At 35.8% G+C, this 59,236-nt stretch overlaps 4 protein-coding genes and 1 long non-coding RNA gene across 12 annotated transcripts in view; 1 reads left to right on the top strand and 4 right to left on the bottom strand.

Annotated features, from left to right (window-relative positions):
- The window catches only part of LOC122299341, a 5,264-nt gene extending 4,478 nt beyond the window's left edge, over positions 1 to 786 (top strand). Inside the window, exon 4 of the long non-coding RNA XR_006239670.1 lies at positions 1 to 786. This exon is cut by the window's left edge and continues 1,500 nt beyond it. This is a non-coding gene — a long non-coding RNA (uncharacterized LOC122299341).
- Positions 787 to 23,313: 22,527 nt separating this feature from the next.
- Positions 23,314 to 25,298, bottom strand: LOC122299340 (CBL-interacting serine/threonine-protein kinase 6). The gene has a single exon (XM_043109555.1). It carries the CDS (start codon positions 24,915 to 24,917, stop codon positions 23,601 to 23,603), a length of 1,317 nt encoding a protein of 438 aa, XP_042965489.1. The 5' UTR covers positions 24,918 to 25,298; the 3' UTR covers positions 23,314 to 23,600.
- A 10,514-nt stretch (positions 25,299 to 35,812) lies between these two features.
- On the bottom strand, positions 35,813 to 41,981 carry LOC122299788 (RNA polymerase II C-terminal domain phosphatase-like 4). 2 transcript variants are annotated; one of them, XM_043110235.1, is made up of 10 exons: positions 41,801 to 41,981; positions 41,502 to 41,629; positions 41,294 to 41,382; positions 41,177 to 41,218; positions 40,701 to 40,816; positions 38,735 to 38,915; positions 38,127 to 38,416; positions 37,328 to 37,513; positions 37,203 to 37,241; positions 35,813 to 36,390 (listed from the first exon to the last, which is right to left on the bottom strand). In XM_043110235.1, exons 2-10 carry the CDS (start codon positions 41,627 to 41,629, stop codon positions 36,079 to 36,081), a joined length of 1,383 nt encoding a protein of 460 aa, XP_042966169.1. In that variant the 5' UTR covers positions 41,801 to 41,981; the 3' UTR covers positions 35,813 to 36,078. The 2 variants fall into 2 exon arrangements, with proteins under 2 accessions (XP_042966169.1, XP_042966170.1); XM_043110236.1 differs by lacking the exon at positions 41,177 to 41,218 and having other exon boundaries at positions 41,801 to 41,979.
- A 3,182-nt stretch (positions 41,982 to 45,163) lies between these two features.
- On the bottom strand, positions 45,164 to 48,884 carry LOC122299767 (reticulon-like protein B21). Its single transcript, XM_043110202.1, has 9 exons — positions 47,420 to 48,884; positions 47,279 to 47,329; positions 47,101 to 47,203; positions 46,902 to 46,976; positions 46,659 to 46,803; positions 46,470 to 46,539; positions 46,271 to 46,336; positions 45,525 to 45,647; positions 45,164 to 45,400 (listed from the first exon to the last, which is right to left on the bottom strand). Exons 1-9 carry the CDS (start codon positions 48,528 to 48,530, stop codon positions 45,303 to 45,305), a joined length of 1,842 nt encoding a protein of 613 aa, XP_042966136.1. The 5' UTR covers positions 48,531 to 48,884; the 3' UTR covers positions 45,164 to 45,302.
- A 3,203-nt stretch (positions 48,885 to 52,087) lies between these two features.
- The window catches only part of LOC122299347 (formin-like protein 18), a 13,177-nt gene continuing 6,028 nt past the window's right edge, over positions 52,088 to 59,236 (bottom strand). The window contains exons 6-18 of one of the 7 annotated variants that reach the window (XM_043109564.1): positions 58,625 to 58,696; positions 57,363 to 57,461; positions 57,170 to 57,211; positions 55,986 to 56,066; positions 55,816 to 55,866; positions 55,633 to 55,714; positions 54,432 to 54,526; positions 54,087 to 54,158; positions 53,882 to 53,998; positions 53,481 to 53,549; positions 53,327 to 53,393; positions 52,467 to 52,766; positions 52,088 to 52,350 (exon numbers count right to left, since the gene is read on the bottom strand). In XM_043109564.1, coding sequence (XP_042965498.1) covers positions 52,624 to 52,766; positions 53,327 to 53,393; positions 53,481 to 53,549; positions 53,882 to 53,998; positions 54,087 to 54,158; positions 54,432 to 54,526; positions 55,633 to 55,714; positions 55,816 to 55,866; positions 55,986 to 56,066; positions 57,170 to 57,211; positions 57,363 to 57,461; positions 58,625 to 58,696 — 990 coding nt within the window. In that variant the 3' untranslated portion in view covers positions 52,088 to 52,350; positions 52,467 to 52,623. The other 6 variants (XM_043109565.1, XM_043109566.1, XM_043109567.1 and 3 more) reach the window with 6 other exon arrangements.

The raw sequence follows: 59,236 nt of genomic DNA, 5'->3' as shown, positions 1-59,236 counted from the left end.
GATTCAAAACAAGGATTAGGCTAGCCATCTGAGAGCAATTCTATTAATCCTAAAGATTGAAAACACATGTTTGCATCCCAAGGCAAGCCTACTCAATATTAATTGGGTTAGGTCATCTAATTCTGAGATGTAGTCAAGGCGGGCCAAGGGTTGAGTAGGATTAGTCTTGGATTGATTATCAAAAAAGCGGATTCACGTTGGTTTAGATGAGGTGACATGAATTTAAAAAAAAAATAATAATTGGGGTAAGCTGAATTAATATGTTACATATATAGGCCGTTGCACATGGTTTTTGCTAATTACACAATGTCAATGATAAAAAAAAATATGATTCAGTTCTAATTGACTCCTAACAAAAATCAATGCTTGATACCTAACATAGGGCATGCAATCACTGCATGTGATCGAGCTGGTGAGTGTCATAAAAGGCCGGCCTGGTGATGGTGCTACATGCCAAGGCTATGAACATGGCCTAAAGGCTGGAGGAAACCAGCTTTGTTGAGTTGACTGAGGCTGCTGCCACCATGAATGCTGTACATGTGAAGGGGACGAATTAATGACCAGGAATTAGAGTTAGAGCAGCTTATGAGGTTTAAAGTTGATGCTTGAAACCTGACATAGGGCTTGGACTATATATTTTGCTTGGACAACCCCATTACCTTGGGAGTACTGCTTATGATCGAATTGTTCATGATGCTGACACAAGAAAGGAATATTGAACAACTGATCTTAGTCTCGAGTAATCATTGTAGTGAAATATCAAGTGAGTGTTGTATGTTCATCTGATGTTATTTTACTCCACGCATGCAGAGCCAACCTAAGAATTATTTACTAGAGCTTAAAGCTGGTCTTGGTTGTTATAATTTAGGGATGAAAACATTTTTTAGTCGTTTGATATTGACATGTATGACATGGTATGAATGTACCATATTCGAGTTGTCCTGATTGTTGGTTTGTCCAACTAGTGCTCCTAAACCAAAACTCAAATCAAGTTGCCTATTATTTTGGATTGGTCAAGTTCACACACTAGTAGTATTGTCTATGAGCTAGGTCTTTTCATACAAATATATCCAAAATGAAAATCAGTCGTGTGATTTGGGTACAAGTCATTTTGAATAATTATATTTTAATTGCTAGAGAGACAGACCATGCATTCTCGTTTGGGGCCTTTTTAAGGTTGAGAGAATTTGTAATTCCTAGAATCTCAACTTTATCATGCTGTCTTTTTTTCTTTTCTTTTCTTTTTTTATAATTAATAAGAGAATTTTATTCCAAGTAAAGCATAGCCCAAAAATTTTATAATGCTGTCTAAATTGTTGGATCAGTTAGAATGTCTAATGGACAGATTTTTTTTTTTTACTATGATAAGCTCAAATTAATATTCTGATGGCCAACATGGAGAGTAATGGGATTATCATGTTTAGATGTAAGATTTTTGTGATAATTTTGGAAACTCAAGTAAATTAAGGGGAAGTTTTAAAGATGCGTTTTGTGAAAGTGTTGGGGCTTGTTAAAAATATGTTCAAATCAACTGTGTGATTGTGTATTAAATTTCATTAGTTTCTTATAAGTCTGATGGTTATTGGAGGACTGTTTTTCTCCAATAAACAATTGGGTTGTCCCGAAGCGCTTCTCAAATTTTTATTAGATGTTTCTTTAGGTTTGTTAAAGTTGTTTTGGCTTTTATTTGTTACGAAAGTCAAACTAAGATGTTTTGATAAATGGGATTATTTGGGTGCAAAGTTGGTTCGAGAGTAAGAAATTTTTTGATAATTTTTAATTCCTAAATATGACCTAAGTTTGATGTATAGGGTTTTTGTGAGGCTATAGAACATTGTTCTCTTTGTTTTGATAGCCACTTTGAAGTTAGGGGTTGGCAAAGTTGACGACCTTTTACAAAAAGTTGTGGCTTTTAATTTTCTTTTTGATAAATGCTTTAGTTACAAAAAAAATTCATAAAAATAAACTTACAAACTGATGTTTGATATTGTATATTAGATTATAAATTTATTTTATTGTAAAGTAGATCTAATATATGATATGAAGCGGTCTTAGTTAATTGTGAGTTTATTTTTATGTAATCCTTCTATGACTAGAACTTCTATTTTTTTTTTTTTAATTTGATGTTCCGGAATATTGAGTTGCTAATGACTGACAAAGAGGTTATGGTTTTTTTGAACTTGAAAATAAATTGATTGTATCACAACAAATTTTTATCCAAACATATTTTCAATTCTACAATACACAGGAGTCACAAAACCAATAAGAAACATATCTCAAAAATTTTTATTCAAGCATCTTTTTGTTTTATCTTCCAACTTTCATAAATAATACAAAACACTGATTTTTTCCCCAATAATTTAAAAAATGAGGGAAATTTCATGAACCAAACATGACCTTACTAATTAGCATCTACCACACACCTTGATTATAAATGCTTACAACTATATAGAATAAAATTAGTAAACAACCCATAGAACTTTGTTTTATAAGTAAAAATTTATTAATACCAATAGGCTTAGTCACGTACATTGGATGTATATATGAGAAAAGACCTAGTTAGGATGAAAAAAAGATGTAAGGAACAATAACTCAACAAAGCCCTAGCCCAACAACAAACCCATCTAGGAAAATGAACCTAACAAAGCCCAAGCCCAAGCCCAAGCCCAAGCCCAAAAATGCACCTTCCCCAAACCACCACTAGTGCAACAATGCCTATCCCACCAAACCAAATTTTACCCATATACCAAGCAACTGTAAATTCCCCAACACACTTGTCCTACTAACAATATATAATTGGTTATATATTCCCTTGGTCCTCTCTTGACTTGAACGACCTCCTTTATTTTCATAGTTGATTGTCCATGTAAGACGCTTTAGCTCTCTGCTCTTCTTAGATCTTGATTTTTTGCCTAATACATGACCCACCTTTATTGCAGTGTGTAGTGCTATGAATTGGTCCTCAAATCCTTCACAGGTAATCCCCACACACTGTATCTCATTTACCTTGTCCAAAACCCAATTCAATGATGAATCAGCTATATTGCTAATCGGTGGGAGAGATCAGGGGGACAACTTCTTCTGCAGACTCCACTCCAAACTATGGGCTAGGCCCTAAAAATTCCCCCTCGCAAGGCACCAATGACAACCTCATCCCTTCCTCAAACATATTCCTAAATCTCTCGTCTCCTCCACATTGGTTCCCTTCAACATGGGTAGTGGAACCTTGGTCGCCATTTGGAGTTTGAGATAAGCGAAAACTCCCCTAGAACTCAATAATACCTCAGGTTCTGTCGTGGTTGCCCTCAATTCGACGAAAAGAGCATTGGCTGCACAACTAGTCGACAATTTCTAAGTCAACTTTGGTGAGGGCAATCCACTTCACTCCTCTTCACACCAATACTTGACGTAGAACCTTATACTTTGAATATAGATGACCCGCTTATCCTTTTGACCCTCCATACTCTCTCGCCTAGGTCTAGATATTGAAATCGGGCCAAACCCAACTTTCTTTCTTCCTTTATTTAATTTTTTAGCATTCAGCCCATCACTTAACACGCCAACCTCACCCTTATTGGGCCTTACAACACCATTACCATCTATTATCATACCTATCCCTTCAATTTTTTTCTAAATAACATAACAATCGCTGCCTTCAACTCAACAAGCTGGTTTTGTATCTCTCTCAATATACAGTGCATGCCATTAGGAAGACCCAAACCATCCAAGTCGAAACCCTTTTGACTTGGAATATTTCCATGTACAATCTGTGGAGGTTGCAGACCCCTTTCGCTGCTTCCCTTCTTGCCCCTATTAGCAAACTGATTCACCAAAATAGGACCCGTATTCAGATCTTCTACATATGATTCCCTCACTACCGTGGTTATGCTCGGGTCTTTTTCACACCAATATTGTCGTTCTCATGAGCAAATAAATTATGTTGGCATTTCCCCGATGCCCCATCTCCATGATTGCCAGGAAAACGATTAGCGAATTTGTGCAACTCGACAACAAATTTTCCCAACCTATGCCTTCATATCCTTCTAGAATGACTAGAACCCCTCATTGACCTCCTTCTCCATATTCAATTATAGATAAGAATCTATAGTGTACGTTGGAGCATCGTTGAGCCTTGAACGCTCTATTTCGTTCGTGCATGTGTTTGATGAATTCCAATTTTCTTTCTGCCTGAAACACAGCTTCCACCATATCCACTAGCCATCTTATTCCGCTACATCCCATAACTAGAGACTTCCAAACCCTTCTACTCTTCTCCACAACTTTTATTGAGGACCTTCATTTCTCTAATAAAAATTTGAATGTCTTGGATTCCATCCAAAAGTGTAAAAATTGACCCATAATGATGTGATCGCTTAGTGAAACAAAGAACTCTTTTTTATAGTCATCACTGGAAATAGCCATTTGTGCACTCATTCCACTGGAGTAGCAAACCAGTGGAGCAAGCGAGCAACCTTGTAGGTCTGAGCTTTTTCCCCTAGATCTAAACTTTTTCTACTCCAAATATGTGTCGACAAAGCCAAATGGAAGGCTTCCTAATTAGATCCCGCTTGCCGGAATGTCCTTAATTAGAGGAGTCGCTAGAGCCCGTCGACCTTGTCTGTGACAGTGGTGGAAGCCTAGGGTCTTTCTACACCAAGACTACGTTGACAAAGCCAAGTGGAAAACTTACTGAGAGGATTTTAGTCGCCAGATGGAATGTCGTCAATGGAGTATCCTTAGAGGAGTCACAGAATCTGTTAGCCTTGGCTATGACGGTGGCAATAGCACAAGTACTAGATCCGCGTCGACAAAGAGAAATGGAAGCTTTCCTAAGAGGGCTTCATTTGCCGAAGGGAAAGTTGTCGCCAGAGTGTCCTTAGAGGAGTTGCCGAAGCTTGTTGGTCTTGTCTGTGGTGGCAACAAGGGTTTCTTAGGTGTAGCTAGGGCTTCTTAGGTCAATTCTAAGTAAAACAAGATTAGAATTTTCAAAACCTAGAAACTTAAAGCAATCAAAATACCCATATAACTTCCCCTTGTTAACATATTCTTTTAATTATTACAACAACTCATGTACACTATTTAAAGAGAAATGATATATACAAGCCCCAAATGTACAAGTCTCGCACAAGCCCTTTATAAAAAGTTGGATCCTACCATAGAAAAGTGTGAAAAGCTCACTTTTTTCTTGATGGAACCCACTTTTTTACAAAAGGCTTATACATTTGGGGTTTATACCTAGCATTACTAATATTCGAAACACTTGACAAGGCTAGTATACCTATCTTGGATCTTTGATCCAAAATCCTAGCTAGTGTAGTGCTCCAACATATTGATTGTTTGCTAATCTATTACTTTAAGATTATTCAATCGACGCAATATTGATGAATTGAAAAGGAAGATCTCTTGAGAAAATTTTGCTAGCTTTATTTGGAAATGTTGTTTATTAATTTTTTGAAATCGGTGCATACCTTGCAATTGCAAGTATCCAAACCTCACAATAGATTTTTTTTTTATATGAATAGCTTTCTTTGGTTAGAAAGATGATATACTATTAAAGTGGATGCATGATTCCTATCTCTGTTGAACTCTTTCAATTATCTTTTCAATTGAAAAGTTGCTTATTAGCCCATAAGGACTGGCTCAAGTGGTAAAGACCTTGAGCTTAAGGGTATCCTCCTCTAAATCTAAGGTTCAAATCTCTTTGGGTGCAAACAATCTTTAAAGGGAATCAGACTGAGGGTTTTTTTCCTGAAATTACTTGAAGAGCATGTGCAGAAAACTCTATGTTAAGGGCTTGTACACCCCTGGGATTAGTTGGGGCGTTGTTCCCGAGGAGCTAGTGCCAATAAAAAAAATTGTTTCCCATTGAAAAAGGTCAGCTTTGTGGATAGAAGAGGGTTGTGATAATCTAATTAACCTGCTTCCTTGGAAATATGATTTTAGAGACTGGACTTTTAGCTGTGCTTGTAGTCCAATTAATATCTTTAGTGTGAACTTCATGCTCAAATTGAAACTATCCTTGTTCAAACGAAGTTTGTGAATTGAAAAAAAAAAAAAATAGCATGTTTTACTTCTCGGGCAATATTTGGTTGAAATTTATGTTGTAACGGAATATAATCCGTTCGAATGGATGTATATGTTCATATGGGTTTAGCATAGTTCAAACACAATTGTAGTTTTTCGAACACATTAATTATTACTATTCGAACATATTTATTACCATTCGAACATGATTGGTACCATTTGAATAGAATTGTAGCTATGTGAACGAATATAACAAACCTTTTGAACGGCCATGCTTTTTAGGGACAACTGATTTTGTAGTTTGAACTATAAATTATTGTAGGCGTGAGTAAAAAAAATGTAGACCTGAGTCTTTACAAGGCATTGATTACCATATTGAGTTATGGAAATTCAAGCCTGGAATGTATATGACAAAAGTTCAGAAAGAAAACCTCAGTCCTCTATTACTCAGTATATTTTTTGTGTGCTTTACAATGCATTTACAATCAGTATATATTTGCAATTTACAACAACCTAATCCATTAATATTATGACATTTGTCCGTGTCTTGTTATTCCAATATTCCCAATTCTCTTGTTTTGTTCTCCTAGCTTCCTCTGTCATAGATGTGGTCCTGCTTCAATTCCTTCACTTTGTCATGGGAATGATCAGCAGCCTTGTTGTCTTGCTATACTCTGTCATGCGACTATGCCGTGTCCTTCTTGTTGCCATTCCTCTCTTGTGATAAGTCTTCATTATCCATAACAGCCCCCAGCGCTTCAAGCGACACTGGGTTGAGAGTGAGGCTTGAACGGAGGAAAGTGAAATGAGCAATAGACAAAGGTTTGGTCATGATGTCTGCAAGCTGATCTTTGCTAGACAAAAATGACACAGTGAGGGTCTTGGTTGCAACTCTTTTTCTTACAAAGTGATAATCTAATTCTACATGTTTTGTTCTTGCATGTAGAATTGGATTTACTGTTAAATAAATTGCCCCCAAATTGTAACACCACAACTTTGGTGGAGCTTTCCAAGTCTTGTAAAAGAGATTGAATCCATAATACTTCATAGTTGGTATTAGGAATGGCTTTATATTCAGCCTCAGTTGAAGAGCAAGCAATAGTGGACTACTTTTTAGAGCCTCAAGGAATCAAATGAGACCCAAAAAATACACAAAATCCTCTAGTAGATTTTCTATCATCGGGGCATCAAGCCCAATCAGTATCAGAGAAGGCAGAAATTTGACTTGAAGAAGACTTGGAGAAAAATAGGACAAATGAGAAGTGTGATTAAGATACCTACGGATTCTCTTGACAACTTGCCAATGTGTATTGTAACGCCCTAATGGAAGGCCCAAACTACATGATCTATACTCCAAAAGAACTAGTCAATGATACATTTGGAACCTTATTGGAATCTTATAAAGAGCAAGAACTTTTTATTCCCAAGCAATGTGGGATCCTATACACCACCTACCCTTAATCTTATCATATGGGGGTATCACAATCTACCCCCTTTAAATTCTCGTCGTCCTCATCGGGCCTGTTTGTTGTAGGTGGCACGGCTCAAGTTCTACATTTCTGGTTGGGATAGGCTCTGATTCCATTTGTAATGTCCCAATAAAAGGCCTAAATCACATGATCTATACTCCAAAAGGACTAGTCAATGATACAATTGGAGCCTTATAAAGAGCAAGAACTTTTCATTCCTAAGTAATGTGGGATCTCATACATCACCTACCTTCAATCTTATCATATAGGGGTATCACATGTATTTTTTGGATCGTGCATGTATTGACAGACTTTGTTAACAGCAAAAGATATGTCTAGACGAGTAAATGACAAATATTGAAGGCTACCAACTACACTCCTAGAAGTGAGTGGGTCTTCAAAGGGAGAACTATTAAAAGCTGAAAGTTTTGTGGTGACAGACATAGGTGTCGAAACTGTTTTCGCATTATGCATGTTTGTTCTTTGTAGCAAATCCAAAATATATATAGATTGACACAAAAAGAGACCATCACTATTTTGACATATTTCAATACCTAAGAAATAATGCAATTGTCCTAGGTGTTTGATAGGGAAAGCAATGCCAAGAGCCGAAATGAATTCTGAAATTAAAGTAGAATCTGAGCCCGTAACAATGATGTCATCCACATAGATCAAAACAAAGATAACATTGGAGGCATTTCTATATGCAAACAGTGATGTATCAGATTTAGATTCTTGAAAACCCTAAAGAAGCAGTTTATTACTGAGTTTTGAAAGCCATACTCTAGGAGCCTGTTTAAGGTCATTTAAGACCATAAATGGCCTATCTGAGCTTACACACATATGAAGGATACTCAGGATGCACAAACCTAGCAGGTTTTTGCATATAAACAGCTTCTTCGAGATCACCGCGAAGAAAGGCATTTTGTATGTCCACTTGTTGCAGAGACCAATTAGATGAAATAGCCAATGAAAGAATAATGCGGATGGTAGTGGGTTTAACCGCTGAAGAGAGAGTCTCGACATAATCAACCCCGGGTTGCTGGTGAAACCCTTTGGCTACAAGGCGAGCCTTGCGCCTCTCAAGTGTTCCATCAGCCTTCCTCTTTTTTTTGAGTATCCATTTAGGACCCAAAATGTTGAAGGTGGCAGATGGAGGAACCAAGTCCCACGTTCGGTTATGTAACAGAGCATGAAACTTGGTTTGCATAGCCTCATGCCACTCAGAAAATTTCATGGCTTCTGTGTATGCTGTGGGTTCCTTAGGGACCGTGATTGGTGTGGATGTGGTGAGTGAAGCAGAGTGTGTTTTGGTAGGCTAGGAAATGGTACCATCCATATGAATGAGGGGTTTTCGAGTATTTACCTTACTCCTAGTGATCATAGGATGGGTAGGTCTAGAGGATGACTCATCGGTGTGGGAAGGTGCAGGAGACACTGGAGCATTGTGAGGCGCCGCTGTGAGATTTTTAGGAGAAGTCTCAAGAACCCTAGACGATGAAGGCATTTGATTGTGAGTTGGGTTGCATTTGGGTAAGTAGGGTGGAGTAGGTGTTAGGCTGAAATGAGGTGGGCTAGTGTTTGTGGGAGTGAGGAGAGGTGACCGTGTGTGAGGATAGGTGGGCTGGAATTGGCAGCTGAGGTGACCGTGTGTGAGGATATAACAGAAGACAGGCTGCATGGAATGGACCAAGTTGGTTGGATTTTAGGTAAGTTGAACCAAAGGCTGGGATGCTTGTTTAGAGAACCAGTAGGTTTAACTGGGCTCGGAGTTGAATGATTTGCAAAGGGAAATTGGATTTCATTGAATAAAACATCCCTAGAGATATAAGTCCAGCCCGACAAATGTTCAAGATACATATAACTCTTATTATCAAGACTATAGCCCATAAAGACACATAGTTTGGATCGAAGATCCATTTTATGTCTATTAAATGGCTGTAAATTGGGCCAACAAGCTGATCCAAAGACATGAAGAAATTTGTAATCAAGATTTTTATGAAATAAAATTTGAAAGGGTGATTTATTTTGTAAAATGGGCGTAGACATTCTATTAATTAGAAAAACTACAGTTTTAAAAGCCTCCGACCAACATTTAAGGGGCGGCATGGAGGAGTGAGCAAGAAGAGCAAGATCGGTTTCAACTATGTGCCTAAGATGTCACTCAATAGTCCCATTCTAAGCGTGGGAGCAAGGACAAATAAGACGATGTATAATCCCACGAGTATAAAGAATTTTTTGAAGATGTTGAAATTCACCCCCAAAATCCGATTGCATAGCTTTAATTTTAGTTGAAAAATAATTGTTGACAAATTGCCTAAATGCAAGAAAAATAGCCGAGACTTCTGATTTGGACTAAATGGGAAACAACCAAATATATTTGGTATTGTCATCTATTATAGCAAATAAAACTTACAACCATTCGAAGATAACATTGGGGCCGGAATCCATACATCTAAAAACATTAAATCAAAGTGCTTAGATTGAGAAGGGGACAAGGGGGGAGGAGGAGAATGGGACTTTGACTGAAAACATGCTAAACATGGTTGCATGGTTTTGTTGGAATTGAGAGGAAGTTGAAAATTCTTAAGTGTGAGGTTGGTGATGCGTGATGAAGGATGACCAAGCTGAGTGTGCCAGTGATCAGTTGATGTGCGCTCACCAATGTTTGATTGAAGAGGAATGGGTGATGGTGTGGAGTCAGCAGCTAGGACATACAAGTCGTCTTTAACGATGCCCCGAAGAAGAACCGCCCTAGTATGAGAATCCTTCACAAAGAAAAAAAATGGAATGAAATTCAAAATAGACACTGTTATCTTCACAAAACTGACGGACAGAGAGTAAATTTCTAGTAAGAGAAGGAACATGTAAGATTTGAGAGAGTAAGAAGTTGCCAGAAAAGGTATGAAGGTTGGCAGCTCCATTGTGCTGAATGGGCATAGTAGAACCATCTCCAATGCTTACTTGATCGGAGTCTTGATATGAGATAAAGTCTAAATTGAAATTAGTGAGGTCTGGTGTAAAATGAGAAGTCGCTGCAGTATCTAGAAACCATGAGTGAATATGAGCAAAAGGTGGGGCAGTTATAGTTATATTTGTTGACAAGTGTGAAGGTGGAGATGTTTGGTAGCTGTGTTCAAAACGATGATAGCAATTGAGAGCTGAGTGCCCAGGCTTGTGACAGACTTAACATATAGGACCACAACCAGAATCAAAAAAGGAACCACGACCCTAACCACGTCGTCCCCTAAAATTGCGACTCCCTCTGCCTCGATGAAAAGGAGAATAACCAGGGGAATTCGATGTAGAGGATTTAGTAGTGGTGACATTAGCTGTGAGAGGATTTGCACTCAGAAGAGTGGTTGTTTGGTGAGCTAAACGGGACTCATGGTTGAGGAGAAAGCTATATATCCGGTGAGGAGAAAGAGGATCAGCTCGAGTGGTTAGGGATGTCACAAGAGAGTCATAATTGGTGCCAAGCCCTTCTAGGAGAAACACGGAGAACTCAGAGTCCGAAAAAGGCTGGCTAGCTACACCCATAGATGCTACTAAGGCTTTGGCTTTGTGAAAATAGGCCGTAATGGTCTCGGGACCTTTTTTTAGAGTCACAAGTTGATACTACGTTTGCATTATGTGAGCACTTGACTGTGCTACAAAGAGACTCTGAAGGGGAGACCAGACTTCACGAGAGGAAGAACAATCTAGGACCTACACTAGCACCTGCTCGAACAGAGAGGAGTTTAATGGAGAGAGAATAAGTTTGTCAGACAAAAACATACTCCGGATTTTCAACACCATCAACAATAGGGGGAGGCATTTCACAAGAGCCATCCATGTGATGATATAGTTGATAACCTTTGAGGAAAGACATCATTTGAGCCTTCCACAAAAGTTAATTATCAATAAATAGTTTGATATTTTGATAGAATGATTTGTAGAGTTGAGAATGTTAGGATTGACAGTATTTGATTGTGTGATGGGGGGTGGGGAAGGGAATATTGGAGGCATTGTGAGGTGCGGGTTCTGAAACTTCTGGGTCTGCCATGAAGTAAGCACAGGCATAGATGAGGGAATGGAAAGAAAGTAAAAAAAAAAAGAAAATGTAGATGTGAGTCTTTACGAGGCTCTGATTACCATATTGAGTTATGGACATTCAAGCCTGGAATGTATATGACAAAAGTTCAGAAAGAAACCCCAGTCCTCTATTACTCAGTATATTTTTCATGTGCTTTACAATGCATTTACTTTCAATAAATATAGGCAATTTACAACAACCTAATCCATTAATATTATGACATTTTTCCCTATCCTGTTATTCCAATATTCTCTATTCTCTTGTTTTATTCTCCTAGCCTCCTCTGTCACAGACGTGGTCCTACTTCAATTCCTTCACTCTATCATGGGAATGATCAGCAGCCTTATTGTCCTACTGTACGCTGTCGTGCGAGTATGTCGTGTCCTTCTTGTTGTCATTCCTCTATTGTGGTGAGTCTTCACTATCCTTAACACTGTCGAGTACTTAACTTCGGTATGAAACTTGGAATACTCTATATGGGCCTGATTTCAGGCCTTTAAGTTTGGCTATTGTTAAGAAGTAGGTTTTGAGAGTTTTCAAATCAACTTTTGGAATTCTTGATAACAGTGAATGGTTGCTCTTGTGATGAAACTATTATAGTGGTACAATAATGCATGTTTAGGGGTTGTGGTGGAAAATATTACTTTTAACTTAATACTTATAACTTAAAGCTTAATACATTAAGCTCTACTATTAAAAAGCTATTTATTGTTTGGGATCTGTATGTTTAAAACACTTTCAAACATATTAGATTTGTTTGGAAACAAATTAAAAAATCATTTTTTAATATAGAAATGACATAAAAGGGCATATACTGGATAAAAATCAAATATTATAATAAAATAATAACAATAATAGTTTAATAGATTTTTTAGTAATTATATTGAAAAAGAAAATATCTTCAACGATGCATAAGTGATAGGAGAAGAATGAAAAATATTGATGAGCAAAATCTTGAGGAAATTATACGAGAATAATGAAAAATATAAATGTGCAAAGTTGTCATTATGTTAAAATGATGAGGGTCATTTTGTAATATACATAGTACGGTAAAATATGGATTACTTTTTTTAAAGTGCTTTTAACAAAAAACATCACTTTGATGCTTTGTTGAAATGTAGTTTTATGCTTTTTTTTAATTTAGAAGTACTTTGATGTAAAATTACCAAATGGATAAATTTTGTCATTTAAGCACTTTAGACTGTTCTACCGGATTTTTTAGATCTCTCACTGCAATCCCAAGCAGGCCCTAAGATCTGCTGCAAAAGTTGAATTAGAGGTTTTTAATTATATGAACAACTATATATGTATGCTTTCACTCATAGAAAATGAACCGTGTGGGATCTCAGTATGAAGCATATATAGAGACTATATATATATCTGGGTTTGAATTGAATTTGTTTTCTCGTGGGTTTCCTTTGGTGTGTTGTTCCCGAGCAAGATATTGTTTGCTGCGATGTGTTAAACAGCATAATTGCAAAGTGATCAGTTGCTACAGATGACTTAATCTTCTCCCCAGCCACTTCTCTTTTCTTCTGAGCTTTCTACCACACTCCTTTATGCAGTTGTCTTTAGCAAAGATAAGATGAAACTCTATGTGAATGACCGAATTAATTGGCCTTGAGATTTCTCTTTATTATATAAACTATGCCACCGAATACTATACATGGAAAGTAAATTATATACAACAAACGGTGCCTAACATTCCTCCATAATTTTCTTAATACGGTGCCTAATATTGTTCCTCGTTGACAGCCCCCCTCAAATTGATGCCCGTAAATCAACAAGCATCAATTTGTTACTTAAGAAGCAATGTTGATGACGAGTAAGAGCCTTGGTGAAAATATTAGCGATTTGAAGTTCAGTAAAAATATGTGGAAGAGTGATAACACGAGCGTCAAATGCTTCACGGATAGAGTGACAATCAACTTCAATATGCTTCGTGCGCTCATGATAGACAGGATTGGCTGTGATCTGAATAGCACTCGTATTATCGGCATGTAGAGGTGTGGGATCGGTCTCTGAAAAATCTAGTTCAGCAAGCATACCTCGAAGCCAAATAATTTCAGAACAAGCTAAAGATATCGTCCGGTATTCAGATTCTGTAAATGACTTAGAAACTCTGTCTTGCTTCTTACTCTTCCAAGAGATCAATGCATTACCTAAGAACACACACCAACCAGTGATGGAGCGACGTGTATCCGCACAACCAGCCCAATCAGCATCGTTATAAGCAGCAAGACGGGTAGAGTTGCTAGCTGGGAAAAATAAACCACGGGCAGAAGTGCCCTGAACATAGCGTATGATCCTGCGAACAGCAGCCAAATGAAGATGACGAGAAGTCGAAGAAATTGACTGACTTGCTGTACAGCAAAAGAAATGTCTGGTCTAGTAATGGTGAGATAAACTAGGCTACCCACCAACTTTCGATATAAACTGGGATCAACAAGTAAGTCACCCTCCTCTTTGCGAAACTTAACATTTAATTCCATAGGTGTATCAACAGAAGTAGCCTCCTGTAGGCCAGCTGTAGCCACCAAGTCACTAGCATACTTATGTTGATTGAGTGAAATACCAGAAAGATTACGATGCACCTCAAGACCAAGAAAATATGTGAGAGATCCAAGACCTTTCATATGAAAGGACTCTAAGAGATGGGTCTTGAGCTGGTCAAGTAAAACAGAATCGGAACCAGTGATCACAATATCATCAGCATAAACTAAAAGAACAACAATACCCTTGTCTGATTTTTGAAGAAATAATGAAGTATCATACTTGCTCTGCTTGAATGAAAATTGTAATAAAGTTGTACGGAATTTATCAAACCAGGCCTTCGGAGCTTGTTTGAGACCATAAAGAGAGCGACGAAGCTTACACACATGTGAAGTTGGAGAAGTGAACAATCCCGGGGGTGGCTTCATATAAATACACTCTTTAAGATCCCCGTGAAGGAAAGCATTCTTAACATCCATCCGATGTAGTGGCCAATCACTAAAAGCAGCAAGAGCTAGAATCGTACGAACAGTAGTCATCTTAGCCACAGGAGCAAAGGTCTCTTCATAATTGACACCATATTCTTGATTATTCCCAACTGCAACAAGTCGAGCTTTGTAACGATCCAAACTTCCATCAGATTGGACTTTGACTGATCATGCTTGACAGCATGTGAGTAGCATGTGGGAATATCAAAATTGGATAATGCAGCAGTAAGAGCAGAAGCAAACCACCCATACCTATCTGGAGGTACTGACACTCAAGAAGAGCGACGTACCAAGTGCTCTGAAGGTGCTGCAACTGACTGGTCTTGGAGCGTGGTAGGATCAGATATCGGTTGAGCCACCGGAAGAGACTGTGGGCGGGAGCGTCTCGTATACACAATACTTGGTTTAAAACGAGAGTGGACTGGATGAAGATCTGAGAACTGCTGTTCAAAAGGAGGAAGGACCACAGTAGAAGAAGAGGGTATAGAGGACACAGGAAAGAAATGTTGATTTTCAAAGAAAATAACATTCCTAGAAATGCGTGGACGATGTGAAGTAGGATCATAGCAAACAAATCCTTTTTGACACACATTATATCCCAAGAACGCACATCTAACTGATTGAGCAGATAATTTATATCACTCATGAGGAGGTAAATGGACAAAACATACACAACCAAAGATTCGGAGATTATCATAACTAGGTTGTTTAGCAAACAAGCGGAAATAGGGAGACTCCATGTGTAAGACTTGGGACGGTAAACGATTAATCAAGTAAGTAGCAGTTTTCAGAGTCTCGACCCAGAACATGGATGGAACAGAGGATTCTAATAAGAGAGTACGTACCACATCAAGAAGATGACAATTTTTACGTTCGGCTACTCCATTCTGTTGAGGAGTAGCAGGACATGAACGTTGATGAATAATACCTTTAGAAGCCAAGAATACTTGAAACTCAGTAGACAAATATTCACCACCAGAATCTGTGCGTAATGCCTTAATAGTCGTAGAGAATTGATTGTTAATATACGCAAAAAACTGAGTAAAAGTACGAGAAACTTCAGATTTAGAGCGAAGAAAATAAACCCAAGTGAATCTGCTATAATCATCAATGAAAGTCACATAATATTTAAATTTTTCATGTGAACTAACCGGGGAAGGTCCCCAAACATCACTATGGATAAGATCGAAGCAGTGAGAAGATTTACTAGCATGTAAAGGAAATGGAAGAATTTTACTTTTACCAAATTTACAAGAATCACATTGAAGAGATAAAGAAGAACGTTCTTCATTATCAAAAAAAACTGAGTGCAATACATGAGATAAGATCTGAGCATTGGGATGACCTAAACGACGATGCCACATCATACTTAGATCAGGAACATTATGACAAGTAAAAGACTTAATAGACGAAACTGAAGAATGTGAACAGGTAAACATAGTGGAAACAAACGCCCCACTTTAGGTCCCTTCGCGATCAGCTCCCCCTTTACCTGGTCCTGCACAACACAACCATCACCAGAAAAATGAACAGCACAATTGTTATCAACTAATTGACCAACAGAAATAAGATTTGTAGAAAGTTGAGGAGCAAGAAACACATCAGTAAATTGAGAAGAGGCATCTCCGACAGCAGTTATTGGCAAAGAACTACCATTGGCAGTCTGAATGGCAGATTGACCAGCATAGGGCCGAACATGACACAGAGCGGTAGGAGTATTCGTCATGTTATTAGAAGCACCCGAGTCTACATACCAGAGTTTAGTTGTATTTTTACCTTGAAACCCCATTGCAGATAATGCTGAAATTAGCATCTGTTGCACCATTTCTGGTGTGCAATAATTTGTTGGAGGAGGTGCAAGATTAGAGGAAGCACCGGAGGAAGAGCCATGTGCTATAGAAGTCTGAAATGCTTGAACCTGACGATTTTGGGGGTGTATACTACATTCTTTGATAATGTGACCCTTCTTCTTACAATAAGAACAGTATTTTTTGGGACAATTAGCAGCAATATGCCCATATTCCTTGCAGCAGAAACACTGTAAGGAGCTAGAATATACAGGCGGTCCTCGTCGTTGAGCAGCATAAGCCATCGGAGGGAACCCTGAACTACCATGAGATTGTTCCAGAGAGGCTTGAGTACTAAGCCTTTGTTCTTCACGAAGTAACTCACCAAAACAAACATCAAGAGAAGGAACAGGAGAGCGATTTAGCAGAGAAGAGCGAACAGATTCATACTCGGGACGGAGTTTCATAAGAAACTGATCACGACGACGAGTCTCGTGAAGACTTTGAATAGTGGAAAGAGAGGCAACAGGAACATCTGCAGTAACCAAATCAGAATATTCGTTCCAAAGAGTCAGGAACGCTGAATAATAATCTTGGATGGAACGATTGTCATGTGAAACAATCGTATGCTCTAACTGAAAACGACGAGCAGTATTATCTTGATGATATACTTTCTTTAAGTAAGTCCACATGAATTGAGCGGTGCGATGAGGCCGTAAGTGGGTGACAACATGTGACTCAACTGAGCCAATCCAAGACATAATTCGAGCATCAAGCATAGCCCAATCCTTGGATTTATCAGGATTGGGTGCACAATCAGTGCCATCAATATGACCCCAAAGATCTTTTCCCTTAAGAAAAAGTTCAAACTGAAATGCCCATGTAGAATAATTGTTGCCCGTAAACTTGATACACACAGGTGCAGAATCCATAGAAAAAAATTAGAGCCAACCCGTGAAGAAAGAGACCCACGTGAAGAAGGAAAAAAAAAAAAAATTAACCGACTCAAATATGGAAAAAGGAAAAAAAAAATCAAAGAACGAAAAGCAAACAAAAAAAATAAAACAACAAGCAACTTCGTCCGAATCAACTAAAAAATTAAGAAAGAAAAAAAAAACAAAGACACCGCCTCATGGTTTGTTTGTAGGAAGTCCAGAAAATTCTCAAAACTCTCTCTCAACCGACCCACTACAAATGAAAAACTGCCAAAAAAAATAAAACACCGAGACCCAGTTCACGTTGGGTTGCTGAGACCCAGACCAAAATAGTTCACGTTGGTACTGTGTGAGGTCGGTTTGAAGAGAGGGAGAGAGAGATGTGTAGGGAGTGAGAATTGATTAAAAGGAGTAGGCTGGGATTGATGTACTTGGAAGTCTATAGAAAGGGAAGAGAGTGCACTGCCTACATGAGAGTTGAGAGAATTGGAGAGGGAAGAAGTCTGTAGGCGAGAAACTGCCGAGAGAACCTACAGAACCTGCAAATCAGTGTGCCGTGAACCACGAAGCCAACAATACTAAGATAGACCGAAACTAAGATAGACCGAAACACAAGAAAAAATTTCAAGAAAGCTCTGATATCATATCAAAGATAAGATGAAACTCTATGTGAATGACCGAATGAATTGGCCTTGAGATTTCTCTTTATTATATAAACTATGCCACCGAATACTATACATGGAAAGTCAATTATATACAACAAATGGTGCCTAACATTCCTCCATAATTTTCTTAATACGGTGCCTAATATTATTCCTCGTTGACAGTCTTTCCGGAATATCTCATGCTCTAGCTAGCTCTAGTAAGAGTACATTTTTTTGTTTTTTTTTTGTTTTGAGTACTTAAAGAAGATTGCTGCATCTATGGGCTCAAACCATTGTATATATACTAGCTAGTCTCACTAGGATAGCTTTACGCGAGTATCTACTTGTGTGTTATATCCTATCACTATTTGTCTATGAGACTTCAACTAATGTCTTTCTTATTCACTTTAAATAGGGGTGTTGATCGACTTGAGCAGATCAACCTTCCCACCCTTTGGAAAATATGAAGAGCTGGTAAAATAAAATACAGATATATATCCCACTTTCCCCGTCCCCCACCCCCCAAAAATACTGAAAAGTTTCTTGTTCCCATTGGCTTTGAAGATTGAAGAGGTTGATAATGGAAGTGCCTAGGAGAGAATTTCGAAGTAGTGGATAGTAATGAGAGTGCAAATGAGAGAAGCAATGACTTGTGTGGGTTAACTCATGAAATTGTTACCTGCATTTAGCTTGCCAAGTTGATGTTTCTATGCTGAATTGGTCACCATAGATAACTCTTTAGTCTGTTCTGATGTTGCTGGGTGGTCATGCCATACTCATCTGTGGATTATGGGCAATCCTTTATCTAGATGATCACGGGTTTTTGACTTTTTGTCTTTATAGAGTCCTAAGTAAAAGAAAAACCTTTGTTTGCGATTCTTTCTCAAAAGCTTTTGAGACAAAGGGAACATTAAATGACATGTTTGGGTTGTATCTTCTTGTTTTGTTCCTTGATTGAGTAATCGATTTAATTAACAATGAGTTGTTTATTTGGTCATATTCTAATGTTTAATTACCCTTTTGGTTCATGCATGGTAAGTAAAGTGAGATAAACATTTCCTAGCATATGAAAAAATGTAAAGGCTTGATAACATTTGTCAGAAAAAAACTTGGGAACTTTGGTGCCCAAAACTAGGGTCTCATTTTACCTTAAGCTTTTTAAAGCCCAAAAGTTACCTAAAAAATTTTGTTGAAGACCAAAAAATGTTCTTTTATAATACTTAAGGTAATTCTCGGTTATCCTCCCTTGAGTTCCTTCAACCTCTCTTTTCTTTTTTTATTTGCAATTTCTCCCTTCTCCAAGCTTACAACTTCAAAGTACTGAAACATCAAGTTCTTGGAGGAAATGAAATCCTTTCCCTACAATTGAGTTGATAATTTAATTTAATTACTTAATAAATTTTCTTTGTAATCCATGAATGATTACTTAAAACAATCAAGATCAAAGGGGTGGGGAGACTCAATCAAAAGTACTAATAGGGTCATTCATCAAATAATATAACACGCAATGGAATAAATGTTGGGGTTGAGGTCCATGCATGTAACATGATGAGACCAAGAAAGGGACAACCGGAGGAGAGACATTGTTTATATCGGTGAAGGGGTGATGCTTACCAAATCTTGGTTTCCGTGCCTTGACTTCCTATCTGAGAGATCGGCAAATTGTTTCCTATCTTCCATTGTACTCCAGCTATAATATGTTCCATTTGTTACCATGCCTTTTTAATGGAAAAGAAGATTCTGTTTCGTGTCATTGTTGTTGCTGCTAAAGATTAGTTTCAATGGTTGCTATGTATGTATATCATAGTTCAAGATGAGATTTTAATCTCCTCTATAGATAACTACTTTTGCATGCAGAATAGGAATGGAAGAGGACATTTTAAGCATGATATAAAATTCATTAGAGAGTGATGAGTCTGCAGAAGAGTCTGATTCAAGCAGCCCCCCACTTATCCTCTTCCAGCAAGAAAAGCATGCAAGAAATGGTAGCGATGTCTTCACATAAATTCAAAGGTGTTGTACTACAGCAGAATGGCCACTGTTGTGCACAGATAGACAGTTGCCAATCACAATATATTGGATTTGGCTTGGTACTTTCAATTCAGAAAAGGAAGCAGCCATGGCTAATTATGATAGTGCAGATATGAAGCTTGGTTGTGGAGATTTCCAGAAAAAATCTCCATGGATCGATATTATCTGTTGAAGAGCCAAACTTTCATAAAATTATATACGGTGCTGAAGGTGTCCCCAACATGACATGTTCACATGCACCTTGCCGAGACAGACCATGGTTTGAACATGGCTAGGGCGCAAAGCAGCGAGGGACTTTTGTACATAAAAACAACTTTTTCACAAGTAGGAGCTTAATAGACTTGTCATCCCCAGGAAATATGCCATCAAATACATAATTCCCGCCTACTTCTGAAACTGCTGCAGATAATGCACAAGGGGCCAGGCACCATGGAAGCTCGTGTGCTGCTAACTTTCTCATGTGACAGGTCGATAAGGATATGCAAATTTCGCTACTGCAATTGGAAGAGCAGCCAGAGTTTTGTCTTTACCAGGGGCTGGAACAGGTTTGTGTACGAAAATCCTTTGAAGCCTAAGGCTAGGGTAGTTTTAGTACTTTCTCTTCGTGAGTGCAAAGGAATGGAGAAAGTTGCTAACTCCTTATTAATCTACATGATTGATTTTGTAACAGAGGCGAAAACAGTGACAGCTATAATTGGTTGAGCAGGCTGATAGAGCATTTTGTGCGGATGCATGAATCGGAACCAAAACTTGAAGTACAAAACCGTCCAATATTTCACCATAATATTGATGAGAAGAAACTTGAAGAGGAAAGGAGCTGAGGCCACCCAAGCTATAACACAATATGATACAAGTGAATGCTGCAAAATGTCTCTATTTACATAACTGTATCTGCAGTCTGATGGTACTACTTGTGAAGTTGGTATGTTGAACTTTTTAGTTAAGAGTAGTCATGAAAGACTGAACGAGCACTGCAGATTTTCAGGAATCAATGTGATGTTCAGTACTGATCAACTGTTGCTCTTTGTGCTGAGGTACCATTTCCAACGTAGTACTTTCTTAAAGAGAGAGATTAAGATTATTTCCCCTGTTTAGCTGTTGCAGTGCTAGAAAGGATCAGTAGTACAGTGGATTATACACGTTCAAAGTACCTGGAGGACTGTGGACCTTAGAGAAAGTGTGTTGAAACACGTTCTGGGCCCAGAATGTCTCAACCACTGCTACATACATAATACCTATCTCCTCCGAGACCAAATTTGTACGATGCCAAAACCATCAAATTCCAACACAAACTAACATTCTTCAACACTAATCAACGTAATGGTTCCCACTGATTCATGCATCAACCTTGACTTGAAACATCCTTGGAATGTTATATATATTAAGGTAGGTAGGTAGGTTTCATTCCCTTTATAATATGTCATGATGTTTTGCATATTATATAAGAAATTGTTTCTCACTAAAATTATTTGATTTTCGATTAAATTAATGTGGTTCATACACTTTTAATAATTATCAAGGTTAATTTCTCTTATCATCATGTTCTGAATGTAATGACTGATGCAAGAAATTCTAACGCTTATAAATTGTAATAAAGTCCTATTGTTTTTGAGTATCCTCATTAAAATGATGTAGTCAATTACATTAATAAAATATGTAAAGAATATGTAAAAGTAAGTGTACATAAAGTTTTTGTAAATATTATTAATGTAAAATTATTATTTTTCTTTTAAATTCGAAGAAAAAAGACATGAAATATCAAAAATTAAGTTGGCTTTTGCCACCTTGGATCCTAAATCAGTTTAAAGGTCACAGATTAGAAATATGAGGTGACAATTTAACAACTAATTATGCTGTTTTCTTTAGAAATAATCAGCTCTACCGACCTCTTGTCTTCCCACTTAAGCTTGTATACATGTATATTATATTTTTATGGTGCTCAGAATATAATACAAGAATTAATCATGTAGAATATAATTATTGATCCTTAATCATCTTGATTTGATGGGACAAACGTTCGCAAATAAGAGAGGACACATAATCAATTATTATTATTTTAATCAAGCTATAAATGATTGCATAATTCAATTATTATTATTTTAATCAAGCTATAAATGATTGCATATTGAAAATTACAATAAATCATGGAGTAGTTGTACTGCTACATCGACCGGATCAGTTGCATCCATATTAATGGAGTACCAAAAATTATGGCACATGAAACTTTCTTACCGGAGGCTATCACAAATCCCCAGAAATCCAACAAGTTCTGAAAAATTACCATGATTTTCCATTGAGTTGGCTACTGTGCCGCCCAGACAAATTTACTTACCTGATCAATGATATCATCATAATTTTTTGTTAATCTTAGTATCATCAAGGCTTTGTACGTACGTATATACTTCTGAAAAAGACTTGTTTTTCCGATCTGCAGGCATATGCGAGCCATAACCCAATGAAACAGGCAATCAAGTTATGCATATCCAATAACATGCATGCAAGGATCGATGGAGGTGGCCAACTTGAAGATTGTTGATCTTATCCCTCAATGGGTTACTGAACTTACAGCCACTCAAAATGTAAATCCGTTCCCAATGGGATTGTCTCCACTTGTTTGAGATTTCCTGTACTGCTCGTCGTGTAGTGACTGGCCTGGCATTATCCTAATGCATGGCTTCCTGAGAAAGAGAGGTCCTTATAAAACCTTTTATAAGTGGAGATAATTATGCGTACGATTTCTTTGCAATAGAACTTGAAGAAAATGGAATTGAACCTTGTTTCTCTCTTTTTCGAACGATTTCTGTATTTCTTGTGCTAAAAATCCAATAAATAATCTGATATGTAAATCATGAACCGAGAAAAATAAAGAGAGGAGGGGGGGACCTCATGGCCCATTCGCCTGTAAAAGCAGATAAAAAGTTATGGATGGAAGCCATTGACGGGAGGCAAAGGACAATAATTGAGAAAGAGCAGAGATAATTCAAAAGAACTCCCAATGCTAGGATGACAACTGTCTCTCCAACCACGAGCGTGCTGTCGATTAGATTATTGGGACACAATATTGGTGACTCGCTCTCTTTTTTCTCTGTTTTTGTGATAATTCATCCAATTAACTTAAAGTTATGAAAACCTATCATCCCGTCACGGGCCTGTAAAGCATGAACCAGCATTACCTTTCAGCTTTAATGGATGCAGAATGATTCGTGATAAGAAATCACCACATTTCAACTTATCGAAGTGTAATAATTATATGAAAATTACGCTTCCAAGCCTATTTGAATTGGAAGAATATGAAGTACTTGAAAGTTCCGCCAATACATTCCCGTCATATCAGGTTGTGTAAGTAAAAAAAGAAGCCTGCAACTCATTTGAGAAGAACAGAAACCCCACACCAATCCACTTTGAACATGCTCAAACAGACATGAAAACATCAGGGCAGTTGTACCAACAACTGCTAAAAGTTATTCACACAGTCACCTTTTTCAGTGACACACAACCACCACCAACACAAACATTGATCGACATACAAATTTTGATATTTCAATTTCACCTTAATTGAAAGCAACAATATTAAGCGTAACAACAGGAATGGCGTCGCCAACAATAATGGTCTAAACAACACTCAACCGATATGACACGCTGATTAATGATTAATCAAGCGAGTGCAGAATTGTCAGCTGCCGGAGAGGTCCAGAGTATGTCCTTGAGCGCCGGCCGGAGCTCCTTGCTGCAGAACTGGTTGTACTCTAATGTGTCACCGTTATCCTTCTTCACCTCCACGACCAGAAATGACGGAGTCACGGCGAAGATATCCGCCTCTATGGCGAGCTTCCCTTTGCGCCCGCTTTCATGGCCTTGGAGCCTGATCCTGGACCCGCTCTTCTTCACGCTGAATTTGCCATCCTTGGCCGCTACTTCCTCTAGCTTTGATATCACGCTGCTCGCCGGCCTCGTCGTCGCGAACCTCAGCTCTTCCTTCTCCTCCCTCTTCTTTTCCTCAAACAGCGGCGACAAGTCGAACCCTGACGACAAGGATATGATGTGGAATGCGTTCAGGGTCTCCGGCTGTTTGCATGATTTCTCGAACACCGCGTCGTCGAATTCCAGCTGGTCTGCCTTCTTGTTGCTGCTTCTCACGCTATTGGGGACCGACTTCTTGAACCAAGAAGAATCCATGATCTTGGATATCGTAATTCGGGTACTTGGGTTTGGGTCGAGAAGCTTCGTGATTAGTCTACGAGCTTCGGAGGAGAACCATGGCGGGCATTTGAAGTCACCACGGTAAATCTTCTTGTACAAGGCGATGATATTGTCGTCCTGGAATGGGAGGAAACCGGCGAGGAGGACATAGAGAATGACACCGCAGGACCAAATGTCGGTTTTCGCGCCGTCATAACCTTTCTTACCAATAACCTCCGGTGCGACGTATGCCGGTGTGCCACAAGTGGTGTGCAAGAGCCCATCTTGCTTTAAGTGCTCCGAGAACGCGCTGAGCCCAAAATCGGTGACTTTGAGATTACCATCCTCGTCCAGAAGCAGGTTCTCGGGTTTCAGATCCCGGTGATAGACGCCGCGGCTGTGGCAGAAATCGATGGCGGATATGAGTTGCTGGAAATAGACTCTGGCCACGTCCTCTTTCAGCCGGCCTTTGGAGATTTTTGAGAAGAGCTCGCCTCCCCGGACGAGCTCCATGGCGAAGTAGATCTTGGACTTGCTGGCCATCACCTCGTGAAGCTCAACTATGTTCGGGTGCGTCACCATCTTCATCACCGAGATCTCTCTCTTGACCTGGTCCATCATCCCAACTTTTATAACCTTCTCCTTCCCCACCACCTTCATCGCCACGCTCTTCCCGGTCTGCAAGTTCCTGGCATGGTACACCTTGGCGAAAGTGCCATGACCCAGAAGTCGACCTAGCTCGTACTTGCCATGGAGAACCGTCGTATTACCATCTCTGCTTTTCTCAGCCATTTCTGGCAGCTTGCACTTGAAAATAGAAATACTATAACAACTAATAAATTCTCAATCTTGGGTACGTAAATTTACAGAGGACTCCCCCAAGATTCCTGCTTTACAATTAATAGAAGAAAATTTCGGAGAAGAGGATGAAGACGAAGACGAAGACCAGACGATCACCCGTCTTCCACGTGCTTCCGGTGGCAAGTTGTGCCGCCGATACAGCGCTTGCCTCGCAAACTAAACTCAGGCTTTGCCAACAAAGCTCCTACCATCTCTCTGCATTCCCTACTGTTCCCCTCTCCACGATTCTAAAAACCTGAAAATCCCAGGAAGGGTTAGAAGGATTTCTGAGAGCCACAGGAGTTGATTCTCACACTTCTCTCCTTCGCCTGATTGCTTTCCGCTATATACTGGTTTTCCCTAACCCAAATTACCATTACACCCTGCAGTTTAGGTTTCCAAGAAACTCTCATCTGACGGTGACAAGCTCAGTTCTCGTGAGCTACGTGTCAGAATCGAGCCGTTGGATGTGAGGAAAATAATTGCAAGGCGGGGACCCTTACTTTTGTCCTCTAATGGCAAATTTGCAAATATTAGTATTCAGTTTCTTAATAATTCTGGTGGGTCCCAGAGTTTTTTTAATTTCATGTACTCCTAATCCGACGGTCTTACCATCATTTGGATTCATTGACCGACCTCTGATCCGACGGCTGGTATATTTCTAATATCAATTAAGGTCATTCTAATTTCTTGTGTAGATAGAGCCATAAAAAAAAGTATTAAAAGGAATGCGGCCATTTATTTACTCTGTACGGCCGTTGGCACATGCCACGTGTTATAATCACGCTGTGGGGCCCGGTGAATTTGTATGTGGTCAGTTGGTGGGGACTATAGGTTGTTAAACTTGAATAAAAAATATAAAGATAATGAAATAATTTTAAATTATAATAGAAAATCAATCAGAATGCTCAATTTTATACATTTCAGAGATAATTTGAGATTCATTGAAAATATATTTAAAAAGAAAATTGATTTTTTAATATAAAAAATCTTTAATTTTTTTTTTTAAAATAAATATAAGAGAACATGGTTCAAAAATTCAATCAATATAATTATAATTTTTAATTACCATTTTACTTCTAATTTTTTGAATTTTTTCTATACATATTGCAAATTTATCCATTCTAATTAAAATAATATAATAATATTAAATACAGTCTTGTAAGTATCGCTCCCTCTCTTTTAAAATATAAATAAATTTAATATCCACATACACTACGCTTAATACGGTTTATATAATCTAAGAGAGTAATATTATATACAATCGTAAAATATATAAATGTTACGTAATTATTTTAAAAAAGAATAGAGTTTATGATTAAAAAGTTAAATTTTTTTATGTAAATTCTGTATTAATTTTTTTTTTTAAAATACAAATTATTTACACAAGCATGACTGTAATATCATTTTTAAATCTAGCATTACTCAGTATATAATATCAGTTTTACAATCTCTTCTATATTTTACAGAATTATTAAAATTAAAATTTCTCCATATAATTATTTTTTATATTATTTTATATATTTTATTAATATAATTAATTATATATTAAAAATATAATACAGTCAACCGTATCAATCAAAACGGCATACAGATGCTTGCGAAGTCAGACTGTCTCCGCCGCGTAAATGATGGGAAGAAATAATCAACCGGATAAGTAAGGCATGAAAAAAATATGCGCCAAAAGAGACGTGTCGTGCATGCAGCTTTAATTTTGTTTTTCTTATATTAAGTTCTAAAGATTTGAATACAACATTATTACGTAAAATATTCTATTTATAATTCGGTGCAAAAAATATATATATTGATATATTAAATTTTTTAAATTTTATAAATCAAATTTTATCACATCGTATTTTCAGCACCTATATTATATTTATCAATATGATTACTTATTATGTCGGGGATATTTTATTTCGAAAAAAGAAAACAAAAAGAAGAAGAAGAAAATACTATTAGGATGACAACTAACCGTATCATCCTGTTTAAATATTAAGATAAATTGAGATAAATTAAATTTTTTATAAATAATAATGAGTTAAGATTGTGGAGTGAGTTTTATAAAATTCATCTAAAATGAGTTTAGATATATTTAAATATAAAGATAAGTTTAGATGTATTTATAAAAAATTGAAAAGAATTGTGAGTCTTGCATATAAAGAGATCATGTTGAGTTAAAAAAAATTATAAATTTTATATATAAAGAGATTTTGAATTGAAATAAATTTAGTATTTGAACGTTAGATCAATTTAAAATTAGATTGAAGAAGGACCACTAATTTCGGTGGCCAAAATTGGACCAAGTCCTTCTGTTCATGAAAAATATCCATCCATCTCTGTCGCATGTGACAGAAAATGTTAAAAAAAAATTCTTTCTTGTTCTTGGACATGAGAGGACTAAGCGTGAGCTGTGAGCATGGGCGGTTGCATGCAGTCCTGAAAAGAAGAGGCTGCTCGAGTTCAATTGGTGGACAGTAATCTGGATGCAATTTTTAACTTCATTCGGAGAAGAAAGTTGAAAAACTGAAATGGATTGTTAGGACTTAGGATGATCATCAACACTCCAAGAGGTGGCCGGTGTAGATCGATGGGCAACGACTCGCCATGCAAAATAAGACTCGTACAACTATGCATGCATGCCTGACTAGGCGTGCAATTCATTTAAGGATAAGGATGGAGCAACGTCATGCATGGACCACATCTGATGGGAGAGGTGGAGATGATCTATCTTACTATTGTAGAAGATGCATGCATGCAGCAAGTGGGAGGAAAATGATATCAAAGCAATATAATCAGCCAGTGAGCAAGCAGCTAGCAAGCACCACGAGCCAGCCCGCCAGCCTACCTCGTTTTCGGCGGCCACTTGCAGACAAATTTGACAACCCATTGTTTTTCTTCGGGTCTTTGAAAGTGTATATATTAATGGTGCATTAATTCATTAATATTGTAATTTAAGTTGGAATGTGAACTTAAGTACGTCTCTAATTTTATTATTACAATAGAGAAATGAGATTTAAATTCCTTTTAAAAAATATTAATAATTGTGAATTTTTTATTTGTTATCAGTTATTTCATATTAGAATGATGATTTTTTATTAAAATAAGTCTATTCTTTTTATAAATAATTATTTTTATCGTAAATAATTTATCACAAATATTTATTTTTTTTATAATAAATAGACATTACTTGTTTTTATAGAAAAGATTATGCACGACCTGAACAATTTAATATTTATATTATTGATTACATTATCTTAATTAATTCAAAAAAATAATAAAAAAGAAAAAAGGAAACCAGATTCCAGACAGAAATAGACGTGTGGTGACCGGTTTTTTCTGGTGGAGGTTGGCAGCAGAACTGTAGTGTCTAATTACGGGCCCCACTTGAATTAGCTCATCCTCCAACTTGTGTATGTCATGTCTTCCAAGACTTACGTGCGTATAAATGTTTTCTCCTTAAATGTATGCTTACATATATACTAAATGGCTTTGTTGCTCTTCCTCTTTGGTCTCTACATTCATTATGCATGCCTTGTTATGACAATATTGATCAGATTAACGACTAGTACATATATATCAAATTATCAATACATTGAGATCGATGGCCGTATATATGGTATATATACATATATATAATATATGACTCGTTGTTTTTTGAGAACTGTTAAAAATATAAAGAGATTACATAAAAGTAAATTTATAAATTAAAGTTGTTTTATATGATTGTTAGATTATTTTATACTAAAAGTAATTTTATAATCTGACGTACTATATTAAATTATGTGAATTTATAAATTTATTTTTATGTAATTTATTTATGATTAAAATATTTTTTTTATTTTTATGCTTAATCTTTGAAGGTAAATAATATTTATAGTTTAGTGTATATAAGTGAAGCATATCTTTTCTTAAAAAAAAAAAAAACACGTCATTTATACGTTATCTAATAGTCCTCTTTCATGCTTGTATATGAATGGGCCACCATTGAACCAATAATTACCTGAAAAAGCTGATCCATCACAACATCATGTGGGTACCGGGACATGATTGTCCTATGTATGTCACGTTGATTGTCATTAATGGATGGAAGACTCGGAGAGCAATATTTATTCATGATATTATTTTTATATGCATGTTTCGCAAATTATGTAGTGCTGTCGTGTCATTTATTTTATATGCATGTTCTCTTTAATTTGTTGAGAGAACAAAAATAGAAGAGAAAATAGCACCAGAGATCGATCTTTTTAGACTCGGATACAATGAGGAGGAGACAGCATGCAAACTCGTGGAAAATGAATAGATCAGACACTCTAATCGAATTGGATGATCTAATAATCATTATGAGAAATGTTTTACCTATATAGAGATATTTACTCGTAAATTTACGTGATTTAATATGTTATGTTATATTATAAAATTATTTTTATTATAAAATAAATTTAATATATCATATGAAGTCATATTAATTTGTAAATTTATTTTTTAAAATCTCTTTATAACTAAAAAATTTCTCCCTAATTAGCAGCATACTATGCGAGTTTTACAGTTATTTATAATATTAATGTTTATGTAGATCAAGCATGACGATTTGAAGGCACATTGGCCTTCAATTAATTAGTGTAATGAATCCAATCTTTTCAAGTCGATCTTTTGAAAGAAGGACCAAGAGATGGATGCAGCGATTTCACATGGGTGCATGCCAATAATATTCTCACACCCCAACACCAAAATGAATCTTCAGAAATCTCTGAAATGATGATGCGAACGCATACAAAGATCATCAGATGGATGTGTTTGTTTGTGTCCTTGTGCTCTGTTCAATAAGACTGCATGCATGCAGCTTGTATCGCTCACGTGCATGCTGAAAATGATAAAAAATGAGAAACGCGACCTTCCAAAGAAAGAGTAAAAATTAATACTACATCCAGTAAAGCGTTTTTATATAATTTTTATATAGATTTAGAAAAGTGATTTTAAAATTTAAATTTTATAAGCGAATCTTACCGTTTAAATAATGTGAATGACATACTCTGTACCGAGCTCTTTATTTGTTTACTTGTTAATTTGCTAAGAAGTTGATGTTATATTCCTTGCATAAAAGGCATGGTTTGGTTACCAAATACTAAACTATATCATTTCATCTAATCTTATGATCTAATCATTATAATTTTTTAAAATTCTCATATATAATATAATAAATCATTCAACTTTTTCAAATTTTAAAATAAAATTAATATTAAAAATTATATTATAATAATATTTTATTTAACCTTCAATAAAACATCTTATCTAAACTGTGTAACTGAACGAGAATGAGCCAAAAAGAGGTAGAAGCATTGGAGCAAATGGCATCGATCGAGGATAGTAGTATACAATTAATTGATGTCGTGTACGTACCCACACATGAACATGTTCATCATGTGTCATTATATATTTATGGTCTCGAAAATTGCCGGATGAAGCGCGCAGTCCTATCCCGTGGGATATTGTACATATTATATTGTACATTATTTGAACGAATATGATCCGAGAAAATTTGTTCTTGGATCAGAGACAGTAGTAGGGTTATATATATATATATATATATATATATTTATATATGTATGTATGTATGTATATCAATCAAGAGATCACATCTCGCAAATAGAATGCAAAAGTGAACGTGTTTTTATATGTTTCCTATCTTTAAAGCATTGATTGATTGATTGAATATTCATATATAGCCTTACGTACCCATAGCCTTACCCACACTTCATTTTCTGTCTTGATTTCGGCTTTTTCCGTATGATTTTTTGGGGTTGTTTAATTACATGATTAAGCTTGATCCACATGCCCAATTTTACATGCATAGCTGTTAATCCAAAAAATTGATTATTTAAATGAGAGTAGAACCGCGATTTTCATAAAAATAAAATCATAAATTAACGTGACTTGATATAATACGTTAAATCAATTATTTTATAATAAAAATAATTTTAAAATCTAACCCTATTAAATCATATCAAGCTATGACTTTTGTGAAATATCTAATCACTAAGACGTATATTTCTCTTCAAATATTCTAACTATTAAGACACGCTTACAAACAGTAATTTAGACCATTTCTAATGTGTCCCGTGTACAGTACCTATCACCACTCCTCTAAAAATATCACCTAATTAATAATTAGGGGCAGATGAAACCTCTCTAAGCTAGGTATAGTCATTCAGATCTACCTTTGCAGAGTAAACCTCAATCATGTGTACCTCACTCTCGAAAGTTTTCTTATACGAAACTTAATTAAATCGCTGATTTTTTATTAGAGAATGTAGCCCTAAAATATTGTTTGCACTTATGAAGTGTTGAACTTTGGACCTTGAGAGGAGTGATACCCCAAGACCTAGGCCTTCATCACTTCGGCCAACCCCTTAACCACTAGCATTGTTTTTTCTATATGCATCTTCAAAATCACATATTTTGATGATTGATTTTGCATATCAAGAAAAACTCTCACACTAGATTATGCATATTTGAATCAAATGATAATAAAATATTTTTATTTATTATCAACTTAATACAAATTTTATGTATCAAAATCATCTTAATAGAAATTATACAAAGTTGGTTTTAATGGGTATGAGACAGAATAAATAGTAAAATAATATTTGAAGAATAAATAGTATTTCTTTAAATTTGAAAAAATATTATTTATAATTATGTAAAAATTTAAAGACATAGAAGCTAATGTAGGTGAATTTAATGAGATATTATTCAAATTTAAAGATGAAGATGCATAAGCTAGCCAATGCTAGTGCTAAGGGTTAGAATAGATTCCATTAAAAACACTAGAATTAATTTTGTCGTGTTTAGCTTGTGATATTAATATTTTATGTACAGGTTATGAAGAATTAATATAAGTTAGTGTGATTTGATTTTGACTAATGCCATTAGGCCTATTAATAAGTCCAAAATAAACTCTGATTAATTTAAGCACATGATTTGGGCCACTATCGTCACATGTTTGTCAATATTAAACCAACAGATGGACAAGTAACGTACCAACAATTATTCATTTTTATGTCTAAACTATATTTTAACTTTATAATATTTTTATTAAAAATTTTCTTTTTTTTCTTTTAAAATTTTATAAAATATCTTAACTCAAACTATCTCACTATTATTCACAAACTCTCTCACTGCTATTTACATATTTTTTATCTCATCTGTATAACCAAACGAAACCTTAAGGTTTGGTTTGGTAACAAAAAGTTTTCATCTCAAACTTAAAATTTTCATCTTATCATTACAACTTTTTCAAATCTTCATATAAAATATAATAAATAATTTAACTTTTTCTTAACTTTTTCAAATCTTAAAAAAATAATATTATTAAAATATAATATTTTATATTTTATTTTAAATTTAAAATTTTCATCCTACTTATCAAATAAAAATAATAAAATTTGACTTATAATGCTCAAATGAGATAATAAGATGAAATGAGATAATTTTATATAAAAATAAAAAGTTAAAAAATCTTATTTTTTATTATTATTATTATTATTTTAAAATTAAAAAAATTAAATTATTTATTATATTAAATTTATTAAAAAATTATAATAAGTAAATGATAAGATATAAAATACTTTAACCGTCCAAAGAAAACCACAGCGGCGCATTGACTTCATACAAAAATGGATAACTGCTTTGAATGATGTGTTGCGCGTTTTTCAACCGTGAAATACTGATACGCTGATGCTCACCCAGGAAGATAAAAACAAAAATGCTACATTCCGTGCTATACACGTGTCTCGATAGATTTAATTACGTGTCCTGCTGTTAGGTGAGTAGACCAGATGGCTTATAACACCTCTTGTCCTTTGAACTAGACATTTATTTGAGAAATAAGATATTTTACGAGAAGAGTGATGTAACGTATAATTGTAAAATATATAAATATTATATAATTATTTTAAAAAAAATAAATATATAATTAAAAATTTAATTTTTTTCATGTAAATTTCATATTAATTTATTTTTTTTAAAAAAATTATACGATATTTACACAATTATAACTATAAATATCATTTTTCTTACGAGAAATAAATAAACTAATTCTCTTATATAATCTCTATATAGGTTGCCAATTGTTCTGTGCGATACAGTTTTAAAATGAGAAATGATATTTACAGTTGTAGTTATGCGAGCGGCGTGCAGTCGTTTTGAAAAAAATTAATTAATATGGAACCCACATGAAAAAAAAATTAACTTTTTAATCGTGGATCTCACTCTTTTTTAAAGCGATTGCTCGGTATTTGTAATTCTACAACTGTATGTAGTATTATTATTTTAAAATATACAAATTATAATAATATTTTTAAAAGTAATTAAGATTTATTATTAAAAATAATAATTCTTTTATTTGCATCCCAAATTAAATCACTTTTAAAAAAAATATACAAAATTTATACATTTTAAAACTACAAATATCCCATTCATGAGTACCACGTACTTTCATTTTTTGGCGTTTTCTTCATTGAAATAGATGTTTTAATATCATATCACATGATTTTTTGAGGTTTAAGTTGGGGGGGAGGAGGTGGTCCTAAACTCCTGATGACAGGTGTTAATTATTATGCCTTATTTAAATTTAATTTAATTATTTTTTGAAAAACTCTGCAAGTGACAAGTGGGTATGAAGATTTAATTAATATGAGAATTGGTAGATACAAATCAAATAATAGAGTAATTAGAAATAGACTGAGCTGATCTAGAAATGCTAAATACATATATAGACCACATATTTATAATATGATAAGCTATCACAATGGCCACTCAATTAATTCAATTCTATCACCTCACAATATCATAAATACATTTACCTACCATTTAGCTTGCAAGTTCTTCTACAATATGAAAATTCAGATAATTGAAAATAAAAATGCAATGTTCTAATTAAAATAAATAAATAATATGCAATAATATTTTGTACCCAATCCTCATGATTCATCAAGACTTTCATTGTATGATTCAAACAAATAATTTTCATAAAAATAAACTCATAAACTAACGTAACTTCATATGATATAAATGTTAGATATAATTTATAATAAAGTAGCTGATTTACAATCTAACGTATCACATCAAATTATATCGATTTGTGAGTTTATTTTAATAGAATTTTTTGTGGTTAAAGTATTTCTGATCTTCTCATGTAATTTTGTGCTAAACATGAACTTTTGTTTGCAACTTCTTTTTTTTTTTTTTAAATTAGAAAAAATGTTTTAATTTCCCAAATCTCAACTTGCATGCATGCATGGATGGGTCTAATTCCAATAAGTATTTAATGCAACTATATATATATATATATATATTTTCTTCTTTCCCCACATAGTTTTCGTTTGGTACGTAGGTTCGTTGTCCATGATCATGATATTGTGTAGCTAGCATGTGCAAAGGAAGTAAAGTCTTCAAAAGTATTCCAAACTCTGATATATGTTGAAGACTAGTACTAGAGAGAGATGGAGTCCCACACGCAGCATGCATTTCATCGTGATCAGTCTTCACGACAGTATTTTTGCCGTAGTTCTAAATTATTGGTAATCACAAGAAGATCAGCTAGGATTAATGGAGGATCGATGATCTATCTGGTTCTAGGAATATTATCATATAAAATTCTTCAATTCCCAACTTTTCGGGACTTTTAGTAAGACTATGTTTAGATATAGAAATGATTTCATGTCATCTCATCTCAACCTATTTAATGTATTAATTCAAATATATATGTCAACTTATTTACATTTAAATACATGTCAATGAGATTCACAAAAACTACTATTCACATATCAAGTCAGTTCATCTATAATAATTTCAATATCCAAATGCAACTTAATCAAAGTTAATTTTTTCTATGTTATTGATTAGTGTATGGCTAGGATCTCTCTCGAGAATGATTAGAGGCATTATCCATTTTTATATTCACATGTAATTTTCTTCTCAAATAATATTAGACATGATCGAGACTCCCCCCACCTCCCCAAAAAGATTTTGAAACCCCTAACAGCTTCCTTAGAAAATTACACAAAATTTTGAAATATTTAATGAAATCTATCTTTTTTCATCTCAAAATTTCAACCCCAAAAAGATTTTAAATGTCAAATTAAAGACATTTTATAAACCCAAGGACATGATTTTTCTCTCTATCATCTTTTTAATTGATTCGACTCATTTCTTGCTCTTTTCCAAAACCATAATTTTCAATGAAAATATCAAGCTGTAATGAGTACTTAAAAGAGATACTGTTACAATATATATAAGTTTTGCCAACCCTCAGGTAAATTTCTTGACTGATCTATAAGTGATTGTACGCGTTCGAACCAGCCCAACTTATTAAAGAACCCTTCTTGTTTTAGACAGATCAATGATATAGACATCCTAAAGCCCAACACATATATTCAACACTTCCGATTCTCCGAATGAACTCAAGCCCATGTTCTACTATATGTTCTAAGGTAGACAATGGTTGAGGTTGCGCCCGCGCAAGATCATTAACAACCTTGTTGAAATCGGGTGTCTTATTGTAGAGTAAGGTGTTGTTACATTAGTTAATTATAAAGACAGGGTGAATATATTAGATTTTTCAATATTTTAAATTATGAGATCTGTGTGGGTACAAAAGATTTCATAAAAATAAATTTATAAATTGACGTAACTTTATCTTTTAGCCAGCTGCACATGAATTTTAGCATAGATTAAGAATACTTGATGCAGAGGGCTATTTGGGTTGCTGTTCAATTACTCAAAATCAATTATCTATGTGAGAGAGAGAGAGGGGATGGACATCAGGTTCCAGACAGGTAGCCGCTCTCTGGTAATTTAAGGCTCATCTCACTATAAGATAGAGAAAATGTATATACAAAAAATTAGAGCAATATCCAACATTCAGTATCCCAATCAATCCACCATTAGTTAATTATTGACCCTTTGAGGCGATTTAAAATCATCAAAACTGAGTCCACCTATCTATGAAGTGTCCCAAGTTTTAAACAAGCTGGTCTACAGAGTTAGAGAGTAGCTAAGCACCTCAAACTAATGCATCAGTACCAAGTGTTAGCGCTGATTGTTAGAAGGTCAGTCATGGATTCTTAGTTTGGTTGACAATAAAGTTCTCTTCAGGTTGCTTTTGCCACAAATAATTTGCAGCTTCTATCCACTGTGGATGGACCAAAAACTTCTTATGTTTCACTGCCCAACGAGATTTCTCTGTTCCAGCATCTGTTGAGACCACATGCGTCACAGATGGATCGAGCTCTTTCAAACATGTAGCTCCCAATCCCTCTGCCATCTTCCAGAGAAGGTGATTGTCAGCCTGGAATCCAGTGGGAAACACACGACTGAAGACAAGTTTACAGCCCTTCAAGACTTCCTTCCTAATCGTTTTCAGCACCTGCAGAGAGTGACATACAGAAAAGTAAAAAAAAAAAAAAAATGATTAACGAGAAAATATTCAACAATTTATGAAAGAGATGAAGTCATCGACAACGAATATTATTGAAGCCAAGCTACAACAGTTAAAAGCCGATTCATGGCCAAGAAAGGGACCCATATGATTGGGATGTTACTTGTCAAGATAAAAATTAAAATAGAAAAGAACCATATGATTGGGATGAATGACTTCAGATGATGTACCATCCAATAGGTCAGAACCCATGCCAGATTAGTGGAACCCAGCCAAAAGCAGGAGGGAGTGAGAAGGAGGGGGGGAGAGAGATGTTGGTAGAAAATAAGAATCTAACAAAAACATTTTTTTTCTTTTTTATTGGCACCGGGTGCCCAAGAAAGACGTCCCGACTAATCCCAAGGGTGCACAGACCCTCGGCAAAGAGTTTCTTGCAAGTGCACCTCAGGTAATTCAAAGAGAATCTCCCAGTCCAATGGCCCCTAGAGATTGTTTGCACCCAAGGGAATTTGAACCTTAAACCTAGGGGGAGCATACCCCCAAGCCCAAGCCCAAGAATCTAACAAAAACATAAGACACCAAATCATTTAAAATATTAAAAAAAATCCTTAATTCCACACTTTTTTCTAATCCCATAATATGGACTGTATTGATATCATCCTCGTGGAAGGACTACTAGATTTTACTAATTGACGTGAGCTTGCCAGTGGGGAACAGGTCTAAAGAACAAAATATAGGACACTTGAAAACGAAGCTTATAATGAAATTAGTCATGTTTTGGTTGTCAAGAAAACAATTACCTGCCTCACATCTCTGTCAACAAGATTCTCCTCAAGTTCCTACCAGAAGATTCCCCCATGTTAAAACATAACATAACAAAACTTTAACAACGATAATCAATAAAGAGAAACAAAAAGGGACATACATCAAAGAACATCCCATGGACACGCTTAAGAACTTTAAGTATAGTTACAAGTGCTCCATCTGTCTCACTTTCATCATTCTTCAACTCAGAAAGAGATTTACAGTTGAAGCCAAATTGGTGACAACTTGAAGCAAAGAAGTGATATCTTTCCATCAATATCAGATTGTCCTTGTGCTTTGTCCATGCCTACAATAATGCATAGCAACCTTTTAATTCTAGCTAGACTAGCCTATAGTAACAGGATGATTGTGGTCCACAAAAATCTACAAAGATAAAACGCAAGTTCAAAGAAACAGAAATGAAACCCAGTGAATCAGATAAAATACAATGTATCTTGTAATATTCATCCATCTTTGAAGCAAGAATGAGCGCACCATATCAAAGAATGAAGCACAGGCAAGCTGGCACTACGAAATACTTCATAAAATTTCCCATTCAGCTCCTTTGTTGCAATAATATCTTTACACAGAGGGAGTGGGTGCATACTTTCAGCTTCAGACAGATCTCTAAGGTTTTGCAAAGAGCTTCTATATACACCAGGACAAAACTAATGGAGAAAGCTCCTTTTTATTTTGAGGGATTTCACTATAAAAAATCATTGTAACCATCACACAATATGGAAAAAGAAACATTTTTTTTTTTTAAAGAAAGCACATTCCCTACCGTCACCTATTGTGGGGAGAAGAGGGGGGTGAAGGGAAGGTTACACACAGAAGAAAAACTTCAGGACTGGTTTGCACATGTAATAATTACAACCAGATTAATAATGCAAAGATTAGCTGATCACAAATGTACCTACATTCTCTGTATCATCAAGAATAAGAACAGCACTTTCTTGCCCCAGCACAACATCAAGACCTTTTTGATGTCTATGAGTGCCATCATCACGTGATATAACTCTAGAACTGAAGTACTCTCTTTGAGGATCAAGCAGCTTAGCCATTTCCAATGCATAGGCCCGGTCACCCATTGTATAAATGTACATCTCAAACAGTTCACTTGCTTCTTTTAAAAATGCACGAACAAAGGGCCTTAACTTGGTCATCATATGCATAAAGCTCAGCATGAAGAGACTGCCTTTTGAGACATCTGTCCATTTCATAATTAATGAATTACATTAGGCAACAGGCACAAAAAGTCCCTAATATTCCCAGAAATTCAAAGAAAATTAACTGGCATAACCAAACTCAATTTTATTAAAAACAATTAAAAAAAAAACTGCCATATTCTGTGGCAGCAGCAGGTTGAGATGAAAGTAAAAGCCAACTATTAACCTATCAAATTCACAAGAAATGGTTACAGAAATACAAAATAAATGGTTACAGCCAAAAAACAATCTCAGTAATATTCTGAAATGCTTATTTACACTACCAAAACACACTCACATAAAAAGGGTTACAGAAATACCTTGCAATGAATCTGTTTGGCTCTTTAGATATTCCTCTTGTGGTGACATATGTATAAGTTGAGTAGAATTTAGCAGTGTATGATCTAGATCAAGGACCAAATAAAGCTTCTTATGGCGTAATAAATTCTTCATGTCTGTGTTTCTCAATCTGACAATTTCATCATTCTCAAGCCTAAGTCCCTACAAATACAGATGTTGCAAAGGCTCAAACCATATTCCATTTGAGACTATAAAACATCACTATTAATCAGGAAATCTTACTCTTGCATGTTTGGAAAAATGGATAAAAATTCTAAGTTGGTTACATCTCTCCAGTTCTGATTTTAAAATTCTTTCGTATTAGGGGATTGATTGTTTGTGGATGAAAGGTCGCAGCCAATTGGCAGTAGATAATGCCACAACATATTGGAAGCTTTCACAAGTACTTGAAAGTTGGGAGCTACCTCACGATCCTTATCCATTTGGGACTTAGTCATTGAGAAAGTAGAAAGAAGACTGGCAGGGTGGAAGAGACTTTATTTGTCGAAAGGCAGTCGCGTGACTCTTATTAAAAGTACTCTCTCCAACTTACCAACCTATTTTTTGTCTTTATTCCCTATTCCAGCATCTGTGGCGGCACGCATTGAAAAACTTTATAGAGACTTCTTATGGAGTGGGATGGGGAAGGAATTTAAGTTTCACCTAGTCAGGTGAGATAAAGTGTGCAGACCACTCCATTCAGGTGGGTTGGGGATAAAGAATCTAAGAACGTTTAATTGGGCACTTCTTGAAAAATGACTTTGGAGATACAATATGGAACCAGAAGCACTATGGAAACTAGTAGTTGATTGTAGGCATGGCAGAACATGGGGGGATGGTGTACCAGAGAGGGGACTGAGCCTCATGGGGTGGGACTTTGGAAACACATTAGACAAGGATGGGGAGTGTTTGCAAATCATACTAGATTCCTGATGGGGGATGGGACTTGTATAAATTTTTGGAGGGATATCTGGTGTGGGGAGGAGGCATTGAAGGAGGCTTTTCCAGCTATGTTCCGAGTGGCTTGTGAGCCAGATGCTTCGGTGGTAGACCTTTTAATTCGGTCAGGGGACCAAGTCCATTGGAACATTATTTTTAGTAGAGCAGCCCAAGATTGGGAAGTTGATTGTTTTGAGGCTTTTTTCAGCCTACTTTACTCTTGGAAACTGAATGGCTTGCGGGAAGATAAATTGTGGTGGACACCTGCGAGTAAAGGAATCTTCTCGGTAAGCTCTTTCTATAAGATTCTTATAGCCACACCAAACTCTCACTTCCCTTGGAAAAAAATATGGAGGAATAAGGCGCCTCCCAAAGCTCTTTTTTTCACTTGGACGGCAACCTTGGATAAGATTCTGACTACCGACAACCTCCGGAAGCGTCGGATAATTATTGGGGACTGGTGTTGCATGTGTAAGAAAGCCGGTGAGTCAGTGGAACATCTCTTTTTACATTGTGAGATAGCTAGAGCATTGTGGTGTGAAGTGTTCAGCAGAATTGGATTAAACTGGGTGATGCCTGCTACGGTAGTTGACGTTTTGGCTTGTTGGGGGATACCAGGAGGACTCCCACAGATTAAAGTAATGTGGAAGATGGTTCCTATCTGCATCATGTGGTGCATTTGGCGAGAGCGCAATGAAAGGACATTTGAAGATAAGGAGAGGACACTAGAGGAGCTTCGCTCCCTTTTTTTCACTACTTTACTTCTTTGGGTCATTTCGTTAGACTTTAATGGCCAAAATGTACATGGCTTTCTTCTTTCTTCTTTAGCGAACTAGATAGGTCTTATCTCTTGTATTACATTTTGTATACTTGGGCTTTGCCTATTCTTATTAATATTACCGTTTACCTATAAAAAAAAAAAAAAAATCAAGTACTTGAAATAATATTTTCCAATATGCAGCAAAGGTAACCAAAACCCATAATTACCAAACATAATTGAATGCATACCTTGTGAATGTACCCAAATGTCACACCAGAATCTGCATCCAACCTTTGTCCACACAGTATACACATCTCTCCAAAAGAACCAGGATGCGTACAAGCATCCTTCGTCATGGATGCTTCTGCAAAAGATAACACATTCCTTATAAATTTAGTTCAACCAATTAGCATAAATCGCAGATAAAAGTAAAACTCAGTAATGCACATCCAGTGTGTCGTTTTCCAGGAAGTTTTCATAAATAATATGGAAGCTGGCACACACACAGAGAAGGCTATAGAATATGGCAGAGTGATGGCTCTGCATGGTTGCGTATAACAGAACAGTGTGTGAATGTAGGTTTAGTATGTACATTTATACATAGACTCAACCAAAGCAGCGCTTCAAAATGAATAAGAAAAGAAATATGTAGGAATCTATACGGTATAATTATGAAGCTATGCAACCATAAATCAGATTGGTATGACGAAAGGTAGCAAATAACCTTCTGATAAGTTGGTCTGGTGCTGTCTTTCCCAAGATTTGGCTGGAGGGATGTTAAAAGGCATTTCTCACAAAATTCTACGGCCAGAGAACTTATCAACTAAATGAGAGAATTTACCTGCGGTTTGTTCTAGAGAGGGTGCAAGTGAAGTGGGGTCCTGAAGCTCCTCTATGTTTTCCATATTGTCAACTTTGCGCCTTTTTACCCTGCAAGTTAATGCATTTACAGTATAGAAAACTCGGAGAATACAAAAAAATTAAGATATATATATGTATGTATTCCAAACCGAAAAATCCCAAAAGCCAACAGAGAAAACAGCACCTACCTTTGCGTTTCAACCTGATTGGGATCTTCAGCTTCTTCGGAAGAAGCGGAATCAAGTGATGCATCGAGGAACGCCGCAAAGTCGTCGCTGCTCGAAGAGTGCACCGGTGAATCGGTCACGAGGCTCATCTGCATATATTAAGCGCAATCCACCAAACATAACCAAAAGAATTGACAGTGAAAACACAATTCCTATAACATTACTTTTGTTTGGATCGGAAATGAGTTTTGATGGATTAAAACCAACGAAAGCGAAGACAAACAAGAGGAAGAAGAAGAAGAAAAGGAAGGGCACATTACCTCGATTTGTCTAGGCTGTATCTCTCAGTCTCTCGGGGGTAGCACAAAATTAGAATCAAAGTAGAGAAAAACGACAGTATTGAAAGGACCAATCAAGCACCCCAGTTGTCTTCGGCCAGTGCTGCTGATGCCGCCGCACCGAGAAAGAAGACTTGTCTGGGAAGAGAACGAGGAGGGCAAAGCCGGAAAAAGGATCACCAAAAGGGTAGAAAAGTCCAATCAATTGGTACGTTTTTAAGGCCGTTTTTATTTTGGAGAAGTCATCAAACGTTTTAAAATCGAACGTTTTTTTCTGATTACAATTTTTTATGGGGAAAAAGAGTAATGCTTAAGATGACCGATGCTTTGACGGATTTGTTTATTTCTTTTTTCTTTTTTATTAGTTATTAAGTAAGTGAATGTTATTGAGTTTATATATATTTTTTTAAATAAATATGTTAAAAATTTGGATAAAGGAAACCAAAAAATAAAAACTAAAATTACACTTGTTGGTTTGGATGATCAGTTGGGACATTGGTCTCAGTTGCATCACCATTTTTATGAGTCGAGCTACATCCACAAAGTGTGTAGCTTAAAGATGGGTCTCGAAAAGGTAATTTGGTTTTTTTTTCTTTTAATTTTTTAAATATCTTCAATATTTTTTTTTTTTAAAAATACACTTGTCGATTTTGATGATCGGTTGGGACATCAGTCTCAATTGCATCATATCCTTTTTTTATGAGTCGTGCTACATCCACAAAAAGTGTATCCTAATTATGGGTCTCGAAAAGGTGATTTGGCCTTTTTTTTCCTTTCATTTTTTAATATCGTTAAATTTTATTTTTTAAAAAGCATAACATTATTTAAAAACACTTCATTAAGTACTAAATAAAAAAAAAAAAATGTATTAGGACCCATCCTTAGTGACTTTAACTTTTTCCAATTTTTATTGCATCAATGAGTAATGTTGAATAGAAAATCAATGTACAAGTTTTTTATATTATTATTATAAAATGCGGATCTCATCAAGAAAAAAAAAAAGTTTTTCACATTTTTTCAATGTATGGTCTACTTTTTTATAAAGGGCTTATGCAATGTTTGTGCATTTGGGAGTTATATATATCATTTCTCTATATTAATAGCCTTCTTCTCTTAAGTCAGTATATAGAGCATATCATCTATATTATTTAAATGATAAAATATTATTTGTAAGATATTAAATTTTAAAATTTATCTTTTAAATTAAATTATGAAGTATAAAATGTCTCATTTGTTTGCATGAAGGTTGTGTTGTCTTTGGATTAAGTATATATATATATATATAAATAGAGTAAGTGAAAATTGAGATATTGGTGAGAGTTTGGCTTGATTCTTGGGTTTCAACGGAAAAATTTTAAACCTCTTCCTTTAGACCCTCTAGCCAATCTTCCGCCAAATCTCATGGTCTTAGATTTGATAAATCCGGCAAATAGCTCTTGAGATATTCATATTTTACAATCCATTTTCCAATAGAGTAGCGTCTTGGAAATTTAAAGAATACATTTACCCACAATAATACAAAGATCGAATAGTCTCATCTAGACAAAAATACAAAATAGGAGATTCTTGGTCAAAACAGCTCATCATCTTGCATCCAACGTGGCAAACACAATCTGAAATGTCATCTCGAATATTCGTTGGGAAGAGTTATAGAATTTCAGAATCCATGACCGTCACAAGCTCGAAAAATTCTTTGGGATATACTTCCAACTAGGGAATGATTAAAATGTTTTATTCTCAGCATCCCCTCTACAAATTGTCCTCTTTGTGATGGAAATGAAGAATCTCTTTTTCATTTCTTTATTGAATGTCTCATTTCTAGAATACTGTGGAGTGAGAGTAAATGGCCTCTAAACCTCTCTTCCTTGGCAATAAACTCTTTGAATGAGTGGTTCTATTTCATCTTAAATCCAAAATAAAAGTTTGGTCTCAATACGAAAGATGAACAACCCTTCAGACTATTTGCAATACTGATTATAGACTTCATTTGGCAGCTTCGGAATGATTTAGTTCACAATAATACGAATCTTTCTATTCACAAAGCATCGCAGTAGTTGAACTCTTATCATCAAGAAAATCTGCATGCTTGGCAAGAAAAACAAATTGCTTCAGTTGAGAAATTATGGCAGAAACCATTCTAAAACCAAATTTGTATCTCTTTTGATACAGCTGTCAGAAACTCTTCCTTCACAGCCTCAGTAGTAAGCAAGAATTCAAAAGAAGAGATTATAGAAATATGGATTGAGGAAAATCCTAGAGCCATTCCGGTGATGGCAGAAGCTTTAGCAATAAAGTTGGTTCTCAAAATGGCAGAACACCTAAATTTCCCATCCATCCGTCTAGCGGGTTACTCTCAGTTGGTCATTTCTTCCATCAATGGCGAAAATGCTGTTTGGCAAATTTTCCCGATCTCAGAAGACATTGCAAGCTCTTTGAAATCTCATAAAGATTGAACCTTCAAAAAAATCGATAGATCTCAAAATTGATTCGCACACGTAGTGACGAAATGGACAGCTACAAACCCCATGTTTGGTAGTATTCCTTTAGATATTATCATACTAGTATCTGTATATTGATAATAGGAAAGACCCTCTTTAGTATCTTGTAATATTTCTTCTTCTTTACTGATATGCAAACTTGCTTAGAAAAAAAAAAAAAAAAGAAAAAAAAAATAGATATTTGGGATATTTTTTAAGCCCAAATAATCTAAATGGCCGGGTTGTAATTGTAGGAGAAAATATTGTACCTTTTACCCAAATAATCATAATGACAAACTGATATTCTTACGATATAAAATATGAAAATTTATTTTTGTAACAATCTTTTCCTACCAATTTCGTACTTCTGTCAATTTTTAGACATAATCATATGAGAAAATATTGAGACTGCAATCTTATAATTCTTGACCTTGATTAAACAATTTGTGAAAGTGTTGGTCCATCATGTGTTTCTAACTTTCTACCACATTTATCAATGAATGATTAACATAAGATAACTAAATGCAACTCATAGATTTAATTAATTAAGGTCTCGTTGTATCAAAGAGTTCTATTATTTACAAGTCAGTGTATAAATACATCGTTAAGTTAATGGTAAAACAAAAACATTCATAAAAAAAAAAACTTAAAACAAAGTATTTCTTTTGTGCTTACCATGGCATGCATCTACATTTATGTCGCGTTTTGTTTCGTGTTTCGGTAAACCGGTTTGCAAATAGAATTTTTCTATATCGAAACTTTGAAACTTCAATTAAAAGCCTCGAGCATTTTAGCTTTTGTAACGATCTAATAAGCCACTTCAGCCTGCATCAACTAATTCTGACACTGTAATTTGTAAATGGTACCATTAGCAACAAAGATTCCTTTGTATTATTAGTGAATGTAGCAACAAAATGTGTTCCCCCTTTTAAATGGTTAATGATTTGGCCACCCTTGTACGTGTATGTACTGCTCTACATTCAAATTGATCCTCCTGATCCTTCTTGTCATGAAGTTCCTTCAACTCCTGCTTCATCTTCTACCCAATCATATCTCACTGAAGAAGACTGCTGGTAGCATCGGAAAGCCACATACAGCATGAATACTGCATGCATGCAAGAAGACAGTTCTCAATCAGATGCTGTAAAAGTTCTAAAACCAAAGCTATGAACAAGTTTGATAATGACTGATGGACCTGAAAACTCTAAAAGACTGCATCCAGTTCTCACCTTCCCAAAAGCGTGCAACAGTTGAGGATAGGTTCAAGACCAGAAAAATAATGGCTGCAGCCACAGCTTTCTTGTGTGAGCACGACTCCCATATGTCGTGTAAGCGCCGAACCCAAAATTTAGCTGCAATGGGAAACTAGGACACTTTTAAGACTTATAAAGGACTAACCCAAACTATATGTAATACTCTTACCAATTTCCAAGTGAAAGATCATTTATTACAATCAAGATTTTCATGTTATTTATTCAAAAAGAAATATTTTAATCACAAAAGGATTTTACATGAATAAACTCACAAATTGCCGTGGCTAAAATATAAAGTTACTTTTATTTAAAGGTAGGTCTATGTATCACATGAATACATGTCAGTTTATAAATTTATTTTGTGAAATCTCTTTGTGACTATAGCACTACTACTCATAGAGTTGTGAAAAGCCAAGGAGGGAGGCATGTTGTGTGGGTGAGAGTGAGAATTGGTTCAATAGGCAAAATGAAATGCAATTCCTAAGACCTCAATATGATGTAACCATAGCATAGACAAACCAAATAAATAAACTTGTTTGTTCATTCATATGTGGGGTATATTTTATATTCCATTTTGCTCGTAGAAATTAAATGCATTTGTCCAGATTATGCTCACAGCAATAGGAAAATATGGCTTAGATTGCACTACATGAAGAGCAGAGAAAGCAGACTTTTTGGACCAGAATTTCCCACGAAAACACATTAAAATTGAGCAACTTTACCTATTGCAGTTAACTGTGCAGAGTACAACGAGCAGAGTTTTGGAACTGTGAAAACACCCATAAAACCTGAGGCAGTGAGAGCACAACAATGCGTCAGCAAAAGGTTAACCACATAAAAGACACTGTAATTTCAGTTCTCTCTCTCTCTCTAAAAATATTAACCAAATAAAAAATAAAAAGGAAATCAAGTGGAAATTACCCAATTTAACCACAGTCCAGATGGTTATGCAGCTGCCACCCCTGGCCAAAACAAAGAGCAGTACTGCCAGCTGCCATTGTCACATTTTGACTATTTGTCATCTTTTGCACATTCCGACAAACCAAAAAGAAAAAGAAACTCTTTTTCCAGACATTAAACTTCCCAAGAAAAATAATGAGGAAAAATTACCTTCATTGTAGTTGCAGGATCTCCAGAAAAAAGAGCTCTGAGTTTCAACAGTAACTCATTCACGTAAGGAAGAACCAATCTCAGTAACCATATTGCTTCTTGTTCCCCCAGCACATAGCTTGCATCATCCATATATACAACTCCCCTGTTTGTTCATTCAGAAAATAGAAAGGAAAATGATTAGAAAGAGACCAAATTGGTAGTATCTTTCCCGGTTAATTAGCAAGTGTTTGAGGGATTTACCTGCATATGAGGGTCCTATAGATGAAAATGGCGGCAAGATACACAAGCCCCATGTAGGAAATCACAGAAATAAAGCTGTAGATACAAAAATTAAAAGGGATTTCATTCTTGGCCCTGTTCTGAACCAGAGGAATAGCAGCTCAAAGAATGTGTAGAATTCAGGTAAAAAAATCAATTTCCTTTACTGTGGATTCCTAACCTGAGATTGAGATCCTTTGTGTAGGAAGATGAGAGTATGAAAAATGATCCAACTAGCACCACAAGTGCTGATCTTGGGACTTCTTTCCACATTACCAAGTCCACTGAAAACTCAAACATAGAACTCTAACTCAGGATAAAATTGCTGAAAATTCTATGTTTCTAATATCAGAACTTACCAAAACTTTGCAATTTGCTGTGGGTTTCCGGAAAAGTTTGTTCATAAGAACCTGGATAATAAAACTGTCAGGCTCAATCCAAATTCCTACAGATATATTCTGTAAAGAAAACTCCAAATGCAGGTTAGTAAAGACACAAACTTGGAGTGGGTTTTGAGAACTCCTGGTTCCTCAGAGTGGGCTTTGATAGATTCTGGTACATGGCACGACGTTTTACAAGTGGAGGAGACTGTTCTACAGTGATCACTGGTTTTCTACTAACTTGATGAAGCCTTCTCTCTTGATTGACAACCTTCTTTGCTTCACCGACGGCCTTCTTCTCTTCGGTGACAATCTTCTTGGACTCTGGAACATTGATTTTCTTAACATCAATCTTAGTCTCCTCATCCACCTCCTCTTCGTCTTCTTCATCTTCTGCATCAACAACATCAAGATCATCATCCTCGCCATTGTTCACCGCCACTTTCGGATCATAATTCACCACACTCCTATCTGTTATAACTTTTTCTTGGCAAATGCCAAACTCCTTGCAAGTTTCGTCAGATCCAGCCGTCCCAAACTCATCAACTGCACTTTTCTCATGTCCTACAACAGAATCTTCGCCAATTCCCTCCCCTGAATCATCCACAGTTTGACTCAACTCCGACTTGGCCTTCCTGAGCTGAACCGGAGTTTTCTGATCAATCCCATTGCTGCTTCCTTCAACAGCCTTAACCGAGTCCGACTTCACCTTCCTCAACTGCGCCGAATTCCTCTCGATTCCCCCACCAGATTCCCCACCGACCCCCTTGAGTGATTCGGATCTTGGCCTCCTCACTTGAATGGGGCTCCTCTCGAACTTCTCAACAGAAACACCAGCCTCCTTGCTTCCCTCAGATCTCAATTTCCTGGCCTGAGCTGGGCTCTTCTTGATTCCCTCAGCAGAAAGAGTCAGCTCCTTACACTGTTCCTCGGAATTTTTCAGCGGCTCAGGTTTTAGTTTGGATACCTGAAATGGGCTCTTGTCAAACCCATCAAAGCTCTCGGTTTTCCATGTCTTCCTCTTCCCACTGGTGGCCACAGCACCAGCTTGGCCTCTCTTTAACCTTGTTGTAGTATCCCCACCACCACCATTATTTACGGAGGCCCTACTTTCCTCAGAGCTTTCTTCTTCACCATTGAATACCTTAATCCCACCTCTCACTTCATCAATCTTCATTCTGCTCTCCCACACCGACCCTGCCACCACACTTCTCCTTCTACCCACATCCATATCTAATTGCTTGCTTTGCACTCTCTCTCTCTGCTCGTCTCTGTGGTGATGATTACAGCGGTAGGACGGAGAAGTTGGTGGAAATCACGAATAAATATGCAAATACGCAAAACAGTACCACTTCCAGGGTTAGACTTATCGAGAATCTTAACTTCAGTGAAGTTTAGAACCTCAATACATCAGCACTGCAATTTAGGATGATCAGGTCATGAATTCCAAAGGCAGAATTTTATTTTAATGACAACTGCGACTAAAATAATCTCCAATTATATGAATTCTTATGGTCACACCATGAAAGGCAACTTCTTCGTAAATCACAACTTGAAGAAACTGACACTGACTGGTTAAGTAGATATGCCATCTCTCTTTTAACTTCTATATTGTATTTGTTTACAATTTTTATCAAGTCCCTAATTTAATCCATACCAAACTTATGAAACTTTATTATTGCTATTTCATCTTCTTTTGTGAGATGGATTCAAGGCAATTTCATATTACTAAAATAAAAAATATTTTTTTATAGAAATAAATTTAACGTAATTTGATATGATACGTTAGATTGTAAAATCATTTTATTAAAAATAAATATAACATATGAAATAAAATTATATCAATTTATAAATATACTTTTATGATATCTCTTTATAATTATAATACTTCTTTTTGAATTGTTTGTCCTATTGGATCAAAATTTGATAAATTCAAATTCTAGGTTTATGTATTAAGAGTAATATTATCGTAAAATATGCCAGCGTCGTATAATCACTTAGAAAAAAAAGTAAAATTTATTATTAAAAAATTAATTTTTTTTACATAAATTTTATATTTATTTACTATTTTAAAAATAATTATACGTTTCACACTTACGATTACGTGAATAGTTTCTCGGATAACTCAGACACAGGTAATGAAATGGCTTTAAATCTATCAAAGTATTTTGTCGTCAAAGCTGTAGACGACCCAATTAATTGACTATGGAAAATCATGGAAAAGGTGACAAAAGTAGTTGGTATATATCGTGGGAGGCACGTTTGCATCCTTTTTCTTCGTCTACTTCGGGCCTGTAAAATAATGTCTGTCCGAAGTGAGGCATCTCTTGTTGTGAGTCGTAAAAATTTCTTGTTCCTTGGCTTCAACGGTAACAATAATGTTGGGGGCCATGGCCATAACTTTTTGCTTAGCAGACTCTATTCCCTTTTGAATCCCAATATAGTATGCAAATCCCAAGACACTGACGCTTATCTCTATAAATTTATTATTGATAAAGCTTTAGGTCTATTAATCACTTCTTCATCATTTTCCATGGCAAAATGTATACCTACCCAGTTCATGTACATTAAGGTATCCATAAATTTAAGTAATTATCAATTTAGAGCTAATCAACACAAAGATTTGAACAAGAGTTGGTACAAATTAAGAAGTAACTAAAAGCAGTGAAATAAATGTATCAAAGAAAGAACTCCTGTTCGGGATTTAAAATTGGAGAAATACTTTAGTCAAAAACTCATAAAGTAACATAATTTATGTTGTAAATAATGTATCACATGAATTTGTGTTAATTTATATCTATTTTAGTATTGCTTTCGAGATTAGGTCTTCTTTTTGGTATTAAAAAGAAAAAGATGTAGGACTCAAAGTTCAAGAGAAAGGCTTGGGGACCAAAGAATCAATGCAACTACAAGCCCCTCCCAAGGCTCTCAATCATACCATTATTATATAGTGCTTACTACTGACTTAGTTAGCTGTCAGAAGTGCACTAAATAATTAACTCTAAAAATCAAGGTAGCCATGTAAAATAATGTACTCCCTCCTTTTCAGACCAAGATTAGAATCTAAGCTTAAATAATCATAAACCAAGGCATGCATGATGCATCTCCTGTCGGTGGCCTGAAACTTTAGTTTGTCATGCATCTCCTCTCGGTGGCCAGAAACTTTAGTTTGTGGGTATCTGTATGCAGGCCTAATTGATATGATATGGGCTACATTTTATGCAGATGCAAAAAGCGATGGAGGTGTCTATTTATCTCGTGGGAATTCATGATTCCATCAGTCAGTCAGTCATTTGACCAAACATTCCACATACTTCTGTTGACAGTGTGACAGTACAAAGTTTCAGCCTACCAAACATTTCAGAACAGTAGTTTCTGCAATTTGATCCTCAATTTACTGCTTAAAGGTTAAAAAAAGATGAGTTTGATGGTGTGAACTTGGATAATTCAGTTAATTAAACACCTTTTAAGGGCAGATATGAAACTTTGGAGGAGAAATTGGCCTAAATTTATGTGTGCTTTGGATCACTGAGAATCTACTTCTTTGGAAACTTTCTTTTTTAGCTCCAAAAGAACCCTCTTGCCCTAGAAAATAGTATAGGTAATGTCCTTATTTGCACGTGAGAGCAAGACCTTCCTGAGTGCCTCGGCTATAGTGCTCTCAAAGATTCTTCAACATAAAAGTAATGGCAATAAATTCAGTATTCCAAGAACAAGAGATTATCCTCAACGCCCCTAATCATTCAACCCCACCAAAGTCATCTTTGCCTTTGTAAAATTATGTACCAAAATTGAGAAAAAGAAGTTGAAAAGAGAGAGACCCCCAAATCCATCCAGCCACAACCTTCTCTCTCCCTCGGGATTGTTATTCCGAAAGCAAAGAGATTCCAATGTTGCAGCCCCTTTTATTTAAAGCTTGTTATCATTAACAGCCTATGCCCATATACTGGAGAGATACTTTGTTCTGACAGAGCTTTGGAAATACAAAGACATGGCTTCTTTATTTTTTTTTCCTGCAAACAGTTGTGGAGAACAGATTCATAACAAGTCTATGATGTCATATTGGAAAAAAAAAATTAAAATTCTAATTTTTGAGGGATGAATCCTACATGAAGTACACGTTAACGATGTGAAGAGTGAGACTCGCAAATAAAAGGATTAGGTAAGTGATTTCGTGCCCATTATCAGATCTATAACCCATTGTGCTGGTCTCTGAGCTTGAGAAAACCAACAAATGCTTTGTTTTTTATATGCATGGGTGTATGAAGGTTGGTGACCAGAAGCTCCAGAACTTGTCTGCTTTGAGATCTTAATTGATATTTTCCATTTGGTTATCTGGGGATTTGCAGTAAGAGCTCTGTCCACTTCATTTGGACCTGAATTACATGAGCAGTCTTAGTATCGTTTTCTGTTTCTTTCTTAAAATTATTTCCACGTTTCAAGCCATCTTTCTTGACCAACCTTATTTTAAGTGATTATTTCATTAATTGACACGCTCTGACAGAGTAACTATTAGTTGAAGAGAAATAATGTTTTCAAGTGTGAAAGTAATGCACAATCATTTAAAAAAAATTAAATTAATGCCAGACTTATATAAAAAAAAATTAATTTTTTAATAATAGACCTGATTTTTTTTTTAAAACGATTACGTGATATTTATACATTCTTCAACTATATATAGCATTACTCTTCGTCCAAAGACAATAGGGTCACTATTAAAAAGAACCTAGCTTTTTTAATTGATCTTTGAAAACAGATGTCATACTAGACAGTCAAGTTAGAAAATAATAAATAAAAAAAGCGAGAGAGATCATATGTATATCAAAATAATAAAGGCAAAACATACAGGAGGATATTCAAATCAAGGAACGAGCAAGGGTAAGGAGATCTAAATGCAGTGACAAGAAACAAATTTGTAAGGGAGAAATTTTTTTTTCCCTGTAATGATAAAAAAAAAAGACTTGTAACAATGAATCATGTCAGTGGAACCAGGAGGATGTACAGGTTGCGTGCCAAGAACAGAATCGTGCAAACTCCATCATCTTTGCCCCCTAAAGAATAGTATTATCAATTATATGAACTCTTCTATAGAAAAGAAAAGTAATCAATAGACAGATTAAATTCAACAAAACAGGGAATTGATCGAACAGATGGGGGCAGATCTTACCACAAAGTGGACAAATTTCTTATTCAATCCACTGACCAAAGTACATGCTTCTCCCCACACCAAGAACTGTTTTTTTGCGCAAACTAATTCTAATGTTGAATGTTCTTGCCGCACCGGAGCATCTTTTGAATCTCCATGCAATACTTCATTTGAACACTCATAATGTAACATTTCCACTGTGTATTGGAGTATTTAACTTTTCACTTCCTGCTGTTTTCTTCATTTCAAGCTCAAGCTGCCTGACGTTCTCTTCATGGGCTTTCTTGAACATTCTTACAAAGTTGAGCAGAGTTGAAACAACTGCCAGATGTAATTCAGACGGTAAATAAGGTAGCCTAAATTATATTGCAAAGAACCGTACATGCTGGCCTCGAACTAGGCTATATCAATCATCCACATAGATAGAGAAGATGATCAACTTCAAGATTAGCAAACTGCCATCCTGAGAACTCTGTATATCTTTTAGGAAAAAAAAAACTGAATCAACATGGTCTTTAATGATACAGAAAAAGCATATATCAGGGTCACCTAAAAAAATATCAGGGTCACTAAGAATGAGAATATGTAGATTTAGGTTCGGGAAACAACATTATATTCGTGTAAGTGAGTGATTACACACGAGTTCTAATCCAATGGCAAGCCTAGGGATAGACATATAAATACAAACCAAGGATTCTGGTGAATTTGAATATGAGTAACAGAGTAAGTATCCTAAACCTGGGAACCAGAAACTGTTAAAACAGCAAGATATTTCAAAACCAAAACATCAACGGGAATGATTTTTGAGCTTCATAATTCTGTTGAACGATCAGTTAATACAATTCTCGATCTGAAAATTTTTGAACTTTAAGTTACAATACCTTGTTCAAAGGGGCAGCGAGGCGGATCTTCTCCAAAATAAAGGATCAATGCATCCGCATTTCTACCCTGTAAAACATTCCAGATGGTAAAGAATGGTTGTTTACTGTTATAATTGCTTGAAAACTCCCAACTACTTTTTAGAACATGGCCTACCACGCCCGCATACAATGACGCCAAAGACCTCACTTCGGCTTCAGCAAAAAGAAGGAACTCCTTTAAAGTCTGAAGAGAAAAGGAAAACGATTACATCAAAGCCTGAACAATATACTTGGAGCAAACATTTTCAAGGAAACAGATTGAGAACAAAGATACAAGAAGCCTAATTAATGAATGCTAAAAGCAAGATACTGGGATTCCTTGGATAAAGCATCGTAAATATTATTTTCACGGTATCCAAACCAAAGTAGCTGGCATGCTCTTTTAATCATTTTGTTACTTTGTAATAGTCAAAAATTAAGGAACGCTGCATACAGTCTTAAGAGTCCCCAAGGATAGATATTCAGACAAGGATAGATCTTGTCTACGGTGACAAAAAGATTAATTGGCTAATATACCTCACGGAAATTTTGTGATATAGGGCCATCATTTTCAGAGGCAGAGAGTTCCTGTATAACTTTTTCTAAGCCTTTGCTTATGGCTTGCATTTCCTCCGCCAAATATTTCAATTGTATCTGGATGGAAATAACACATATATGTCAAGACGTGCCAACTCTAATAAAAATTCTTAAAAAGATTCTTACCAGAAACAAATAAGAATACCTTTGCAGCTGGCTCCAAGCTGGCAAGATCATTGGAAAAATCAAGAACTTCCGGCAGTTTATCAGCAAGCACCTACAACTTGATAAGCAAGCTTAAACATAACCATGTACTATGCAGGTAAAACTCTCCATTGGCAAGTATTAGAAATGCTATACAAGATATGACCCAAGATCTAATATCTCACAATTCATCAACATTTTGGGCTTCAGTATCAAACCACATAATAAGGTACCACAAATAACCACTGATTCTTGATAAGCAAACCATATGTTCCAAGACGATTTTCTAACCCCTGGAAAGTCAAGTTATAACACAAACCCACAATAAATAAGTACCATCTCATACCTTACAAAGATAATGCATGAGAGTCATCTTGTTGTTCCGTGCACGTGTCTCGATAAGTTTAAGGAGGCTATCCAACCTAAATCCAACAGCAGATCCTAGAAAAAACAATGGAAGTGAGTTAGAAGATGAAAATTGCATTGAGATTCCATGAATGGGATAACAGGAATATGACACGTTCCACAGCTGAGTGCAGAAGGTACTGTGCTGAAAAGATATAGAAACACATGGCAGTAACCAGGATGTGAAATAAGTATTTTCATACAGAGCAAGGCGATGATGCTCAAAGTTGTTAGGATTTGAGGATTAAAATGGTAACTTGATGTTCAAGGGCACCAACAAAAATATCAAGAGATCAGCATACGAGCCACTGCCTAGGTTGAATAGGATAAAGGTATGCACATATACGGGATTGTATCCATAGGCCACCACTCAAGTAAGCTTACTATAAACCAGAAGATCAGCAGATTCATTTTTTCCATACTTCTCACGGGGTCCACTAAAGAAGACAGCTCAGGTGATCAATTCCATGCCAATTATACTTTAATATATTAATTAGACTGATTCTTTACAAACTTCAGTGGTTCTTTTTCGAAGTTTAAGAAGGCAACTCACATGTTAAACCATCCTGAATCTATAACTTTCAGCTCCTTGATTTGCCCTTCATTTGCCCCTAGATTTGCTGCAAAACTTTGTCAAAAATCTAATTCTAAGATTTTGTTAGGGTTGTACTTGCTCCAATTGTCTAGGAATTATGCTCTTTTATCTCCTTTTAGAAGATCACACAATTTCCTGTACTAAAGAATCAGGAGTTGCTTTTCAAGCCAAGTAACAATGCTCACATTCCCTGGTAATCATATGCATAAATGAGCATTTCTTTATGCATGGCCCAAGAACTTTCTCCGTCTTCTTTATACTCTCCTATGATACTCATATTTCATTACTTATAACAACTTTCTATGTTGGTGACAGTAACTCAAACCATTCACCTTGTATTGGTGATGGCCAACAAAATTAAGGCACTCCTGGACTATCTTCTTGTATGAGGATTTTCTTCTTTTATATGCTTCTATGTAATCTAATATATCCAAAGTATAGATGCCTTCTAAAGGTGATCGTAGGTTATTTTACTGGCTGACCTCTGTAAATTTAACATTCTTAATGCGCTTAGCCAAGAAGTCAGACCAGTTTAGTATCAACTTACCCCTAGCAGTTCCCTGGTTCAAAGCATTTCCTAACGACAGAATCGTCTGCATAATTCTCTTCAGTTTGGCAGAATTCCTGATCTGATGAGAACATCAGGAATAAGAAACTAAGAAATGAGTATTCAGGGAATCATCAAACGCACTTCCAGGAAGAAGAATGAGAATATGAGAGAATAACTTGCCTCTTCTGCGGCTGAGTTTACAACGTTTAGATTCTTTCTAAGGTCAAAAATCTATATGGAACCATATATGAGCCACATTAACACATAAATCAGGGAGTTTTCCGAAAAGCAGGAACATTATGAGCTTTTTCTCTTTTCTTTTTTTTACAAGTTTATGAGCTTTTTCTTACCTGGGAGTGGAACTGTATCTTGAATGAAAAAACTCTGAGCTTACATTCTACACGTGGTACTTGCATCAACTCTAAGAAGAACTGTCATGAACATTTACAAAACAAATTAATAAACGATGCTGCCACATAATACATCAGGTAGAGCATATTTGCATACTGAGCTGTCATACCAGCTTAACTACTAGGATCAAGGGACCAACATATTGACATCAACATTAGAGAACAAGAAGTTGAATTTACCCAAGATGCAAACAACCATTTTATTGTACTGAGAAAAATGTGCACATGGTATACATCTACTGAACACACCAACCATTCTTCAAACTTTCTTATACTAAAGAATGAAGGGTTTATTAACAGACAAGAACACACACATACACACACTTACTTGCACTTGCAATTTCTAGAGACAGGTATGTACATACATCACACACTTACATTTTAAAGACGAATGCCTTCATGATAAAAGTAGAACTACCCAACTACCAACACACAAAAGCACACACTACAATAATAACCTTCTCAAGACAAGGATAGACATGAGCACACATGTATACACGCCTTTGCACAAATGTACACACATATACACAGAGAGATACCAAAAAATTTTCTTCCTCCACCACACAATTGTACCTTTTCTATTTTGTGTCATAGAAAACCTCTACCTACAAAATGAAGTTTTTGAATGGTAATCCAAAACAATACATTTTTCTTAATCAGTTGAATTAATATTGGATTACAGCTACATTTTCACTATAGGTTCATATCAAGAAGTACACTTACAAATTTAGGTGATCATATGTACCATTTTATGCTGTCAAAACTTGGAACATTACAATTACACTGATACACAAGTATAAGCACAGCCATGAATACTTAACCAAATTATAATGTACCACCGGTTAGTATTTATAGGTACACAAGAAAAAGCAAAACTAATACAAAGGAAAGCTACACTTTTCAATGTTAGGTAGTTAGACTTGCAATTACAACTAACATTGCAGGTTCATTCAAAATTATTAGTATAGTAGCTCACTTCTATATCTTTAGCGCATAATTACTTGTGAAGCAGAGATAAATTGGAAGCCTCAAAAAGTATCCATATGCATGTCATCAAAAGTGAATTTTTCAAGACATCAAATAAAAGGTTAGAATACAAGCATCACGAAAAAAATCCAACAAACCTGTTCGGATTTTCCTAACTTTTCCTTTTCTCCTGTGTAGCCCTGAACACAGAAATATAAATGCAATTAAAACCTGTAAGGAACAGGTAAAACTATCATCTTGAGGGACCTGACTCCTTCAATACAAAACATTTGCAGAAGATATCAAACGATAAAAATATTAAATTCGATTTCAACATAATAGCTGCCAAACCTTAAGTAGCTCCATCTCCTCTTTTGTAGGACAGAATTTAATCAGACTCTCAACCAGATCCACATCTAAAACTGAATCTTCAAGAGCAAGCACTGAACTCTGTCAATGTTCCACATGAAACCATAATGACTTCTACGATGGGATTAAGACCACATATCTTGCAAGCAATCAATGAGAACATTGCATGGACATAGAATATGTATCACAAGAACAAACCCAGAGGAAAAAATGACTTATACCAAGAGATAGAGCCTACAACGTAAGAACATTGCTAAAACTGCTGATTTTATTTTTTATTATGGCCTACATCTCTTACATGATAAGTTAACATAAGACACCCATAAGAATGTATTACATCTTTCCCTTAAACAACATGAAACATTGAGTTTCAGAGGAGGAAAAACTTTTGCGCTCATAGTTGGACATATATACGAAGAAGCTGTAAGTAAAACAGTTGTAGGGCTTATATTAGTAACAAACGTTTAGTACACATCATCATACACTATGTATAATTTGACACTGACAGAGTAAGAGCTTTCACGAGATGTCACTTGTTTTTCAAAACTCTTTATTTAAGGGAAGGTGTTCCATTTCATCCACAGACCATTGAAATCAATTAGGTTTTTTTTTTTTTTTTCATTCTTTTGTCATTGCTAAAACTACAGAATCTTATCAATAAACAGTACCAGTACAGTTGGACCCAAACTTCATATTTGAAATATCATCAGAACAATGAAAAAAGGAATATCTAGGCAAGACCATTTTCATTACCTTGTTTAAAATATTCTCATGAAAGGATTGAAGTGAATTTATTTATACAATTAAAAGAATGGATGCAGTTGAGATGTGCTTCTGGGAATCTGGAGTAATAAATGCAAGCTGCTGCTGCTTTAGAAATGCATTCATGACAGATGAAGATATGGATGGCTTTTGCAAAAGCATAAATGATTTTTCAAAAATAAATACAAATGGAATGTTGGAAGTACTGCCATTTAGGAAGCCATATTGGAACAGATATATTGAAAGCGTATAAAATGTCAAATACAAGAAGGATGTGAGGCTAGAAAAAGACAACATGGGAATAAAAAACAAAGATTGCCCTGGATATAGTGAAATGATAGAACAGATTCATATATCTGAGCGCCTTTAGTTTGGATAAGGATTTGTAGAGTTGAGCTCTAGACTGCTTGAATTTTAAGCTGAATTAAAACTTTATTCCATTGACAAAGAGAAGTACGTTCTTCAAGTGCCATCAAACTTACCACTAAGTCATGCAATGGTATTTTCACCTTTGAAAGCATGATTTCACAGTTATATGCCCGCCGGTGGTCAATCTGAAATGTGTGATACTATTACATAAGAACTGGATATTGAGGTAATTTTCATAACAAATGTAACTTGGCCAAACAAGATCAATGTGATGAGAAAATATGCAAATCACATATCAACTATAAGATCGTTATAAGTAATGTGATCTTATTAACAAGTGCAAAGAGGCATGGCTTTAGAACATAGGAAGAACCCCTGTTCAGAATAAAAAGGAAAACAACAATTAAAATTTTCCTAAAAGCTAATAAAAAGCAAAGAATAATGAGCCATTGTACATGTATAAAGGGAGTTGCAGGCAATCTTCATCAGCTCTACTACGGAAGCTTCCTTATCTTCAACTATTTGTGCATTCTGCTCTCTCCAAATACACCACATTAAGCATAAAGGAGCCAACCTCCATTTTTCTAATGGGTAAGAAAGGGTAGGAGGGGGCAATTGGAAGTGGCCTCCCTACCTAGGCGTGACCATAGCAGCACTGTACCTACTAGGGACCGGACAAGAGGGGCCCGGATGGCAGGAAGCTGCAGGCACTCTCTCAAGTCACA

This window comes from Carya illinoinensis, chromosome 16 (assembly GCF_018687715.1).
Source record: "Carya illinoinensis cultivar Pawnee chromosome 16, C.illinoinensisPawnee_v1, whole genome shotgun sequence".
Taxonomy (NCBI): domain Eukaryota; kingdom Viridiplantae; phylum Streptophyta; class Magnoliopsida; order Fagales; family Juglandaceae; genus Carya; species Carya illinoinensis.
Note: the sequence above shows the minus strand (reverse complement) of the source record. Positions and strands in the feature narration are given on the sequence as shown.

Bases quoted from the DNA above. Each gene is read 5' to 3' on its own strand.
- LOC122299340 (XM_043109555.1), bottom strand. From the start codon at position 24,917: ATGGCTGAGAAAAGCAGAGATGGTAATACGACGGTTCTCCATGGCAAG.
- LOC122299788 (XM_043110235.1), bottom strand. From the start codon at position 41,629: ATGAGCCTCGTGACCGATTCACCGGTGCACTCTTCGAGCAGCGACGAC. The intron at 41,219-41,293 runs GTAAATTCTCTC...ACATCCCTCCAG, and splicing joins CTCTCTAGAACAAACCGCAG to CCAAATCTTGGGAAAGACAG. The intron at 38,916-40,700 runs GTATGCATTCAA...CTGTATTTGTAG, and splicing joins CATTTGGGTACATTCACAAG to GGACTTAGGCTTGAGAATGA.
- LOC122299767 (XM_043110202.1), bottom strand. From the start codon at position 48,530: ATGGATGTGGGTAGAAGGAGAAGTGTGGTGGCAGGGTCGGTGTGGGAG. The intron at 46,977-47,100 runs GTTAGGAATCCA...TTGTATCTACAG, and splicing joins ACAAAGGATCTCAATCTCAG to CTTTATTTCTGTGATTTCCT. The intron at 45,401-45,524 runs GTGAGAACTGGA...GCATGCATGCAG, and splicing joins TGTTGCACGCTTTTGGGAAG to TATTCATGCTGTATGTGGCT.